Raw genomic sequence first — 72,089 nt, 5'->3', positions numbered from 1 at the left:
AATCAGGTAGTATATATGGCTCTCATAATGTAGATGGATACAACCAGGTAGTATATATGGTTCTCACAATGTAGGTAGATACAACCAAGTAGTATATATGGCTCTCACAATATAGGTGGATACAACCAGGTATTATGCGTGGCTCTCGCTATGTAGGTGGATACAACCAGGTAGTATGTTTGGCTCTCGCAATGTAAGTGGATACAACCACGTAGTATTTATGGGTTTCACAATGTAGGTGGATACAACCACGTAGTATTTATGGGTTTCACAATGTAGGTGGATACAACCACGTAGTATGTATGACTCTCACAAGTAGGTGGATACAACCACATAGTATATATGGTTCTCATAATGTAGGTGGATACAACCAGGTAATATGTATAGCTCTCACAGTTCAGGTGGATGCAAACAGATAGTAGTATGGCTCTCACAATGTAGGTAGATACAACCAGGTAGTCGGTATGGCTCTCACAATGTAGGTGGATACAACCAAGTATTATGTATGGCTCTCATAATGTACGTAGATACAACCAGGTAGTATGTATGGATCTCACAATATAGGTGGATACAACCAGGTAATGTATGGCTCTCAAAACTTTGGTGGATATAGCCAGGTAATATGTATGGTTCTTATAATGTAGGTAGATACAAGGATGTAGTATGTATGGCTCTCATAGTGTAGGGGGATACAGTTAAGTACCATGTATGGGTTTCACAATGTAGGTGGACACAAGCAGGTTGTATATATAGCTCTCAAAATGTAGGTGGATACAACCACAAAGTATGTATGGATCTCGCAATGTCGGTGTACACAACCAGAGTGTATGTATGGCTCTCACAATGTAGGTGGATACAACCACGTAGTATATATGGTTCTCAAAATGTAGGTGGATACAGCCAAGTAGTATGTGTAGCTCTCAAAATATAGGTGGATATAACCACGTAATGTTGATGGCTCTCACAATGTAGGTGGATAAAACCATGTAGTATGTATGGCTCTCCTAATGTAGCTGGATACAAGCAGGTAGTAAGTATGGCTCTCAAAATGTATGTGGATTAAACCAGGTAGTATGTATGGCTCTAACAATGTAGGTGGATACAACCAGGCAGTATGTATGGCTCTCACATATAGGTGGATACAACCGATTAATATATATAACTGTCACTGTGTAGGTTGATACAACCAGATTTTATGTATAGTTCTCACAATATATCTGGATACAACCACGTAGTATGTATGGCTCTAACAATATAGGTAGGTGAAACAAGGTTGCATATATGGCTCTCACAATGTAGGTGGATACAACCAAATAGTATGTATGGCTCTCACAATGTAGGTGGAGACAACCAGGTGGTATGTATGGCCCTAATAATGTAGGTGGATACAACCAGGTAGGATGTACGGCTATCATAATGTAGGTGGATACAATCAGGTAGTATATATGGCTCTCATAATGTGGATGGATACAACCAGGTAGTATGTATGGTTTTCACAATGTAGGTAGAAACAAGCAAGTAGTATATATGGCTCTCACAATGTCGGTGGATAAAACCAGGTAGTAGTTATGGCTCTCATAAAGTACGTGGATACAACCAGGAATTATGTGTGGCTCTCACAATGTAGGTGAAGACAACCAGGTAGTATGTGTGGCTATCACAATGTAAGTGGATACAACCACGTAGTATTTATGGGTTTCACAATGTAGGTGGATACAACCACGTAATATGTATGGTTCTCATAATGTAGGTGGATACAACCACTTAGTATGTATGGCTCTCACAACTTAGGTGGATACAACCACGTAGTGTATATGGCTTTCATAATGTAGGTGGATAGAACCAGGTACTATGTATATCTCTCACAATACAGGTGGATACAAACCCATAGTAGCATGGCTCTCACAATGTAGGTAGATAGAACCAGGTGGTATGTATGGATCTCACAATATAGGTGGATAGAACCAGGTAGAATGTATGGCTCTCAAAACTTCGGTGGATACAGCCAGGTAGTATGTATGGTTCTTATTGTAGGTAGATACAAGGATGTAGTATGTATGGCTCTCATAGGGTAGAGGGATACAGGTAAGTAGTATGTAAGTTTTTCACAATGTAGGTGGACACAAACAGGTTGTACGTATAGCTCTCAAAATGTAGGTGGATACAACCACGAAGTATGTATGGCATTCGCAATGTAGGTGGACACAACCATATAGTATGTATGGCTTTCACAATGTAAGTGGATACAAGCAGGCAGTATGTATGGCTCTCACAATATAGGTGGATACAACCACGTAGTATATATGGTTCTCAAACTGTAGGTGGATACAACCAAGTAGTATGTATGGCTCTCACAATGTAGGAGGATACAACGAGGTAGTATGTGAGGCTCTCACAATGTAGGTGGATACAACCAGGTAGTATGTATGGCACTCACAATGTAGGTGGTAGAACCAGGTAGTATATATAGGTCTCGCAATATAGGTGGATACAACCACGTTGTATGTATGGCTCTCAGAATGTAGGAGGATACAACGAGGTAGTATGTATGGCTCTCACAATATAGGTGGATACAACTATGTAGTATTTATGGATATCACGATGTAGGTAGATACAACCAGGTAGAATGTATGGCTTTCAAGACTTTGGTGAATACAGCCAGGTAGTATGCATGGTGCTTACAATGTAGGTAGATACAAGGAGGTAGTATGTATGGCTCTCATAATGTAGGGGGATAGAGTTAAGTAGTATGTATGGCTCTCACAATTTAAATGAAAACAACCATGTAGTATGTATGGCTCTCACAATGTAGATGGATACAACCATGTAGTATTTATGGCTCTCATAATGTAGGTAGATAGAAGCAGGTAGTATGTATGGCTCTCATGATGTAGGCGGATACAGCAAGGTTGTATGTATGGCTCTCACAATGTAGGTGGATACAAACAGGTAGCATAAAGGCTCTCACATTGTAGGTAGATATAACCAAGTAGTATATAAGGCTCTCATAATGTAGGTTGATAGAATCAGGCAGTATGTATGGCTCTTAAAATGTAGGTGGATACAACCACATCATGTGTATTGCTCTCGCAGTTTAAGTGGATACAACCATGTAATATGTATGGCTCTCATAATGTAGGTCGATACAACCAGGTAGTATGTATGACTCTCATAATGTAGGTGGATACAAACAGGTAGTATGCATGGCTCTCACATTGTAGGTGTATACAACCAAGTAGTATGTATGGCTCTCTTAATATATGTGGATATAGCCATGTAGTATATATGGATCTCAATATGTAGGTGGATACAACCAGGTTGTATGTATGGATCTTACAATGTGGGTAGATACAAAGAGGTAGCATGTATTGCTTTCATAATGTAGGTGAATATAGTTAATTAGCATTTATGGCTCTCATAATGTATATGGATACAACCACGTAGTATGTATGGCTGTCATAATGTAGGTAGATTTAAGCAGGTAGTATGTATGGCTCTCATGATGTAGGTGGATACAGCCAGGTAGTATGTATGGCTCTCACAATGAAGGTGGATACAAACTGGTGGTATACATTGGTCTCACATTGTTGGTGGATATGATAAGGGAGTATGTATGGCTCTCACAATGTAGGTGAATACAACCGGGTAGTATGTATGGCTCTGACATATAGGTGGATACAACCAATTAGTATATATAAATGTCACTATGTAGGTTGATACAACCAGGTAGTATGTATAGTTCTCACAATATATCTCGATATAACGACGTAGAATGTATGGCTCTAACATAATAGGTAGATAAAACAAGGTTGCATATATGGCTCTCACAATGTAGGTGGATACAACCAAGTAGTATGCATGGTTCTCAAAATGTAGGTGGGTACAACCAGGTAGTATGTATGGCTCTCACAATGTAGGTGGATACAACCAGGCAGTATGTATGGCTCTCACATATAGGTGGATACAGCCGATTAGTATATATAACTGTCATTATGTAGGTTGATACAACCAGGTAGTATGTAAAGTTCTCACAATATCTCTGGATACAACCACGTAGTATGTATGGCTCTAACAATATAGGTAGATAAAACAAGGTTGCATATATGGCTCTCACAATGTAGGTGGATGCAACCAAGTAGTATGTATGGCTCTCAAATTGTAGGTGGATGCAACCAGGTAGTATGTATGGCTCTCATAATGTAGGTGGATACAACCAGGTAGGATGTATGGCTCTCATAATGTAGGTGGATGCAATGAGGTAGTATATATGGCTCTCATAAAGTAGATGGATACACCCAGGATCCAACCAAGTAGTATATATGGCTCTCACAATGTAGGTGGATACTACCAGGTAGTAGTTATGGCTCTCATAAAGTAGGTGGATACAAGCAGGTAGTATGTGTGGCTCTCACAATGTAGGTGGATACAACCAGGCAGTATGTAGGGCTCTCACAATGTAAGTGGATGCAACCACGTAGTATTTATGGCTCTCACAATGTAGGTGGATACAACCACGTAGTATGTACGGCTATCACAATGTAGGTGGATACAACCACGTAGTATGTATGGCCCTCACAACGTAGGTGGATACAACCACATAGTATATATGGTTCTCATAATGTATGAGGATACAACGAGGTACTATGTATATCTCTCACAATACAGATAGTATTATGGCTCTCACAATGTAGGTAGATACAACCAGGTAGTAGGTGTGGCTCTCACACTGTAGGTGGATACAACCAGGTATTATACATGGCTTTCATAATGTAGTTAGATACAACCAGGTCGTATGTATAGATCTCACAATATAGATGGATACCACCAGTTAGAATGTATTTGCTCTCAAAACTTTGGTGGATACAGCCAGGCATTATGTATGGTTCTTATAATGTAGGTAGATACAAGGATGTAGAATGTATGGCTCTCATAGTGTAGGGAGATACAGTTAAGTAGTGTGTATGGTTTTCACAATGTAGGTGGACACAAGCAGGTTGTATGTATTGCTCTCAAAATGTAGGTGGATACAACCACGAAGTATGTATGGCTCTCGCAATGTACGTGGACACAACCAGATAGTATGTATGGCTCTCACAATGTACGTGGATACAAGCAGGCAGTATGTACGGCTCGCACAATCTAGGTGGATACAACCACGTAGTATTTATGGTTCTCAAAATGTAGGGGGATACAATCAAGTAGTATGTATATCTCTCACAATATCGGTGGACAAAACCAGATAGTAGCATGGCTCTCACAATATAGGTAGATAAAACCAGGTTGTATTTATGGATCTCACAATATAGGTATATACAACCAGGTAGAATGTATGGCTCTCAGAACTTTGGTGGATACAGCCAGGTATTATGTATGGTTCTTATAATGTAGGTAGATACAAGGATGTAGTATGTATGGCTCTCATAGTGTAGGGGGATACAGTTAAGTAATACGTATGGGTTTCACAATGTAGGTGGACACAAGCAGGTTGTATGTATAGCTCTCAAAATGTAAGTGGTTACAACCACGAAGTATGTATGGCTCTCGCAATGTAGGTGGACAGAACCAGATAGTGTGTACGGCTCTCACAATGTAGGTGGATACAAGCAGGCAGTATATATGGCTCTCACAATATAGGTGGATACAACCGCTTAGTATATATGGTTCTCAAAATGTAGGTGATGCAACCAAGTATTATGTATATGTTTCACAATATAGGTGGATAAAACCAGATAGTAGTATGGTTCTCACGACGTTGGTAGATACAACAAGGTAGTAGGCATGGCTCTCACAATGTAGGTTTATAGAACCAAGTAGTATGTATGGCTCTCAAAATGTAGGTAGATACAACCAGGTAGCGTGGCTCTCATAATGTAGGTAGATACAACCAGGTAGTGTGTATATCTCTCACATTTTAGGTGGATACAACTAGGTAGTATGTATGGCCCTCATAATGTAGGAGGAATGTGGGTGGATTTATCCAGGTGGTAGTGTGCTTCTCATAATATAGGTGGATATAACCAGGTTGTATGTATAGCTCTCAAAATGTAGGTGGATACAACCACGAAGTATGTATGGTTTTCGGAATGTATGTGGATACAATCAGATAGTATGTATGGCTCTTAAAATGTAGGCTAATACAACCAAGTAGTATGTATGGCTCTGAAAATATAGGTGGATACAACCAGGTAGCATGTATGGCTCTCACAATGTGGGTGGATACAACCAGGTAGTATGCATGGTCTCACAATATAGGTGGATACAGTCAGGTATTATGTATAGCTCTCAAAATGTATGTGGATACAACCACGTAGTATGTATGACTCTGAAAATATAGGTGGATACAACCAGGTAGCATGTATGGCTCTCACAATGTGGGTGGATACAACCAGGTAGTATGCATGGTCTCACAATATAGGTGGATACAGTCAGGTATTATGTATAGCTCTCAAAATGTATGTGGATACAACCACGTAGTATGTGTGGCTCCCACAATGTAGGTGGATACAACAAGGCATATATGTATGGCTCTCACATATAGGTGGATACAACCAATTAGTATATATAACGGTCACTATGTAGGTTGATACAACCAGGTAGTATGTATAGTTCTCACAATATATCTAGATACAACCACGTAGTATGTATGGTTCTCAAAATGTAGGTGGATACAACCAGGTAGTATGTATGGCTCTCACAATGTAGGTGGGTACAACCAGGCAGTATGTATGGCTCTCACATATAGGTGGATACAACCAATATATATATATAACTGTCACTGTTTAGGTTGATACAAACAGGTAGTATGTATAGTTCTCACAATATCTCTGGATACAACCAAGTAGTATGTATGGCTCTAACAATATAGGTAGATAAAACAAGGTTGCATATATGGCTCTCACAATGTAGGTGGATGCAACCAAGTAGTATGTATGGCTCTCACAATGTAGGTGGATGCAACCAAGTAATATGTAAGGCTCTCACAATGTAGGTGGATACAACCAAGTAGTATGCATGGTTCTCAAAATGTAGGTGGATACAACAAGGTGGTATATATGCCTCTCATAATGTTGGTGGATACAACCTGGTAGGATGTATGGCTTTCATAATGTAGGTGGATACAATCATGTAGTATATATGGCTCCCATAATGTAGATGGATACAACCAGGTAGAATGTATGGTTCTCAAAATGTAGGTGGATACAACTAAGTTGTATATATGGCTCTCACAATGTAGGTGGATACAACTAGGCAGTAGGTATGGCTCTCGTAAAGTAGGTGGATACATCCAGGTAGGATGTGTGGCTCTCACAATGTAGGTGGATACAACCAGGTAGTATGTATGGCTCTCACAAAGTAAGTGGATACAACCACGTAGTATTTATGGCTCTCACGATATAGTTGGATACAACCACGTAGTATGTATAGCTCTTATAATGTAGGTAGATACAACAAGGTAGTAGGTATGGCTCTCACAATGTAGGTGGCTACAACCAGGTATTATGTATGGCTCTCATAATATAGTTATATACAACCAGGTAGTATGTATGGACCTCACAATATAGGTGGATACAACCAGGTAGAATGTATGGTTCTTATAATGTAGGTAGATACAAGGATGTAGTATGTATGGCTCTCATAGTGTAGGGGGATACAGTTAAGTAGAATGTATGGGTTTCACAATGTAGGTGGACACAAGCAGGTTGTAAGTATAGCTCTCAAAATGTAGGTGGATACAACCACAGAGTATGTATGGCTCTCGCAATGTCGGTGTACACAACCAGAGTGTATCTATGGCTGTCAAAATGTAGGTGAATGCAACCAGGTAGGATGTATGGCTCTCACAATATTGGTGTATGCAACCACGTAGTATTTAAGGTTCTCACAATGTAGGTGGGTACAACCAGGTAGTATGTATAGCTCTCACAATGTAGGTGGATACAAACATGTATGTATGACTCACAATGTTGGTGGATACAAGAAGAAAGTGTGTATGGCTTTCAAAATGTAGGTGGATACAACCATGTACTATGTATGGCTCTTACAAAGGAGGGCGGGGGTACAATCAGGTAGTATGTATGGCTCTCATGATGTAGGTGGACAGAACCAGGTAGTATATATGGCTTTCACAATGTAAGTGGGTAGAACCAGGTAGTATGTATAGGTCCCACGATATAGGTGGATATGACTATGTAGTGCATATGGCTCTCACAATGTAGCTGGATACAACCAGGTAGTATTTATGGCTCTCACAATGTAGGGGGATACAACCATATAGTATATATGGAACTCAAAATGTAGGTGGATACAACTAGGTAGTATATATGACTCTCAAAATTTTGGTGGTTACAACGATTTTGTATGTATGGCTCTCACAGTGGAGGTGGATACAACCAGGTCGTATGTATGGCTCTTACAATGTAGGTGGATACAAGGAGGTAGTATGTATTGCTCTCATAATGTAGGTCGATACAACCAGGTAGTATGTATGGCTCTTACAATGTAGGTGGATGTAACCAGGTAGTACGTATAGCTCTCACAATATAGGTGAATACAACCAGGTAGTATGTATGGCTCTCACAATGTAGGTGGATAAAACCACGTAATACTTATAGCTCTCACACTGTAAGTGGATACGACCATGTAGTATGTGTGGCTTTCACAATGTAGGTGGGTACAATCAGGTAGTATGTAGGCTATCAGAATGTAGGTGCATACAACCTCATAGTGTGTATTGCTCTTACAATGTAGGTGGAAGCAACGAGGTAGTATGTATGGCTCTCATAACATATGTTGATACAGCCACGTAGTATTTATGTCTCTCACAATGTAGGTGTATACAACCAAGTAGTATGTATAGGTCTCACAATGTAAGTGGATACAACCAAATAGTATGTATGTCTCTCAGAGTGTAGGCGGATATAACCAGTCAGTATGTATGGCTCTGAAAATATAGGTGGATGCAACCTTGTAGTATGTATGGATCTCATAATATATGTGGATACAACCAGGCAGTATGTATGGCTCTTAAAGTTTTGGTGTATACAACCAGGTTGTATATATGGCTTTCACAATGTAGGTGGATACAACCAGGTTGTATGCATAGCTCTCACAATGTAGGTAGATACAACCAGGTAGTATGCAGGTTCTCATCTTGTAGGTGGATACATCAGGTAGTATGTGTGGATCTCAAAATGTAGGCGTATACGACCACGTATTATGTATGGATCTCTCAAGGTAGGTGGATACAACTACGTAGTACGTATGGCTCTCACAATGTAGGTGGATGCAACCACATAGTAAGTATGGCTCTCACAATGCAGATGGACACAACCATGATGTATGTATAGGTCTCACAATGTAGGTGAATACAACCACGTAGTATGTATGGCTCTCACAATGTAGGTGGATACAACCACGTAGTATGCATGGTTCTCGCAATATAGGTAGACACAACCATGTAGTATGAATGGCTCTCGGAATGTAGGTGGTTTCAACCAGATAGTATTAATGGGTCTCACAATGTAGGTGGATATAACCAGGTAGTACGTATGGCTCTCATAATGTAGGTAGATACAACCTGGTAGTATACATAGCCCTCAAATTGTAGGTGGATACATCCAGGTAGTATGTATGGCTCTCACAATGTAGGTGGATACAACCACGTAGTATGTGTAGGTCTCAAAATGTAGTTGGATACAACCACATAGCATGTATAGATCTTTAATGTAGGTGGATACAACCACGTACTACGTATATCTCTCACAATGAAGGTGGGCACAACCATGATGTACGTATAGCTCTCACAATGTAGGTGAATATAACCACGTAGTATGTATGGCTCTCACAATGTAGGTGGATACAACCATGTAGTATGCATGGTTCTCGCAATATAGGTGGGCACAACCAGGTAGTATGAATGGCACTCACAATGTAGGTGGATACAACCAGGTATTATGTATAGCTCTCATAATGCAGGTGCATAAAACCTGGTAGTATATATGACTCATGGTATAAATGGATACAACCAGGTAGTATGTATGGGTCTCATAATGTAGTTGGATACAACCTGGTATATGTCTGGTTCTCATAATGTGGGTGGATACAACCAAGTAGTATGTATGGCTCTGATAATTTAAGTGGATACAACCAGGTAGTGTGTATGGCTCTCACAGTGTAGGTGGATACAGACAGGTAGTATGTATGGCTCTCAAAATGTAGGTGGATTCAAAGAGGTAGTATGTATGGCTCTCATAATGTAGGTGGTTATAACCAGGTACTATGTATCGCTCTGAAAATATAGTTGGAAACATCAACGTAGTATGTAAGGCTCTCACAATGTAGGTTGATACAACCAAATAGTATGTATGGCTTTCTCATTGTAGGTGGACACAGGCAGGTTCTATATATACCTCTCACAATGTAGGGAGATACAACCACGAAGTATGAATGGCTCTAAAACTGTAGATGGATACTGCAACGTAGTATGTATTGCTCTCGCAATGTAGGTGGACACAACTCGGTGGTATATCTGGTTCCCAAAGTTTAGGTGGATACAAGCAGGTAGTATGTATGGCTCTCACAATATAGGTGGATACAACCACGTAGTATGTATGGCTCACACAATATAGGTGGATACAACCACGTAGTATGTATGGCTCTCACAATGCATGTGGATACAACCACGTAGTATGTATGGCTCTCACAATGTAGGTGGATACAGTTAAGTAGCATGTATGGCTCTCGCAATGTAGGTGAACATAACCACGCAGTAAGTATGGCTCTCAAAGTTTAGGTGGATACAGCAATGTAGTATTTATGGCTCTAACAATGTAGGTGGATATAACCAGGTAGTATGTATGGCTCTCAAAATGTAGGTGGATACAACCAGGTAGCATGTATGGCTCTCACAATGTAGGTGGATACAACCAAGAAGGATGTATGGCTCTCACAATGTAGGTGGTACAACGAGGTAGTATGGTTGGCTCTCATAATGCAGGTTGATACAACCAGGTAGTATGTATGGCTCTCACAATGCAGGTCGATACAACCACGTAGTATGTATAGCTCTCACAATGTATATGGATACAACCACGTAGTGTTTATGGCTCTCACAATGTAAGTGGATACAACCACGTAGTATCTATAGCTTTCAAAATGTAGGTGGATACAACCACGTAGGTTTATGGCTCTCACAATATAGGTGGATACAAACATGTAGCATGTATGGCTCTCACAATATAGGTGGATACAAATAAGTAGTATGTATGGCTCTCACAATGTAGACATATACAACCAGGTAGTATGTATGGCTCTGACAATGTAGGTCGATACAACCCGGTAGTATGTATGGCTCTCACAATGTATTTGGATACAACCACGTAGTATGTATAGGTCTTACAATGTAGGTGGATACAACCACATAGTATGTATGGCTCTCACAATGTAGGTGGATACAGCCAGGTAGTATGAATAGCTCTCAAAATATAGGTGGATACAACCACGTAATATTAATGGCTCTCACAATGTAGGTGAATACAACCACATAGTATGTATGGCTCTCACAATGTAGGTGAATACAACCACATAGTATGTATGGCTCTCACAATGTAGGTGGATACAACCAGGTAGTATGTATGGCTCTCACAATGTAGGTGGATACAAACAGGTAGTATGTATGGCTTTCACATATAAGTGGATACAACCAATTAGTATATATAACTGTCACAATGTAGATTGATACAACCAGGTAGTATGTATAGTTCTCACAATATATCTGGATAAAACAGTTATGATGCATACGTTACCTCTAATTATAAGTGCATTAGCTCTCGTATATGATTCATACATTACCTCTTGTTATGATGCATACATTACTTCTAGTTATGATGCATACATTACCTCTAGTTATGATGTATACATTACCCCTAGTTATGGTGCATACATTACCTCTAGTTATGATGCATACATTACCTCTAGTTATGATGCATACATTACCTCTAGTTATGATGCATACATTACCTATTGTTATGATGCATACATTACCTTTATTTTATTGTGTATACTATACCCCTAGTATATGATTCATACATTACCTCTTGTTATGATGCATACATTACTTCTAGTTATGATGCATACATTACCTCTAGTTATGATGTATACATTACCTTTATTTTATTGTGTATACTATACCCCTAGTATATGATTCATACATTACCTCTTGTTATGATGCATACATTACTTCTAGTTATGATGTATACATTACCTCTAGTTATGATGCATACATTACCTCTAGTTATGATGCATACATTACCTCTAGTTATGATGCATACATTACCTCTAGTTATGATACATACATTACCTGTAGTATATGATGCATACTTTACCTGCGGTATATGATACATACATTACCTGTAGTATATGATGCATACTTTACCTCTAGTTATGATGCATACATTACCTCTAGTTATGATGCATACATTACCTCTAGTTATGATGTATACATTACCTCTAGTTATGATGCATACATTACCTCTAGTTATGATGCATACATTACCTCTAGTTATGATGCATACATTAACTCTAGTTATGATGCATACATTACCTCTAGTTATGATGCATACATTACATTTAGTTATGATGCATACATTACCTCTAGTTATGATGCATACATTAACTCTAGTTATGATGCATACATTACCTCTAGTTATGATGCATACATTACCTCTAGTTATGATACATACATTACCTGTAGTATATGATGCATACTTTACCTGCGGTATATGATGCATACATTACCTGCGGTATATGATACATACATTACCTGTAGAGTATGATGCATACTTTACCTGCGGTATATGATATATACATTACCTCTAGTTATGATGCATACATTACCTCTAGTTATGATACATACATTACCTCTAGTTATGATACATACATTACCTCTAGTTATGATGCATACATTACCTCTAGTAAACATTTCGTTTGTCTTTCTGTCTTCCATCATTATTCAATATGTTCTTCCTTTAGTTTTTGTGGTACATTGTGGTTGTTACGAAAATGAAGAATTCATAATGACAGAATTCATGTATGACTTATTGATTCCAGCTGATCCTCGAGTCTGCAGTGGAAAGCCTAGTAGAATGGGTGACCCATGAGCTACGACCAGTTAATCTCTTGCCGTCAAACATGCGAGAAATGCAACCTTTCCTGGTGAGAATATGACATTTTGTAGATATGATAATATTCAGTGTTTGTGTAGCAATCAGCAGGATTTGGCCTAAAAAGGATTTTCAGAGTTAAATACAAAGAAATTCATTGAAATGATAAAGTAAAGTTGGACAATTTTGTTTAGGCTTTCCTTAATAGATGTCACTCCTCGTATGACTTGTTTTATCACACACAATATATTGTTATAATTCTAGTGAGATCACTCTTACTCCACTAGTGAGATCACTCTTACTCCACTAGTGAGATCACTCTTACTCCACTAGTGAGATCACTCTTACTCCACTAGTGAGATCACTCTTACTCCACTAGTGAGATCACTCTTACTCCACTAGTGAGATCACTCTTACTCCACTAGTGAGATCACTCTTACTCCACTAGTGAGATCACTCTTACTCCACTAGTGAGATCACTCTTACTCCACTAGTGAGATCACTCTTACTCCACTAGTGAGATCACTCTTACTCCACTAGTGAGATCACTCTTACTCCACTAGTGAGATCACTCTTACTCCACTAGTGAGATCACTCTTACTCCACTAGTGAGATCACTCTTACTCCACTAGTGAGATCACTCTTACTCCACTAGTGAGATCACTCTTACTCCACTAGTGAGATCACTCTTACTCCACTAGTGAGATCACTCTTACTCCACTAGTGAGATCACTCTTACTCCACTAGTGAGATCACTCTTACTCCACTAGTGAGATCACTCTTACTCCACTAGTGAGATCACTCTTACTCCACTAGTGAGATCACTCTTACTCCACTAGTGAGATCACTCTTACTCCACTAGTGAGATCACTCTTACTCCACTAGTGAGATCACTCTTACTCCACTAGTGAGATCACTCTTACTCCACTAGTGAGATCACTCTTACTCCACTAGTGAGATCACTCTTACTCCACTAGTGAGATCACTCTTACTCCACTAGTGAGATCACTCTTACTCCACTAGTGAGATCACTCTTACTCCACTAGTGAGATCACTCTTACTCCACTAGTGAGATCACTCTTACTCCACTAGTGAGATCACTCTTACTCCACTAGTGAGATCACTCTTACTCCACTAGTGAGATCACTCTTACTCCACTAGTGAGATCACTCTTACTCCACTAGTGAGATCACTCTTACTCCACTAGTGAGATCACTCTTACTCCACTAGTGAGATCACTCTTACTCCACTAGTGAGATCACTCTTACTCCACTAGTGAGATCACTCTTACTCCACTAGTGAGATCACTCTTACTCCACTAGTGAGATCACTCTTACTCCACTAGTGAGATCACTCTTACTCCACTAGTGAGATCACTCTTACTCCACTAGTGAGATCACTCTTACTCCACTAGTGAGATCACTCTTACTCCACTAGTGAGATCACTCTTACTCCACTAGTGAGATCACTCTTACTCCACTAGTGAGATCACTCTTACTCCACTAGTGAGATCACTCTTACTCCACTAGTGAGATCACTCTTACTCCACTAGTGAGATCACTCTTACTCCACTAGTGAGATCACTCTTACTCCACTAGTGAGATCTCTCTTACTCCACTAGTGAGATCACTCTTACTCCACTAGTGAGATCACTCTTACTCCACTAGTGAGATCACTCTTACTCCACTAGTGAGATCACTCTTACTCCACTAGTGAGATCACTCTTACTCCACTAGTGAGATCACTCTTACTCCACTAGTGAGATCACTCTTACTCCACTAGTGAGATCACTCTTACTCCACTAGTGAGATCACTCTTACTCCACTAGTGAGATCACTCTTACTCCACTAGTGAGATCACTCTTACTCCACTAGTGAGATCACTCTTACTCCACTAGTGAGATCACTCTACTCCACTAGTGAGATCTCTCTTACTCCACTAGTGAGATCACTCTTACTCCACTAGTGAGATCACTCTTACTCCACTAGTGAGATCACTCTTACTCCACTAGTGAGATCACTCTTACTCCACTAGTGAGATCTCTCTTACTCCACTAGTGAGATCACTCTTACTCCACTAGTGAGATCACTCTTACTCCACTAGTGAGATCACTCTTACTCCACTAGTGAGATCACTCTTACTCCACTAGTGAGATCACTCTTACTCCACTAGTGAGATCACTCTTACTCCACTAGTGAGATCACTCTTACTCCACTAGTGAGATCACTCTTACTCCACTAGTGAGATCACTCTTACTCCACTAGTGAGATCACTCTTACTCCACTAGTGAGATCACTCTTACTCCACTAGTGAGATCACTCTTACTCCACTAGTGAGATCACTCTTACTCCACTAGTGAGATCACTCTTACTCCACTAGTGAGATCACTCTTACTCCACTAGTGAGATCACTCTTACTCCACTAGTGAGATCACTCTTACTCCACTAGTGAGATCACTCTTACTCCACTAGTGAGATCACTCTTACTCCACTAGTGAGATCACTCTTACTCCACTAGTGAGATCACTCTTACTCCACTAGTGAGATCACTCTTACTCCACTAGTGAGATCACTCTTACTCCACTAGTGAGATCACTCTTACTCCACTAGTGAGATCACTCTTACTCCACTAGTGAGATCACTCTTACTCCACTAGTGAGATCACTCTTACTCCACTAGTGAGATCACTCTTACTCCACTAGTGAGATCACTCTTACTCCACTAGTGAGATCACTCTTACTCCACTAGTGAGATCACTCTTACTCCACTAGTGAGATCACTCTTACTCCACTAGTGAGATCACTCTTACTCCACTAGTGAGATCACTCTTACTCCACTAGTGAGATCACTCTTACTCCACTAGTGAGATCACTCTTACTCCACTAGTGAGATCACTCTTACTCCACTAGTGAGATCACTCTTACTCCACTAGTGAGATCACTCTTACTCCACTAGTGAGATCACTCTTACTCCACTAGTGAGATCACTCTTACTCCACTAGTGAGATCACTCTTACTCCACTAGTGAGATCACTCTTACTCCACTAGTGAGATCACTCTTACTCCACTAGTGAGATCACTCTTACTCCACTAGTGAGATCACTCTTACTCCACTAGTGAGATCACTCTTACTCCACTAGTGAGATCACTCTTACTCCACTAGTGAGATCACTCTTACTCCACTAGTGAGATCACTCTTACTCCACTAGTGAGATCACTCTTACTCCACTAGTGAGATCACTCTTACTCCACTAGTGAGATCACTCTTACTCCACTAGTGAGATCACTCTTACTCCACTAGTGAGATCACTCTTACTCCACTAGTGAGATCACTCTTACTCCACTAGTGAGATCACTCTTACTCCACTAGTGAGATCACTCTTACTCCACTAGTGAGATCACTCTTACTCCACTAGTGAGATCACTCTTACTCCACTAGTGAGATCTCTCTTACTCCACTAGTGAGATCACTCTTACTCCACTAGTGAGATCACTCTTACTCCACTAGTGAGATCACTCTTACTCCACTAGTGAGATCACTCTTACTCCACTAGTGAGATCACTCTTACTCCACTTTATAAGTCTGAGTTTCTTTCATGATATCATGATCTTTCATTGTGTGTACAAAGCTGTATTGCTTGTATAAGTGAATCTAGTCTTATTATTGTGTCTTGTTGGTTTATGGAATTAGCTGTATGTATCACATGCACTTCCAGGTATCTGCATCATATTGCAGCTACCTGGAGGTAACTACATGTCCATTCATGTGTCAGTCCGTTGGTCCATACTGCTCTGTACCTTTCTTCTGCCATACGTCAACCTCGGCAGTCTCTTGACTCTTTAATACCTTACCTATCTTCCTGCTCCAAGATTCCTTCTCATCCTTATGAAGTTCCTACAGCACTAAGAAAGCCGGCCACTTCCACCAGACGGGAACCACAGGTCGTGAAGTACTGTGATGCGTGTGCTTCTATGTCCAGAAAGTGCAGGGCAGTTGAATGGTAACTTCTTGATGTCTTTGATATGATAGTTGCATGCAATACTGGATTATATCTAAGACGTAAGTGTGACTCGTGTTTGTCTAGGGAGTGTGATTTCTGACGGTGGTATATCTGATGACTTAGAGTTTAAAATTGACTTGGAGTTTGGTTGTTGAGTGCGTGTCGAGTTATGACAATGTGTATGTGTTTTGTCGGCGCTATATTTGTTGAGGGTTGGGGGATCTGTGAGTACAGGTTACCAAAGTGTGAGGCAAGTGTCAACTTTCTATTTCTACTTTGTGGTTGGTGGATAGTTATAGACTGGTTTGTGTGGTAGAGGTCTAGCAGTGTCAGGCGTGTTGAGTCGGGACTGTATCAGGAGGATCTTCATTTCATTGCAAAATAGTAAAGTGGATATGTAAGATCTCTGAAAGGTATAGGTATTTCTTTGTGGGATTTTACTCAATTTTTTGGTAAGAATTAAACTTACATTTTATCATGCTCACTTGCTGGATTGGTTGACTATAGTTCTCCATCAAGATGCGCGTAACCTCTGGTAATCTCTTGGTCTATTTGTTATTCAGTTATGTTCCCCAGATTATTTCTGTCACAGATTTAACTTGATTATCAGTTGACCTTTTATAATAGAATTTGATAATCATGTCCCCTTTGAAGTATAAATGTTCTTCTTGAAAGTATCTTCAAACCTCATTGCAATGGTTTAGAAATGAAAATGATTCATTTCCATCAGGACTTCAGTGACGTCCTAATTCTTTTTTCAATTGTTTTTCTTTGAGATATCTCCATTTTGTCTCCATTTTGTTAACATAAAAACTTTTTGTGATTAATAAGACTCAGCAAAAATGCTGAAACATATAACAAAGAAACTACATTGATCCTTAACTTCAGCTTCGTACATGTCATAATGCTGTCACATAACCAGTAATCAATTTTTGTGGTACATTTCTAGTCATTGTCTGGCTTAGATTGTCTCTAAAAGAACGATAGTTTCAGAAAGTATGTAGTATAACAGCAGCATTTTGTTCAAAAGTGAGCTAGTTATTTTTCACCTTGCAGGAAGCCTATATGGTGATGATACAGCTGTCATTCTAATACCGATATTTTGCCTTATAACCTCGAACCTTCTGTAACTATTCTATGAGCATATATGTGAATAAATGGGAACATCAGTGAAGGGGGCGAAATGGGAAGTGGTAACAGGTAGTGATGACGTCAGGGGGAGATGGAGTGAGTACTTTGAAGGTCTGTTGAAAGCGTTTGATGACAGAGTGGCAGATATAGGGTGTTTTGGTCGGGAAGGTATGCGAAGTGAGAGAGTCATGGAAAGTGTTTTTGTGGAGAGAAGAGGCAGTGAAAGCCTTGCGTAAGATGCAGTGTGGCAAGGCAGGTATTACAGTTGAATTAAAAAGTTAACTGTCTTGTTGATTGGGTAGTTAGCATTTTCATTGTATGTATGTATGGATCATGGTGAAGTGTTTGAGGGCTCGTAAAATGCATGTATAGTGCCATGTATACGGCAAAGGTGACAAAGGTGGGTGTTAAGATCACAGAGGCATAAGTTCGTTGAGTGTACTTGTTTGGGACAGAAGTGATTTGAAGGTGAAGATATGTACAGAGCATCGGACTGGAGAAGAGCCGTATGGTTTCATTAGCTTTGAAGAATGTGTGTGAAAAATGTCTAAAGAAACAGAAGTCAGTCACAAAGATTTCAACAATAAAACACACCAACTATAGAGTTCTCCAGTGAGCAGTTTTTTTTTTCTCCATTTATATTTTTACACATGCAAATAATTTCATGATAACATTACTACACCGCAGTAGCAACACCGAAAATGCAGCTCTACCTCACACAAATCAAACAGTGGAAGTACCGTAACCAGTGAGGTTAGGATGAGCTGCTGGTGTGAATTGGCTCAAAACTTGGGAAAATGGTCAAGTTTTAGAACCTCAAGCAGATGCCCTAATTTTGCCTTCTCGAAGTGACCTCGTTAATACGCCCCTTAGGAGTGGAAGTAAAGGGGAGACATTGCCCAACTTCATTAAGGCAATTATTTTAGATACAGACAAACACCTGAGGTGTGTTGTAACTTTTTAGTCTTTTAGGTAATTTTTGAGCTTCGCTGCCTCAGACAACACTGCGCTGGAGTTGACCTCTGCTGGTGGCGGTCTGTTAATGGTGAGGCAGTGTAGGTTAACAAGTGGCGCTGGAGTTGACTGGTTAGGTCGAGGAGGAAAAGAGACGAATGCTTGAGCATGATGCTGAATGTGATGATGACTGGGAATAATATAAGGGTCGAGAAGATATGTACATGTTGTAGTGTGGATGTGCTGGGCAAACCTATATCCTTGGGCAGGATGAGTATGTGGAGTGAAAATTGAAATGATGAATGCAAGTTATGGGAAGACATAGAAGGAAGTGTGGTGTGAACGGGAATGAATGAAACTTATCGGGGAAGAAGGAAGGAAGGATGCACAAAAGTACCATCACCAAACGTATGGAAGGGTACTATAGTGGATCAAATGTAGTGTAAGTGAAAAGAAAGATTACGATTGTGAAGTATGCTTAGGTATGTGGAAATGTGCTGATGGGTATGAACACGGTACGAGGTAAAGATGAATTGAAGTGTTTCTGGGGAAATTTGTATAATTGCATAAGCAGCTTTGAGAATGAGAGAAATATGAAAGTGAATGTATTTGGTGCTATAAATATGAAGGTAGGATGTGATGAAATAGATAGTAACTGGGGAGTGCCTGGAGTAAATGAGAATGGAATTCATCTTGTGTATGTTTGTGCTGAGAGGGATTTGTTCCTTACAAACGCTATTTTTCCGCATAAGATGATGAACAGATATACATGGCTGAGGAATGATGGAAGAGAAGAGCAGAAAGCTTTGATTGACTCTGCGGCAGTGGACGATAGATTGAGAAAGTCTGTGTTGGATGCTAGAGTCGTGTGAGGATTCTTTGGAGACTCTGGCTATTTCCTGGTTTTTGTCATTTTGTTTAAAAAAATTCCATATAAAGATTACTTAGTACAGGTGGAAAAGGGTTACCCATTGCCATACCAAATTTTTGAGCATAATAATCTCCATTAAATTGAAATACACAGTCTTTTATACATAATTTTATAAGTTCAATGAAAACAGACTTTGAAACAAGTAAATGAATATCATCCAAGACATCAAATAAATATTCTAAAAGGTCATCAATTGGAACTTTAGTGAAAAGTAAGAAAACATCAACGCTAACTAGTTTTAAATCAAAATTAACATTGATATTAATAGTGATATTAACACCTTAAAAAAAGACAAGGATATACATAATACTAAAGCAGATAAAGCTAACACTGTTGTGATTTTAGACAAAAGTAACTATTCATCTAAAATGAATGATCTTCTAAATGATGACACAGCATATTCTAAATTAGTAAAAATCCCTTAGAAGCAGTTAATTCTCACTTCAATAAAGAAATGAAGGTGTTGTTGAAAGGTAATAGTTCTCTTATCAAAAGTTTGTCATCTTTGTCCCCTTCATTGACATATATGTATGGACTTATCAAAACACATTAACAGAGTTTTCCAGCAAGACCTATAGTGAGTTCAGTAGGCTCCATCACATATAAATTGTCAAAATGGTTAGTTTCTTTATTAAGCCCTTTAGTGGGTAAGGTATCAAATTCTAATATCATGAACAATGTAGATTTAGTCAACAAGCTAAACAATATTAATGTTAATTTTGATTTCAAACTAGTTAGCTTTAATGTTTCCTCACTTTTCACAAAAGTTCCAGCTCATGACCTTTTAGAATATTTATTTGATGTCTTGGATGATATGCATTTACCTGTTTTAAAGTCTGTTTTTACTGAACTGATAAAATTGTGTATAATTGTATGCCTTGGAGATTATTATGCTAAAAAATTTGTTATGGCAACTGGTAACCCTCCTTCACCTGTACAAAGTAATCTTTATATGGAATTTTTTGAAACAAAATTATTAAAGGATATCTTACCTTCTAATGCAATTTGGTTTAGGTATGTAGATGATGTTCTTTGTGTTTGGCCAACAAATGAAAATTTACAAATATTTCTCCCCTTACTTAACAATTTAGTACTTTCCATCAAATTTACTGTAAAAAGTGAAAATAGTGGTATGTTACCATTTTTAGATTCCATGATCCTTAGACAAGGAAACAAGTTTAAGTTTTGCATATACAGAAAACCTACCAATGTATGCTCATATATCCATTATTACTCATCTCAACTTGACAGTTAGATTATCATCATATTAAGCTATGTTCCTTAAGGCATTACGTATTTGTAGTCCAGAATTTATTGATGATGAGTTTGAGAAGATGTATTCTATAGGAACTAAGTTAAAGTACCCCAGATCTTTCATTGATAAATCCCTTAGATTAGCAAAGAAATCATTTTATAGAGTTGAGCCCAATCCTCTCATTGACACCAAGAATCTTTTAGTTCTCCCGTTTAATAATAATTTCACTTTGCTTCCCATGTTGCTTAAATCCTTTAATGTAAATGTTGCCTTTAACAACAATAATACTATAAAGAATATCTTGAACAGGAATTCACCAGAAAATTCTCCTGGATGCATCTATAAAGTGCCTTGTGGAAATTGTGATAAATTTTTGTTGGTCAGACTGGTAAGGATCTTTCTGTTAGACATAAGCAACACAAATATAGTATAAGAACGGGACAAGAATCAAATGCCTTGTTTAATCATGTTAAAAACTATGATCATTGTATTGACTGGAGTAACGCCATCTCAATTATTACCTCTAATTCTTTTACCAAGAGAAATATCATTGAATCTTCTATCATTAAATACACAAAGAATTATAATCTTAATATTAGTGATGGTCTATACAAATTAGATAACATTATTGTTGATAAGATTTGTAAAATGATAAGTTTATGAACGCTCGTTGTCTGTCTTAGACAATCGCATGTTTACCAAATGGCGTCCTAGCTTCGTCTCTTCGATGTATATCAACTGACTGTTATATTTCTCTCTTGTGTCTTCCCTGATGATGTGACTATTACACGAAAGTGCACTTGGGAACTTATCGTGTTTCATTTTCCCCGTGGACTCATGGGAATATATATACATATATATTCATTTATTTATTTAGCTTTGTCGCTGTCTCCCGCGTTAGCGAGGCAGCGCAAGGAAACAGACGAAAGAATGGCCCAACCCACCCACATACACATGCATATACATACACGACCATAAACGCACATATACATACCTATACATCTCAATGTACACATATATATGCACACAGAGATATATACATATATGCACATGTACATAATTCATACTGTCTGCCTTTACTTATTCCCATCGCCATCCCGCCACACATGGAATAACAATCCTCCCCCCCCCCCTCATGTGTGCGAGGTAGTTCTACGAAAAGACAACAAAGGCCCCATTCGTTCACACTCAGTCTCTAGCTGTCATGTAATAAAGCACCGAAACCATAGCTCCCTTTCCACATCCAGGCCCCACACAACTTTCCATGGTTTACCCCAGACGCTTCACATGCCCTGGTTCAATCCATTGACAGCACGTCGACCCCGGTATACCACATCGTTCCAATTCACTCTATTCCTTTTACGCCTTTTACCCTCCTGCATGTTCATACCCCGATCACTCAAAATCTTTTTCACTCGATCTTTCCACCTCCAATTTGGTCTCCCACTTCTCCTAGTTCCCTCCACCTCTGACACATTTATCCTCTTGGTCAATCTTTCCTCACTCATTCTCTCCATGTGACCAAACCATTTCAAAACACCGTCTTCTGCTCTCTCAACCACACTCTTTTTGTTTCCACACATCTCTCTTACCCTTACATTATTTACTCGATCAAACCACCTCACACAACATATTGTCCTTAAACATCTCATTTCCAGCACATTCACCCTCCGACGCACTACTCTATCCATAGCCCACGCCTCGCAACCATACAACATTGTTGGAACCACTATTCCTTCAAACATACCCATTTTTCCTTTCCGAGATAATGTTCTCGACTTCCACACACTCTTCAAGGCTCCCAGAAGTTTCGCCCCCTCCTCCACCCTATGATTCACTTCCGCTTCAATGGTTCCATCCGCTGCCAAATCCACTCCCTGATATCTAAAACACTTTACTTCCTCCAGTTTTTCTCCATTCAAACTTACCTCCCAATTGACTTGACCCTCAACCCTACTGTATCTAATAACCTTGCTCTTATTCACATTTACTCTTAACTTTCTTCTTTCACACACTTTACCAAACTCAGTCATCAGCTTCTGCAGTTTCTCACATGAATCAGCCACCAGCGCTGTATCATCAGCGAACAACAACTGACTCACTTCCCAAGCTCTCTCATCCACAACAGATTGCATACTTCCCCCTCTTTCCAAAACTCTTGCATTCACATCACTAACAAACCCATCCATAAACAAATTAAACAACCATGGAGACATCACACACCCTTGCCGCAAACCTACATTCACTGAGAACCAATCACTTTCCTCTCTTCCTACACGTACACATGCCTTACATCCTCGATAAAAACTTTTCAATGCTTCTAACAACTTTCCTCCCACACCATATATTCTTTATACCTTCCACAGAGCATCTCTATCAACTCTATCATATGCCTTCTCCAGATCCATAAATGCTTCAGACAAATCCATTTGCTTTTCTAAGTATTTCTCACATACATTCTTCAAAGCAAACACCTGATCCACACATCCTCTACCACTTCTGAAACCACACTGCTCTTCCCCAATCTGATGCTCTGTACATGCCTGCACCCTCTCAATCAATACCCTCCCATATAATTTACCAGGAATACTCAACAAACTTATACCTCTGTAATTTGAGCACTCACTCTTATCCCCTTTGCCTTTGTACAATGGCACTATGCACGCATTCCGCCAATCCTCAGGCACCTCACCATGAGTCATACATACATTAAATAACCTTACCAACCAGTCAACAATACAGTCACCCCCTTTTTTAATAAATTCCACTGCAATACCATCCAAACCTGCTGCCTTGCCGACTTTCATTTTCCGCAAAGCTTTCAATACCTCTTCTCTGTTTACCAAATCATTTTCCCTAACCCTCTCACTTTGCACACCACCTCGACCAAAACACCCTATTTCTGCCACTCTATCATCAAACACATTCAACAAACCTTCAAAATACTCACTCCATCTCCTTCTCACATCACCACTACTTGCTTTCACCTCCCCATTTGCGCCCTTCACTGAATTTCCCATTTGCTCCATTGTCTTACGCACTTTATTTACCTCCTTCCAGAACATCTTTTTATTCTCCCTAAAATTTAATGATACTCTCTCACCCCAACTCTCATTTGCCCTTTTTTTTTTTACCTCTTACACCTTTCTCTTGACCTCCTGTCTCTTTCTTTTATACATCTCCCACTCAATTGCATTTTTTCCCTGCAAAAATCATCCAAATGCCTCTCTCTTCGCTTTCACTAATAATCTTACTTCTTCATCCCACCACTCACTACCCTTTCTAATCAACCCACCTCCCACTCTTCTCATGCCACAAGCATCTTTTGTGCAATCCATCACTGATTCCCTAAATACATCCCATTCCTCCCCCACTCCCCTTACTTCCATATATATATATATATATATATATATATATATATATATATATATATATATATATATATATATATATATATATATATATATATATATATATATATATATATATATATATATATATATATATGGTGACTGAGTTTGGTAAAGTGTGTGAAAGAAGAAAGTTAAGAGTAAATGTGAATAAGAGCAAGGTTATTAAGTACAGTAGGGTTGAGGATCAAGTCAATTGGGAGGTGAGTTTGAATGGAGAAAAACTGGAGGAAGTGAAGTGTTTTAGATATCTGGGAGTGGATCTGGCAGCGGATGGAACCATGGAAGCGGAAGTGGATCATAGGGTGGGGGAGGGGGCGAAAATTCTGGGAGCCTTGAAGAATGTGTGGAAGTCGAGAACATTATCTCGGAAAGCAAAAATGGGTATGTTTGAAGGAATAGTGGTTCCAACAATGTTGTATGGTTGCGAGGCGTGGACTGTGGATAGAGTTGTGCGCAGGAGGATGGATGTGCTGGAAATGAGATGTTTGAGGACAATGTGTGGTGTGAGGTGGTTTGATCGAGTAAGTAACGTAAGGGTAAGAGAGATGTGTGGAAATAAAAAGAGCGTGGTTGAGAGAGCAGAAGAGGGTGTTTTGATATGGTTTGGTCACATGGAGAGAATGAGTGAGGAAAGATTGACCAAGAGGATATATGTGTCGGAGGTGGAGGGAACGAGGAGAAGAGGGAGACCAAATTGGAGGTGGAAAGATGGAGTGAAAAAGATTTTGTGTGATCGGGGCCTGAACATGCAGGAGGGTGAAAGGAGGGCAAAGAATAGAGTGAATTGGAGCGATGTGGTATACCGGGGTTGACGTGCTGTCAGTGGATTGAATCAAGGCATGTGTATGGGGGTGGGTTGGGCCATTTCTTTCGTCTGTTTCCTTGCGCTACCTCGCAAACGCGGGAGACACCGACAGAGCAAAAAAAAAAAAAAAAAAAAAATATATATATATATATATATATATATATATATATATATATATATATATATATATATATATATATATATGTACATATATATATATATATATATATATATATATATATATATATATATATATATATATATATATATATATATATATATATATGCATGGGGTGTTCAGTGTTGTAAATGGAAATGGTGAAGAGCTTGTAGATTTATGTGCTGAAAAAGGACTGATGATTGGGAATACCTGGTTTAAAAAGCGAGATATACATAAGTATACTTATGTAAGTAGGAGAGATGGCCAGAGAGCGTTATTGGATTACGTGTTAATTGACAGGCGTGCGAAAGAGAGACTTTTGGATGTTAATGTGCTGAGAGGTGCAACTGGAGGGATGTCTGATCATTATCTTGTGGAGGCTAAGGTGAAGATTAGTATGGGTTTTCAGAAAAGAGGAGTGAATGTTGGGGTGAAGAAGGTGGTGAGAGTAAGTGAGCTTGGGAAGGAGACCTGTGTGGGGAAGTACCAGGAGAGACTGTGTACAGAATGGAAAAAGGTGAGAACAATGGAAGTAAGGGGAGTGGGGGAGGAATGGGATGTATTTAGGGAATCAGTGATGGATTGCGCAAAAGATGCTTGTGGCATGAGAAGAGTGGGAGGTGGGCTGTTTAGAAAGGGTAGTGAGTGGTGGGATGAAGAAGTAAGAGTATTAGTGAAAGAGAAGAGAGAGGCATTTGGACGATTTTTGCAGGGAAAAAATGCAATTGAGTGGGAGAAGTATAAAAGAAAGAGACAGGAGGTCAAGAGAAAGGTGCAAGAGGTGAAAAAAAGGGCAAATGAGAGTTGGGGTGAGAGACTATCAGTAAATTTTAGGGAGAATAAAAAGATGTTCTGGAAGGAGGTAAATAGGGTGAGTAAGGCAAGGGAGCAAATGGGAACTTCAGTGAAGGGCGTAAATGGGGAGGTGATAACAAGTAGCGGTGATGTGAGAAGGAGATGGAATGAGTATTTTGAAGGTTTGTTGAATGTGTCTGATGACAGAGTGGCAGATATAGGGTGTTTTGGTCGAGGTGGTGTGCAAAGTGAGAGGGTTAGGGAAAATGATTTGGTAAACAGAGAAGAGGTAGTAAAAGCTTTGCGGAAGATGAAAGCCGGCAAGGCAGCAGGTTTGGATGGTATTGCAGTGGAATTTATTAAGAAAGGGGGTGACTGTATTGTTGACTGGTTGGTAAGGTTATTTAATGTATGTATGACTCATGGTGAGGTGCCTGAGGATTGGCGGAATGCGTGCGTAGTGCCATTGTACAAAGGCAAAGGGGATAAGAGTGAGTGCTCAAATTACAGAGGTATAAGTTTGTTGAGTATTCCTGGTAAATTATATGGGAGGGTATTGATTGAGAGGGTGAAGGCATGTACAGAGCATCAGATTGGGGAAGAGCAGTGCGGTTTCAGAAGTGGTAGAGGATGTGTGGACCAGGTGTTTGCTTTGAAGAATGTATGTGAGAAATACTTAGAAAAGCAAATGGATTTGTATGTAGCATTTATGGATCTGGAGAAGGCATATGATAGAGTTGATAGAGATGCTCTGTGGAAGGTATTAAGAATATATGGTGTGGGAGGCAAGTTGTTAGAAGCAGTGAAAAGTTTTTATCGAGGATGTAAGGCATGTGTACGTGTAGGAAGAGAGGAAAGTGATTGGTTCTCAGTGAATGTAGGTTTGCGGCAGGGGTGTGTGATGTCTCCATGGTTGTTTAATTTGTTTATGGATGGGGTTGTAAGGGAGGTAAATGCAAGAGTCCTGGAAAGAGGGGCAAGTATGAAGTCTGTTGGGGATGAGAGAGCTTGGGAAGTGAGTCAATTGTTGTTCGCTGATGATACAGCGCTGGTGGCTGATTCATGTGAGAAACTGCAGAAGCTGGTGACTGAGTTTGGTAAAGTGTGTGGAAGAAGAAAGTTGAGAGTAAATGTGAATAAGAGCAAGGTTATTAGGTACAGTAGGGGTGAGGGTCAAGTCAATTGGGAGGTGAGTTTGAATGGAGAAAAACTGGAGGAAGTGAAGTGTTTTAGATATCTGGGAGTGGATCTGTCAGCGGATGGAACCATGGAAGCGGAAGTGGATCATAGGGTGGGGGAGGGGGCGAAAATTTTGGGAGCCTTGAAAAATGTGTGGAAGTCGAGAACATTATCTCGGAAAGCAAAAATGGGTATGTTTGAGGGAATAGTGGTTCCAACAATGTTGTATGGTTGCGAGGCGTGGGCTATGGATAGAGATGTGCGCAGGAGGATGGATGTGCTGGAAATGAGATGTTTGAGGACAATGTGTGGTGTGAGGTGGTTTGATCGAGTAAGTAACGTAAGGGTAAGAGAGATGTGTGGAAATAAAAAGAGCGTGGTTGAGAGAGCAGAAGAGGGTGTTTTGAAATGGTTTGGGCACATGGAGAGAATGAGTGAGGTGAGATTGACCAAGAGGATATATGTGTCGGAGGTGGAGGGAACGAGGAGAAGAGGGAGACCAAATTGGAGGTGGAAAGATGGAGTGAAAAGGATTTTGTGTGATCGGGGCCTGAACATGCAGGAGGGTGAAAGGAGGGCAAGAAATAGAGTGAATTGGAGTCATGTGGTATACAGGGGTTGACGTGCTGTCAGTGGATTGAAGCAAGGCATGTGAAGCGTCTGGGGTAAACCATGGAAGGCTGTGTAGGTATGTATATTTGCGTGTGTGGACGTGTGTATGTACATGTGTATGGGGGGGGGGGGGTTGGGCCATTTCTTTCGTCTGTTTCCTTGCGCTACCTCGCAAACGCGGGAGACAGCGACAAAGTATAAAAAAAAAAAAAAAAAAAAAAATATATATATATATATATATATATATATATATATATATATATATATATATATATATATATATATATATATATATATATATATATATATATGTACATATATATATATATATATATATATATATATATATATATATATATATATATATATATATATATATATATATATATACATATATATATATATATATATATATATATAGATAGATAGATATATATATGGATCTGGAGAAGGAATATGATAGAGTTGATAGAGATGCTCTGTGGAAGGTATTAAGATTATATGGTGTGGGAGGCAAGTTGTTAGAAGCAGTGAAAAGTTTTTATCGAGGATGTAAGGCATGTGTACGTGTAGGAAGAGAGGAAAGTGATTGGTTCTCTGTGAATGTAGGTTTGCGGCAGGGGTGTGTGATGTCTCCATGGTTGTTTAATTTGTTTATGGATGGGGTTGTTAGGGAGGTGAATGGAAGAGTTTTGGAAAGAGGGGCAATTATGAAGTCTGTTGGGGATGAGAGAGCTTGGGAAGTGAGTCAGTTGTTGTTCGCTGATGATACAGCGCTGGTGGCTGATTCATGTGAGAAACTGCAGAAGCCGGTGACTGAGTTTGGTAAAGTGTGTGAAAGAAGAAAGTTAAGAGTAAATGTGAATAAGAGCAAGGTTATTAGGTACAGTAGGGTTGAGGGTCAATTCAAATGGGAGGTGAGTTTGAATGGAGAAAAACTGGAGGAAGTGAAGTGTTTTAGATATCAGGGAGTGGATCTGTCAGCGGATGGAACCATGGAAGCGGAAGTGGATCATAGGGTGGGGGAGGGGGCGAAAATTCTGGGAGCCTTGAAGAATGTGTGGAAGTCGAGAACATTATCCCGGAAAGCAAAAATGGGTATGTTTGAAGGAATAGTGGTTCCAACAATATTGTATGTTTGCGAGGTGTGGACTATGGATAGAGTTGTGCGCAGGAGGATGGATGTGATGGAAATGAGATGTTTGAGGACAATGTGTGGTGTGAGGTGGTTTGATCGAGTAAGTAACGTAAGGGTAAGAGAGATGTGTGGAAATAAAAAGAGCGTGGTTGAGAGAGCAGAAGAGGGTGTTTTGAAATGGTTTGGTCACATGGAGAGAATGAGTGAGGAAAGATTGACCAAGAGGATATATGTGTCGGAGGTGGAGGGAACGAGGAGAAGAGGGAGACCAAATTGGAGGTGGAAAGATGGAGTGAAAAAGATTTTCTGTGATCGGGGCCTGAACATGCAGGAGGGTGAAAGGAGGGCAAAGAATAGAGTGAATTGGAGCGATGTGGTATACCGGGGTTGACGTGCTGTCAGTGGATTGAATCAAGGCATGTGTATGGGGGTGGGTTGGGCCATTTCTTTCGTCTGTTTCCTTGCGCTACCTCGCAAACGCAGGAGACAGCGACAAAGCAAAAAAAAAAAAAAATATATATATATATATATATATATATATATATATATATATATATATATATATATATATATATATATATATATATATATTGACTGGTTGGTAAGGCTATTTAATGCATGTATGACTCATGGTGAGGTGCCTGAGGATTGGCGGAATGCTTGCATAGTGCCATTGTACAATGGGAAAGGGGATAAGAGTGAGTGCTCAAATTACAGAGGTAGAAGTTGTTGACTATTCCTGGTAAATTATATGGGAGGGTATTGATTGAGAGGGTGAAGGCATGTACAGAGCATCAGATTGGGGAAGAGCAGTGTGGTTTCAGAAGTGGTAGAGGATGTGTGGATCAGGTGTTTGCTTTGAAGAATGTATGTGAGAAATACTTAGAAAAGCAAATGGATTTGTATGTAGCATTTATGGATCTGGAGAAGGCATATGATAGAGTTGATAGAGATGCTCTGTGGAAGGTATTAAGAATATATGGTGTGGGAGGCAAGTTGTTAGAAGCAGTGAAAAGTTTTTATCGAGGATGTAAGGCATGTGTACGTGTAGGAAGAGATGAAAGTGATTGGTTCTCAGTGAATGTAGGTTTGCGGCAGGGGTGTGTGATGTCTCCATGGTTGTTTAATTTGTTTATGGATGGGGTTGTTAGGGAGGTGAATGCAAGAGTTTTGGAAAGAGGGGCAAGTATGAAGTCTGTTGGGGATGAGAGAGCTTGGGAAGTGAGTCAGTTGTTGTTCGCTGATGATACAGCGCTGGTGGCTGATTCATGTGAGAAACTGCAGAAGCTGGTGACTGAGTTTGGTAAAGTGTGTGAAAGAAGAAAGTTAAGAGTAAATGTGAATACGAGCAAGGTAATTAGGTACAGTAGGGTTGAGGGTCAAGTCAATTGGTAGGTAAGTTTAAATGGAGAAAAACTGGAGGAAGTGAAGTGTTTTAGATATCTGGGAGTGGATCTGGCAGCGGGTGGAACCATGGAAGCGGAAGTGGATCATAGGGTGGGGGAGGGGGTGAAAATCCTGGGAGCCTTGAAGCATGTGTGGAAGTCGAGAAGATTATCTCGGAAAGCAAAAATGGGTATGTTTGAAGGAATAGTGGTTCCAACAATGTTGTATGGTTGCGAGGCGTGGGCTATGGATAGAGTTGTGCGCAGGAGGATGGATGTGCTGGAAATGAGATGTTTGAGGATAATGTGTGGTGTGAGGTGGTTTGATCGAGTAAGTAACGTAAGGGTAAGAGAGATGTGTGGAAATAAAAAGAGCGTGGTTGAGATAGCAGAAGAGGGTGTTTTGAAATGGTTTGGGCACATGGAGAGAATGATTGAGGAAAGATTGACCAAGAGGATATATGTGTCGGAAGTGGAGGGAACGAGGAGAAGTGGTAGACCAAATTGGAGGTTGAAAGATGGAGTGAAAAAGATTTTGTGTGATCGGGGCCTGAACATGCAGGAGGGTGAAAGGAAGGCAAGGAATAGAGTGATTTGGAGCGATGTGGTATACCACATTTGCTTTTCGCTGTCTCCCGCGTTTGCGAGGTAGCGCAAGGAAACAGACGAAAGAAATGGCCCAACCCATCCCCATACACATGTATATACATACGTCCACACACGCAAATATACATACCTACACAGCTTTCCATGGTTTACCCTAGACGCTTCACATGCCCTGATTCAATCCACTGACAGCACGTCAACCCCGGTATACCACATCGATCCAATTCACTCTATTCCTTGCCCTCCTTTCACCCTCCTGCATGTTCAGGCCCCGATCACACAAAATCTTTTTCACTCCATCTTTCCACCTCCAATTTGGTCTCCTTCTTCTCCTCGTTCCCTCCACCTCCGACACATATATCCTCTTGGTCAATCTTTCCTCACTCATTCTCTCCATGTGCCCAAACCACTTTAAAACACCCTCTTCTGCTCTCTCAACCACGCTCTTTTTATTTCCACACATCTCTCTTACCCTTACGTTACTCACTCGATCAAACCACCTCACACCACACATTGTCCTCAAACATCTCATTTCCAGCACATCCATCCTCCTGCGCACAACTCTATCCATAGCCCACGCCTCGCAACCATACAACATTTTTCAGAAAAGAAGAGTGAATGTTGTGGTGAAGAGGGTGGTGAGAGTAAGTGAGCTTGGGAAGGAGACCTGTGTGAGGAAGTACCAGGAGAGACTGAGTACAGAATGGAAAAAGGTGAGAACAATTGAAGTAAGGGGAGTGGGGGAGGAATGGGATGTATTTAGGGAATCAGTGATGGATTGCGCCAAAGATATATATATATATATATATATATATATATATATATATATATATATATATATATATATATATATATATATATATATATATATATATATATATTCATTTTATTTTGTTTTGTCGATTTCTCCTGCGTTAGCAAGGCAGCACAAGGAAACAGACGAAAGAATGGCCCAACCCACCCACATACACATGTATATACATACACTTCCACACACGCCAATATACATACCTATACATCTCAACGTACACATATACACACACAGACATATACATATATACACATGTATATAATTCATACTGTCTGCCCCTATTTCTTCCCATCACCACCTCGCCACACATGGAATAACATCCCCCCTCCCCCTCGTGTGTGCGAGGTAGAGCTAGGAAAAGACAACAAAGGCCACATTCGTTCACACTCAGTCTCAAGCTGTCATGTAATAATGCAGCGAAACCACAGCTCCCTTTCCACATCCAGGCCCCACAGAACTTTCCATGGTTTACCCCAGACGCTTCACATGCCTTGGTTCAATCCATTGACAGCACGTCCAGCCCGGTATACCACATCGTTCCAATTCACTCTATTCCTTGCACGCATTTCACCCTCCTGCATTTTTAGGCCCCGATCACTCAAAATCTTTTTCACTCCATCTTTCCACCTCCAATTTGGTCTCCCACTTCTCCTAGTTCCCTCCATCTCTGACACATATATCCTCTTGGTCAATCTTTCCCCACTCATTCTCTCCATGTGACCAAACCATTTCAAAACACCCTCTTCTGCTCTCTCAACCACACTCTTTTTATGTCCTCAAACATCACATTTCAAGCACATCCACCCTCCTTCGCACAACTCTATCCATAGCCCACGCCTCGCAACCATACAATATTGTTGGAACCACAATTCCTTCAAACATAACCATTTTCGCTTTCCGAGATAATGTTCTCGACTTCCAAACATTCTTCAAGGCTCTCAGAATTTCCCCCCCCTCCCCCATCCTATGATTCACTTCCGCTTCCATGGTTCCATCCGCTGCCAAATCCACTCCCAGATATCTAAAACACTTCACTTCCTCCAGTTTTTCTCCATTCAAACTTACCTCCCAATTGACTTGACCCGCAACCCTATTGTACCTAATAACCTTGCTCTTATTCACATTTACTCTTAACTTTCTTCTTTCACAGACTTTACCAAACTCAGTCACCAGCAACTGCACTTTCTAACATGAATCAGCCACCAGCGCTGTATCATCAGTGAACAACAACTGACCCACTTCCTAAGCTCTCTCATCCACAACAGACTGCAAACTTGCACTTCTCTAAATAACTCTTGCATTCACCTCCCTAACAACCCCATCCATAAACAAATTAAACAACCATGGAGACATCACACGCCCCTGCCGTAAACCTACATTCACTGAGAACCAATCACTTTCCTCTCTTCCTACACGTACACATGCCTTACATCCTCGATAAAAACTTTTCACTGCTTCTAACAACTTGCCTCCCACACCATATATTCTTAATACCTTCCACAGAGCATCTCTATCAACTCTATCATATGCCTTCTCCAGATCCATAAATGCTACATACAAATCCATTTGCTTTTCTAAGTATTTCTCACATACATTCTTCAAAGCAAACACCTGATCCACACATCCTCTACCACTTCTGAAACCACACTGCTCTTCCCCAATCTGATGCTCTGTACATGCCTTCACCCTCTCAATCAATATCCTCCCATATAATTTACCAGGAATACTCAACAAACTTATACCTCTGTAATTTGAGCACTCACTCTTATCCCCTTTGCCTTTGTACAATGGCACTATGCACGCATTCCGCCAATCCTCAGGCACCTCACCATGAGTCATACATACATTAAATAACCTTACCCACCAGTCAACAATACAGTCACCCCCTTTTTTAATAAATTCCACTGCAATACCATCCAAACCTGCTGCCTTGCCGGCTTTCATCTTCCGCAAAGCTTTTACTACCTCTTCTCTGTTTACCAAATCATTTTCCCTAACCCTCTCACTTTGCACACCACCTCGACCAAAACACCCTATATCTGCCATTCTATCATCAAACACATTCAACAAACCTTCAAAATACTTCAATATATATATATATATATATATATATATATATATATATATATATATATATATATATATATATATATATATATATATATATATATATATATATATATATATATATATATATATATCTTTTTTTTTCTTTCTTTCAAACTATTCGCCATTTCCCGCATCTGCGAGGTAGCGTTAAGAACAGAGGACTGGGCCTTTACCTGACCCAATTCTCTGTTCCTTGTTTTGGAAAATTAAAAAAAAAAACGAGAGGGGAGGATTTCCAGCCCCCCGCTCCCTCCCCTTTTAGTCGCCTTCTACGACACGCAGGGAATACGTGGGAAGTATTCTTTCTCCCCTATCCCCAGGGAATATATAGGGGATTAAGAATACTTCCCACGTATTCCCTGCGTGTCGTAGAAGGCGACTAAAAGGGGAGGGAGCGGGGGGCTGGAAATCCTCCCCTCTCTTTTTTTTTTTAATTTTCCAAAAGAAGGAACAGAGGGGGCCAGGTGAGGATATTCCGAAAAAGGCCCAGTCCTTTGTTCTTAGCGCTACCTCGCTAACGCGGGAAATGGTGAATAGTTTGAAAAAAAAAATATATATATATATATATATATATATATATATATATATATATATATATATATATATATATATACATATATATATATATATATATATATATATATATATATATATATATTCCTATGAGTCCACGGGGAAAATGAAACACGAAAAGTTCCCAAGTGCACTTGCGTGTAATAATCACATCATTAGGGGAGACACAAGTGGACAATCACATGTTTACCAAATGTCGTGCTAGTTTCAGCTCTTCGATGTATATCAACTGACTGTTATATTTCAATAATCCCTTTTCTCAAGAAATTCAACTGGGATACCATGCATTCCAGTCACCTTAACATTTTTCTTCTCTTGCAAGTGTTTCTGTAACTCTTCTCTTGTTTACAAACGAAGGTAGATGACGATTCGTATAACTCCTGAACCCTTCCATACTGCATCTAGTTTCAAACGTCAAATATATTCAAGAGTTCTTTACTGTACTCACTCCATCACAACTCATCACTTTCTCTTATCACTTCTCCATTTACTCCCTTCAATTATTTTCCAATTTGGACTCTTGTTTTTGTCGCACTACAAACCATCTTCCATTACATTCTTATTTTCCTTTACTTTTCAGATCATGCCAACTCTCATTTGCCCTCATTTTCAGTGTCTGCACCTCACTTCTGATCTTCTCTGTTTTTTCCTGTACATCTCCCTGCCATTTATGTTACGACCTAAGTACTGTCTATGCTCCCGTTGTTTCTGTTTGATTAGCCACTTTACTTTGTCATCCCACCACCCTCAGACCTTTCTCATCTTCCCACCTCCCATCTTGTACATACCAACACTCCTCTCACACATACCGGCTTTAATTTGTTGACTACATCCCACTCTTCACCTACTGCCCGAACTTCGTTTTCTCTCACTGTTTACACTCTACACTCAATCTCTTCTGTTTTTTCTTCACACATGTCTCTCTGTCAAGCTTGCATACCATCCTTCTATCACTCGTATCTTTTTCTTTTGTTTGAATACTTGCACATCTTTACCCTTACCACCTGCTCATGAATACATTCTTCCGTAGGATTTTTTTCATGAAATGTATTTCATTGGATATTTATGAATCTGAATGTCTCATCATTTCCCCAGTGTTTCTACTTTGTCATGTTTTTATTAAGATTTGTACAACTCTCTTATCTCCACTGATTCTTTAAATAGGATTCCCAAACAAAAGTTAGAGAGTCTCTGCAGGTGGTGGCTGAGTGGGAAACTGCCGTTGCACAATGTGCGAAATGTGTGTTTCGATCAGGTTTGTTGATATTATTTTTCGTAAAGAAGTTTTTTAGAGTAAGAAATAATAATCTGGTGTGACTACCTAATGGAATCTATTTCCTGTTTTTTATTCAAAATCTCTACACTGAACGCTTTCTACAATGAGAAAGATTGCTCTAAGATGCTTCCTTGCATAAAAACTCTTTATTTTGATATAATTCATATCTTATTTGCTTAAGTTTTTATATTGCACATTACAAATCCAGTATCACTTGCTCTCAGAATTTTGTAAGTAAAAGCTTGATAGATTGGTTTACAGAGATTGCATGTGATGTCATCTATTTATATCACCACTGGCTCGCTATTCACATTCCACATAAAAGGAAGCGACACCAAGTAACAGCTTATGGCACTGGTGTTGAGGAGTAAAGTTACACAAAAAGAGGAAGACACAAGTATGAGGAACCATCCAAATTCATAAAATTAACTAGTTATATGCCAGAAAGCTTGGTCTTTGGATGATTTTTTTCTATCATACCGTTTGATGATTCTCACGATGGCAAGGTAGCGCCGCAATAGATAAAAGCTTCATTTCCTCACATCCATTTTAAAGCTGTCTTGTGTAATGCACCAAAACCACAAACTTCCGTGTACGACTAGGCCTTACAGGCCTTTCAATGGTTTCTTCCAGCTGCTTCGTATGTTCTGGTTCAGTCCATCGACAGCATGTCGCCTCTAGCATATCAAATCACTCTAAATATACTTTATTCCATGCACGCCTTTCACTCTCCTGCATGTTCAATCCCTAAGCACTCAAAATCTTTTTCACTCCATCTTTCCATTTCCAATGTGGTCTCGTTATTGTTCTCGTTCCCTCCACCTCTGACACATATATCTTTCTAAATCCCTACCCACTCTTTCTCTTCATATGTCCAAACCATTTATGCAAACCTTCTCAGTTTTCTTAGCTCCATTCTTCTTATTACCACACCCTCTCTTATCCCGTTATTGCTTAATCAAACGACTTCAAATTGCATGTAATCTTCAAACATTTCATTTTCAACAAATCCACCCCTCCTTCACACATCCTTATCTATAGCCCATGCTTCGTTGTGACTACTATACCATCAAACATACCCATTTTCACCTTCCCAGATAACAACTTCTCTTTCCACACAGTTCTCAATGCTCCCAGAACCTTTGCCCCTCCCCCTACCTGTAACACTTCCGCTTCCATTATTCCATTTGCTGCCGTGTCTAATTCGAGGTACCCAAAACACTTCACTTCTCCCATAATTTCTCCATTCAGACTCAAATCCCAGGTAACTTGTATCTCTGTTATATAACCTCATAACCTTGATTTTGTTCACATATATTCTCGACTTCCTACCTTCACACACTTTTCTCAAACTCAGTCACCAAGTCTGCAGTTTCTCTCGAATCTGCCACCAGCGCTGTGACATCAGCAAACGACAACTGACTCCTTTCCCACGCCATCTCACCCTATACAGACTGCATACTTGCCTCTCTCTAAGACCCTTGCATTTACCTCTCTCACAACCCCATTCACGAGCAAATTAAACTGCCATGTTGACCTTACACACCCTTCCACAGATCAACTTTCACCTGAAACCACCTACTCTTTCTTCTCTTTACCTACTGAGACACATGCATTACACCCTTGATAAAAGTTTCTCACTACTTCTAGTAGATTTTCCTCTACACCAAATACTCAGAATTCTTCCACAAGTCATCTTTATCAACCATATCATATACTTTCTTCAGATCCATGGATGCCAAATACAAATCCTTCCGTTTCTCTGAATACTTTTCGCACATTCTTTACAGCAAACATCATATCCACAAATTTGCTACCATTCTTCTACTACCATTCTTTTTATAATGTACATGAATTACCTAGCATTGGACCAAACAACAAAAATGCACATTTGTTGAGTACAGGTAACTCTAGATAATGGTAATTCATACACTAGAATGTTGCAATAACATAGTGTGAACTTACCAGAAGGATGAAATAAGATAGACTGGAAATTTGAATATTTAAAAACCTCCTCATTTCATGTCTCATTGCTAGGTTCATGTTCTTGTATGATTAATGATTGTTTTGTTGCGCTGATGTCGGACCCATTTAGCTGTAGGATAGTAGTAATGGAATAGTTAAAGAAACAAAGAAGAAATTAATTTGAAGAGGCGTGTAAGTAGGAGGGAAGGAGAAATGGTGGCAGAAGGATGAAGATAATGAGGGTGGCACTGACTGGTACCCGAGTGACAACATGGAGGTCTTGGTAGACTAAGTTGACAACATGGAGGTCTTGGTATATTTAGTTGACAATATGGAGGTCTTGATAGACTAAGATGACAACATAGAGGTCTTGGTAGACTATGTTGACAACATGGAGGTCTTGGTAAACTAAGTTGACAAATTGGAGGTCTTGGTAGACTATGTTGGCAACATGGAGGTCTTGGTAGACTAACGTGACAAAATGGAGGTCTTGGTAAACTAAGCTGACAAATTGGAGGTCTTGGTAGATTATGTTGGCGACATGGAGGTCTTGGTAGACTAACGTGACAACATGGAGGTCTTGGTAGACTAATTGGACAACATAGAGGTCTTGGTAGACTAAGTTGACAACATGGAAGTCTTAGTAGACTGCGTTAACAAATTGCAGGTGTTCGTAGACTATGTTGACAACATGGAGGTCTTGGTAGACTAAGTTGACAACATAGAGGTCTTGGTATATTAAGTTGACAATAGGAAGGTCTTGTTAGACTAAGCTACCAACATGAGGGTCTTGGTAGACTAAGTTGACAACATGTAGGTTTTGGTAGACTAAGTTGAAAATATGGAGGTCTTGGTAGACTAAGTTGACAACATGGAGGTCTTGGTAGACTAAATTGACAACATGGAGGTCTTGGCAAACTAAGTTAACAACATAGAGGTGTTGGTAGACTAAGTTCACAACATGGAGGTCTTGGTAGACTAAATTGACAATATGGAGGTCTTGGTAGACTAAATTGACAACATAGAGGTCTTAGTAGACTAAGTTGACAAATTGGAGGTCTTGGTAGATTATGTTGCCAACATGGAGGTCTTGGTAGACTAAGCTGACAATATGGAGGTCTTGGTTGACTAAGTTGACAACATGGAGGTTTTGTTACACCATGTTGAAGACATGGAGGTCTTAGTAGACTAAGTTGACAACATGTAGGTCTTAGTAGACAAATTTGACAAATTGAAGGTATTGGTAGACTACGTTAACAAAATAGAGGTCTTGGTAGACTAGGTTGACAACATGGAGGTATTAGTAGACTAAGTTGACAAATTGGAGGTCCTCGTAGACTATGTTGACAATATGGAGGTCCTGGTAGACTAAGTTGACAACATGGAGGTCTTGGTATATTAGGTTGACAATATGGAGGTCTTGGTAGACTAAGTTGACAACATGGAGGTTTTGGTAGATTAAGTTGAAAACATGTAGGTCTTGGCAAACTAAGTTGACAACATAGAGGTCTTGTTAGGCTAAGGCGACAACATGTAGGTCTTGGTAGACTATGTTGACAAATTGGAGGTCTTGGTAGACTAACTTGGCAACAGTAGATCTTGGTAAACTAATTTGAAAAAATTGAGTTCTTAGTAGATTAAATTGACAACATGGAGGTCTTGGTGGACTAAGTTGACAATTTGCAGTTTTTCATAGACTAAGTTGACATGGAGGTCTTGGTAGAGTAAGTTGAAAACATGGAGGGCTTGGTAGAAAAAGTTGACAATATGGAAGTCTTGGTAGCCTAAGCTGAGAATTTGGAGTTCTTGGTAGACTAAGTTGGCAACATGGAGGTCTTGGTAGACTAAGTTGGCAACATGGAGGTCTTGGTAGACTAAATTGACAACATGGAGGTCTTGGTAGACTACGTTGATAGCATGGAAGTGTTGGTAGACTAAGTTGACAAATTAGAGGTCTTAGTAGACTAAGTTGACAACATGTAGGTCTTGGTAGACTAAGGTGACAATATGGAGGTCTTGGAAGACTAACTTGACAACAGGAGGTCTTGGTAAACTAATTTGAAAAAATTGAGTTCTTGGTAGATTAATTTGACAACATGGAAGTCTTGGTAGACTTCGTTGACAGTTTGGAGATTTTCGTAGACTAAGTTGACATGGAGGTCTTCGTAGAGTAAGTTGAAAACATGGAGGGCCTGGTAGAATAAGTTGACAATATGGAGGTCTAGGTAGCCCAAGTTGAGAACTTGGAGTTCTTGGTAGACTAAGCTGGCAACATGGAGGTCTTGGCATACTAAGCTGGCAACATGGAGGTCTTGGTGGACTAAGTTGACAATATGAAGGTCTTGGTAGACTACGTTGACAACATGGAAGTGTTGGTAGACTGAGATGACAAATTGGAGGTCTTGGTAGACTAAGTTGACAACATGGAGGTCTTGGTAGACTAAGTTGAAAACATGGAGGTCTTGGTATATTAAACTGACAATAAGGAGGTCTTGGTAGACAAAGTTGAAAGCATGTAGGTCTTGGTAGACTAAGTTGAAAACATGGAGGTCTTGGTAGACTAAGTTGACAACATGGAGGTCTTGGTAGACTAAGTTGAAAACACGGAGGTCTTGGCAAACTAAGTTGACAACATAGAGGTCTTGTTAGGCTAAGGTGACAACATGTCGGTCTTGGTGGACTATGATGACATCATGGAGGTCTTGGTAAACTAGGTTGACTACATGGAGGTCTTGGTAGACTAGGTTGACAACATAGAGGTCTTGGTAGATTAAGTTGACAATTTGGAGGACTTGGTAGACTAAGTTGACAACATGGAGGTCTTGGTAGATTAAATTGACAACATGGAGGTCTTGGTAGACTACGTTGACAACATAGAGGTCTTAGTAGACTAAGTTGAAAATATGGAGGTCTTGGTAATATAGTTGGCAACATGGATATCTTGATAGAGTAAGTTGACAACATGGAGGTCTTGGTAGATAAAATTGACAACATGGAGGTCTTGGTAGACTAAGTTGACAATATAGAGGTCTTAGTAGACTAAGTTGAAAATATGGAGGTCTTGGTAATATAGTTGGCAACATGGATATCTTGGTAGACTAAGTTGACAACATGGAGGTCTTGGTAGATTATGTTGACAAAATGGAGGTCTTGGTCGACTAAGTTAACAACAAGGAGGTCTTGATAGACTAAGCAGACAACATGGAGGTCTAGGTAGACTATGTTGACAACATGGAGGTTTTATTAGAGTATCTTGAATACATGGAGGTCTTTGTAGACTAAGTTGAACGCATGTAGGTCTTGATAGACTAAGCTGACAAATTTAAGGTCTTGGTCAACTAAGTTGAAAGCATGGAGGTCTTTGTAGACTAAGTTGACATCATAGAGGGCTTGGTAGACTATGTTGACAACATTGAGGTCTGGTAGCCTAAGTTGACAACATGGAATTTTTCGTAGACTAAGTTGACATGGAGGTCTTGGTAGGCTAAGTTGAAAACATGGAGGGCTTGGTAGAATAAGTTACAACATGAAGGTCTTGATAGCCTTAGTTGACAACATGGAGGTCTTGATAGACTAAGTTGACAGTATGGAGGTCTTGTTAGACTACGTTGACAACATGGAAGTGTTGGTAGACTAAGTTGACAAATTAGAGGTCTTGGTAGACTAAGTTGACAACATGGAGGTCTTGATAGACTAAGTTGAAAATATGGAGGGCTTGGTAGACTACGTTGACAACATGGAAGGGTTGGTAGATTAGGTTGAAAACATGGAGGTCTTGGAAGACTAAGTTGACAACAAGGTCTTGGTAAACTATGTTGAATACGTGGAGATCTTGGTAGGGTAAGTTAACAACATGTAGGTCTTGGTAGAGTAAGTTAAATAATTGGAGGTCTTGGTACACTAAGTTGACTATATGGAGGTCTTCGTAAACTAAGTTGACTAATTGGAGGTTTCGGTAGACTAAGTTGATAACATGGAGGTCTTTGTAGACTAAGTTGACAGTATGGAGGTCTTCATAGAATAAGTTGACAAATTGTAGGTCTTAGTAGATTATGTTGACAATATGAAAGTCTTGGTAGACTATGCTGACAACATGGAGGTCTTGGTAGTCTAAGTTGACAAAATGGAGATCTTGGTAAATTACGTTGACAAAATAGAGGTCTTGGTAGACTAAGTTGACAGCATGGAAGTCTTCGTAGACTACGTTGGCGACATGGAGGTCTTGTAGACTAAGTTGACAACATAGGGGCTTGGTAAACAAAATTGAAAAACTAGAGGTCATGGTAGGCTTAGTTGACAAATTGGATGCTTGGGTAGACTAAGTTGATAATATTTAGGTCTTGGTATATTAAATTGAAAATATGGAGTTCTTGGTAGACTAAGGTGACAACATAGAGGCCTTGGTAGACTAAGCTGACAACATGGAGGTCTTAGTAGACTAAGTTGACAAATTGGAGGTGTTTGTAGACTATGTTGACAACATGGAAGCCTTAGTAAGTTAACACCTTGGAGGTCTTGGTATATTAAGTTGACATTATGAAGGTCTTCGTAGACTAAGTTGACAACATGGAGGTCTTGGCAGACTAAAGTGACAATATGGAGTCTAAATTGACAATATGGAGGTCTTGGTAGACTAACTTGACAACAGGAGGTCTTGGTAAACTAATTTGAAAACGTTAAGTTCTTCGTAGACTAAATTAACAACGTGGAGGTCTTGGTAGACTACGTTGATAATTTGGAGGTATTGGTAGACTAAGTTGACAACATGGAGGTCTTGGTAGCCTAAGCTGACAACATGGAGTTTTTCGTAGACTAAGTTGACATGGAGTTCTTGGTAGACTAAGTTGACAATATGGAGGTCTTGGTAGACTACGTTGACAACATGGAAGTGTTGGTAAACTAAGTTGACAAATTGGAGGTCTTGGTAGACTAAGTTGACAACATGGAGGTCTTGGTAGACTAGGTTGAAAACATAGAGGTCTTGGTATATTAAACTGACAATAAGGAGGTCTTGGTAGACTAAGCTGACAATGTGGAGGTCTTGGTAGACTAATTTGAAAACATGTAGGTCTTAGTAGACTAAGTTGAGAACATGGGCGTCTTGGTAGTCTAAGTTGACAACATGGAGGTCTTGGTAGACTAAGTTGAAAACATGGAGGTCTTGGCAAACTAAGTTGACAACATAAAGGTTTTAGTAGGCTAAGGTAACAACATGTAGGTCTTGGTAAACTAAGTTGACAAATTGGAGATCTTGGTAGACTAGGTTGACTACATGGAGGTCTTGGTAGACTGGGTTCACAACATAGAGGTCTTTGTAGACTAAGATGACAATATGGAGGTCTTGGTAGACTAAGCTGACAACATGGAGGTCTTGGTAGATTAAATTGACAACTTGGAGATTTTGGTAGACTAAGTTGAGAACACAGAGATCTTAGTAGACTAAGCTGACAATATGGAGGTCTTGGTAACATAGTTGGCAACATGGATATCTTGGTAGACTAAGTTGAGAACATGGAGGTCTTGGTAGATTATGTTGACAAAATGGAGGTCTTGGTAGACTAAGTTAACAACAAGAGGTCTTGGTAGACTAAGTAGACAACATGGAGGTCTTGGTAGACTATGTTAACAAGTTGAAAGTTTTGTTAGAGTATGCAAAAAACATGGAGGTCTTTGCAGACTAAGTTGAAGGCATGTAGGTTTTGATAGACCAAGTTGATAAATTGGAGGGCTTGGTCGACTAAGTTGAAAGCATGGAGGTCATGGTAGACTAAGTTGACATCATAGAGGGCTTGGTAGACTAAGTTGAAAACATTGAGTTCTTGGTAGCCTAAGTTGACAACATGGAATTTTTTGTTGACTAAGTTGACATGGAGGTCTTGGTAGGCTAAGCTGAAAACATGGATGGCTTGGTAGAATAAGTTGACAACATGGAGGTCTTGATAGCCTTAGTTGACAACATGGAGGTCTTGATAGACTAAGTTGACAATATGGAGGTCTTGTTAGACTACGTTGACAACATGGAAGTGTTGGTAGACTAAGTTGACAACATGGAGGTCATGGCAGACTAAGTTGACAACATGGAGGTCTTTGTGAACTAAGTTGACAACATGAGGATTTGGTAGATTAAGCTGAAAACATGGAAGGGCTTGGTAGAAAAAGTTCATAACATGGAGGTCTTGGTAGACTAAGTTGACAACATGGAGGTCTCGATAGACTAAGTTGAAAATATGGAGGGCTTGGTAGCCTACGTTGACAACATGGAAGTGTTGGCAGACTAAGTTGAAAACAAGGAGGTCTTGGTAGACTGACAACAAGGAGGTCTTCTTAAACTGTGTTGAATACGTGGAGGTTTTGGTAGGGTTAGTTGACAACATGTAGGTCTTGGTAGAGTAAGTTGAATAACTGGAGATCTTGGTAGACTAAGTTGACACCTTGGAGGTCTTGGTAGACTAAGTTTACAAACTGGAGGCTTCGGTAGACTAAGTTGATAATATGGCGGTCTTTGTAGACTAAGTTGACAATATGGAGGTCTTCATAGAATAAATTGACAAATTGGAGGTCTTAGTAGACGATATGGTCTTGGTAGAGTATGTTGACAACATGGAGGTTTTGGTAGTCTAAGTTGACAACATGGAGATCTTGGTAGATTACGTTGACAACATAGAGGTCTTGGTAGACAAAGTTGACAGCATGGAAGTCTTCGTAGACTACGTTGGCAACATGGAGGTCTTGGTAGACTAAGTTGACAACATAAGGTCTTGGCAGACAGTTGGAAACTGAAGGTCATGGTAGGCTTAGTTGACAAATTGGATGCATGGTTAGACTAAGTTGATAATATGTAGGTCTTGGTATATCAAATTGAAAATATGGAGTTCTTGGTAGACTAAGGTGACAACATAGAGGCCTTGGTAGACTAAGCTGACAACATGGAGGTCTTAGTAGACTAAGTTGACAAATTGGAGGTGTTCGTAGTATATGTTGACAACATGGAAGTCTTGGTAGACTAAGGTGACACCTTGGAGGTCTTGGTATATTAAGATGACAATATGGAGGTCTTCGTAGACTACGTTGACAACATGGAAGTGTTGGTAGACTAAGTTGACAAATTGGAGGTCTTGTTGACTAGGTTGACTAAATGAAGGTCTTGGTAAACTAAGTTGACAACATAGAGGTCTTGGTAGACTAAGTTGACAATATGGAGGTCTTGGCAGACTAAGTTGACAACATGTTGGTCTTGGAAGATTAAATTGACAACATGGAGGTCTTGGTAGACTACCTTGACAACATAGAGGTCTTAGTAGACTAAGTTGACAATATGGAGGTCTTGGTGATATAGTTGGCAACATGGCTATCTTGGTAGACTAAGTTGACAACATGGAGGTCTTGGTAGACTATGTTAACAAAATGGAGGTCTTGGTAGACTAAGTTAACAATAAGGAGGTCTTGGTAGACTAAGTAGACGACATGGAGGTCTTGGTAGACTATGGTGACAACTTGGAGGTTTCGTTAGAGTATCCTGAATACATGGAGGTCTTTGTAGACTAAGTTGAACGCATGTAGGTCTTGATAGACTAAGTGACAAATTGGAGGTCTTGGTCGACTAAGTTGAAAGCATAGAGGTCTTGGTAGACTATGTTGACAACATGGAGGTTTTGTTAGAGTATCTTGAATACATGGAGGTCTTTGTAGACTAAGTTGAACGCATGTAGGTCTTGATAGACTAAGTGACAAATTGGAGGTCTTGGTCGACTAAGTTGAAAGCATGGAGGTCTTGGTAGACTAAGGTGACATCATAGAGGGCTTGGTAGACTAAGTTGACAACATTGAGGTCTTGTTAGCCTAAGTTGTCAACATGGAATTTTTCGTAGTCTAAGTTGACATGGAGGTCTTGGTAGACTAAGTTGAAAACATAGAGGGCTTGGTTGAATAAGTTGACAATATGGAGGTCCTGGTAGCCTTAGTTGACAACATGGAAGTCTTGATAGACTAAGTTGACAATATGGAGGTCTTGGTAGACTACGTTGACAACATGGAAGTGTTGGTAGACTAAGTTGACAACATGGAGGTTTTGGTAGACTAAGCTGACAAATTGGAGGTCTTGGTAGACTACGTTGACACCTTGGAGGTCTTGGTAAGCTAAGTTGACAACATAAAGACTTGGTAGACTAAGTTGAAAACATGGAGGGCTTGGCAGAATAAGTTCATAACATGGAGGTCTTGGTAGACTAAGTTGACAACATGGAGGCTTTGATAGTATAAGTTGAAAGTATGGAGGGCTTGGTAGACTATGTTGACAACATCGAAGGGTTGGTAGACTAAGTTGAAAACAAGGAGGTCTTGGTAGACAAAGTTGACAACTTGGAGGTCTTGGTAAACTATGTTGAAAACGTGGAGGTCTTGGTAGGGTAGATTGACAACATGTAGGTCTTGGTAGAGTAAGTTGAATAACTGGAGGTCTTGGTAGACTAGGTTGACTACATGGAGGTCTTGGTAAACTAAGTTGACTAATTGGAGGTTTCGGTAGACTAAGTTGTTGACATGAAGGTCTTCATAGACTAAGTTGACGATATGGAGGTCTTCATAGAATAAGTTGTCAAATTGGAGGTCTTGGTGGATTAAGTTGACAATATGAAGGTCTTGGTAGACTATGTTGTCAATATGGAGGTCTTGGTAGACTATGTTGACAATATGGATGTCTTGGTAGTCAAAGTTGACAACATGAAGATCTTGGTTAGATTACGTTGACAACATAGAGGTCTTGGTAGAATAAGTTGAGAACATGGAAGTCTTCGTAGAGTACGTTGGCAACATGGAGGTCTTGGTAGACTAAGTTGACAACATAAGGTCTTGCTAGACAAATTTGTAAAATTGGAGGTCATGGTAGGCTAAGTTGACAAATTGGATGTTTGGGTAGACTAATTTGAGAATATGTAGGTCTTGGTATATCAAATTGAAAATATGGAGTTCTTGGTAGACTAAGGTGACAACATAGAGGACTTGGTGGACTAAGGTGACAACAATGAGGTCTTAGTAGACTAAGTTGACAAATTGGAGGTGTTCGTAGACTATGTTGACAACATGGAGGTCTTGGTAGACTAAGTTGACAACATGGAGATCTTGGTATATTAAGCTGACAATATGGAGGCCTTGGTAGACTAAGGTGACAACATTAAGGTCTTAGTAGACTAAGTTGACAACAAGGAGGTCTTGGTAAACTATGCTGAATACATGAGGTCTTGGTATAGTAAGTTGATAACATGTAGGTTTTCGTAGACTAAGTTGACAAATTGGCGGTCTTGGTAGACTAAGTTGACAACATGGAGATCTTGGTATATTAAGTTGACAAATTGGCGGTCTTGGTAGACTAAGTTGACAACATGGAGATATTGGTATATTAAGTTGACAAATTGGCGGTCTTGGTAGACTAAGTTGACAACATGGAGGTCTTGGTAGAGTAAGTTGACAACAGGGAGGTCTTGGTAAACTATGTTGAATACAAGAGGTCTTGGTAGACTAAGTTGACAATATGTAGGTTTCCGTAGACTAAGTTGACATATTGGAGGTCTTGGTAGACTAATTTGAAAACATGGAGGTCTTGGTAGACTACGTTGACAACATATAGGTCTTGGTAGACTATGTTGACAATATGGAGGTCTTGGTAGACTAAGTTGACAACATGGAGGTGTTTGTAGACTAGGTTGGAAACATGGAGGTCTTGGTAGACTAGGTTAACAACATAGAGTTCTTGGTAGACTAAGTTGACAATATGGAGGTCTTGATAATATAATTGACAACATGGATATTTTGGTAGACGAATTTGACAACATGGAGGTCTTGGTAGACTAAGTTGACAACATGGAGGTCCTAATATACTTAGTTGACAACATGGAGGTGTTCGTAGACTAGGTTGGAAACATGGAGGTTTTGGTAGACTAAGTTGACAACATGGAGGTCTTGATATACTAAGTTCACAATATGGAGGTCTTGGGAGACTATGCTGACAACATGGAGGTCTTAGTAGACTTCTTTGACAACATAGAGGTCTTGGTAGACTAAGTTGACAATAAGGAGGTCTTAGTAGACTAGGTTAACAACATGGAGGTCTCGGTAGATTACGTTGACAGCAGGGAGGTCTTGGTAGACTACGCTGACAAATAAAGGTCTTTTTAGAGTAAGATGACAACATGGGGGTCTTGGTAAAATAGGTTGACAACATGGAGGTCTTGGTAGACTATGTTGACAACATGGAGGTCTTGGTAGACTAAGTTGGCAACTTAGAAGTCTTGATAGACTATGTTGACAACATGGAGGTCTTGGTAGACTAAGTTGACAATATGGAGGTCTTGGTAGATTCAGTTGACAACTTGGAGGTCTTGGTAGACAAAGTTGACAGCATGGTGGTCTTGGTAGTCTACGTTGACAACATGGAGGAGCTGGTAGACTAAGTTGACAACATGGAGGTCTTGGTAGAGTAAGTTGACAACATGAGGTCTCGGTAGTTTCAATTGACAACACAGATGTCTTGTTAGACTAAGTTGACAATATGGAGATCTTGGTAAACTAAGTTAACTACATGGAGGTCTTGGTTGACTAAGTTGACAACATGGAGGTCTTCGTAGACTAAGTTGAGAACATAGAGGCTATGGTAGACTAAGTTGACAATATGGAGGTCTTGGTATATCAAATTGACAATATGGAGGTCTTGGTAGACAAAATTGGCAACATAGAGGTCTTGGTAGTCTACGTTGACAAAATGGAGGTATTGGCAGACTACGTTGCCAACATGGAGGCCTTGGTAGACTAGGCTGGCAACATGGAGGTCTTGGTAGACTAAGTCGACAACATGGAGGTCTTGATAGACCAAGTTGAGAACGTGGAGGTCTTGGTAGATTAAGCTGAGAACATGGAGGTCTTGGTAGTCTAAGTTGATGGCATGGAGGTGTTGGTAGACTAAGTTGACAACATGGAGGTCTTGGTAGACTAAGTTGTCAACATGAGGTGTTGGGAGATTAAGTTGACAACATGGAGGTCTTGGTAGACTAAGTTGACAACATGGAGATCTTGGTAGACTAAATTGACAACATGGAGGTCTTGGTATACAAAGTTGACAATATGGAGGTATTTGTAGACTAAGTTGACAAGATTGATGTCTTAGTAAACTAAGTTGACACCATGGCGGTCTTGGTAGATTACGTTGACAACATGGAAGTCTTGGTAGACTAAGCTGAAAACATTGAGGTCTTGGTAAACTAAGATGACAGAGTAGAGGTCTTGTTATTCTAAGGTGACAAAATGGAGGTTTTGTTAGACTAAGTTGACAATATGGAGGTCTTGGTAGACAAAGTTTACAATATGGATGTCTTGATAGCCTAAGTTGACTACATGGATTTCTTGGGAGACTAATATGAAAACATGGAGGTCTTGGTACACTAAGTTGTAAACATGGAGGGCTTAGTAGACTAAGTTGACAACATGGAGGTCTTGGTAGCATAAGGTGACAACATCGAGTTCTTGGTAGACTAAATTGACAGTATGGTGGTCTTGTTAGACCAAGCTGACAACATGGAGGTCTTTGTAGATTAAGGTGATAAATTGGAGGTCTTGGTAGATTATGCTAACAACATAGAGGTCTTGGTAGACTAAGTTGATAACAAGGAGATCTCGGTAGACTAAGTTGACAGCATGGAGGTCTTGGTAGACTAAGTTGACAACATGTTGGTCTTGGTAGACTAAGTTGACAACATGTTGGTCTTGGTAGACTAAGTTGACAAATTGGATATCTTCGAAGACTAAGTTGACAAAATAAAGGTCTTCGTACGTTAAGTTGAAAACATAGTGGTCATAGTAGAATAAGTTCACAAACTGGACGTCTTCGTATTCTATGTTGACAACAAGGAGGTCTTCGTAGACTAAGTTGACAAGAGGGAGGTTGTGGTATATTAGGTTGACAATATGGAGGTCTTGGTAGACTAGGTTGACAACATGGTAGTCTTGGTAGCCTAAGTTGACAACATGGAAGTCTTGGTAGACTAAGTTGACAATATGGTGGTCTTGGTAGACTATGTTGACAACATGGAGGTCTTCGTAGACTAAATTGACAACATGGAGGTCTTGATAAACTAAGTTGATAAGAAGTAAGTCTTGGTACCCTAAGTTGACAAATTGGAGGTCTTGGTAGACTACGCTTAGAACATAAAGGTCTTACTAGACTAAGTTGACAACATGGAAGTCTTAGTAGACAAAGTCTACAAATTGGAGGTCTTCGTAGACTATGTTGACAACCTGGAGGTCTTGGGAGACTAAGTTGACAACATGGAGGTCTTGGTAAACTAAGTTGACAATATGGACGTTTTGGTAGATTGGATGTCTTGGTAGATTAGGTTGACAAAATGGAGGTGTTATTAGACTAAGTTGGCAACATGGAAGTCTCGATTGACTATATTGACAATATCGAGGTCTTGGTAGACTATGGTGACAAATTGGAGGTCTTTGTAGACTAAGTTGACAACATGCAAGGTTTGGTAGATTAAGTTGCCGACTTGGAGATCTTAGGAGACTAGGTTCACAACCTGCGCGTAATGGTAGACTAAGTTGAGAACATGGAGGTCTTAGTAGAATAAGATGACAACATGGAGGTCTTGGTAGACTACGTTAACAACAAGGAAGTCTTGGTATACTAAGTTGACAACATGGAAGTCTAGGTAGATTATATGGACAACATGGAGGTCTTGGTAGACTAAGTTGACAAATTGGATGTCTTGGTAGACTAAGTTGTCAACTTGGTGGTCTTGGTAGACTAATTTGTCAAATTGGATGTCTTGCTAAACTAAGTTGACAACATATAGGTCTCTGTAGACTAAGTTGACAACATGAAGGTCTTGGTAGACTAGGTTGACAAAATGGAGGTGTTCTTAGACTATTTTGGCAACATGGAAGTCTCGGTAGACTATATTGACAACATGGAGGTTTTGGTAGACTTAGTTGACAATTGGAGGTCTTGGTAGAATAAGTTGACAACATGCCAGTCTTGGTAGAATAAGTTGCCTACTTGGAGGTCTTGGGAGACTAGGTTGACAACCTGCAGGTCTTGGTTGACTAAATTGACAAATTGGAGGTCTTTCTTGGTAGACCAAGTTGATAACATGGAAGGTCTTGGCAGACTAAGTTGACAACATGGAGGTCTTTGTAGACTGCATTAAGAGCATGGAGGTGTTGGTAGACTAAGTTAACAATATAGAAGTTTTGGTAGACTAATTTGACAACATGGAGATCTTGGTAGAGTAAGTTGACAACATGGAGGTCTTGGTAGGCAAAGTTGTCAACATGGAGGTCTTGGCAGACTAAGATGACAATATGGAGGTCTTGGTATACTAAGTTGACAACATGATGGTCATGGTAGACTACGTTGACAATATGGAGGTATTGGTAGACTAAGTTGACAACATGGGGTCTTGGTAGACTAAGCTGACAACATGGTGGTGTTGGTAGACTGCATTGACAACATAGAGGTCTTGGTAGATTAAGTTGACCATATGGAGGTCCTGGTAGACTATGTTGACAACTTGGACGTCTTGGTGGATTACGTTGACAACATAGAGGTCTTGATAGAGTAAGTTGACAATATGGAGGTCTTGGTAGACTAAATTGATAACATGGAGGTCTTGGAGACTAAGTTGGCAACATGGAAGTCTTGGTAGACTAAGATGACAACATGGAGGTAATGCTAGACTAAGCTGGCAAATTGGAGGTCTTGGTAGATTAAGTTGACAAGATGGAGGTCTTGGTAGACTAAGTTGACAACATGGAGGTCTTGGTACACTGTTTGACAACATGGAGGTCTTGGTAGACTAAGTTAACTTACCTCCCACACCATATTTCCTTAATACCTTCCACAAGGCATCCCTATCAACGCTATCATATGCCTTCTCCAGACCCATAAATGCTGCATATAAATTCATCTGTTTTTCTAAGTATTTCTCACATACATTCTTCAAAGCAAACACCTGATCCACACATCCTCTACCACCTTTGAAGTCACACTGTTCTTCCCGAATCTGATTCTCTGTACATACCTTTACCCTCTCGATCAATACCCTCCCATAAAATTCCCAGGAATACTCAACTCACCTTTATCCCCTTTGCCTTTGTTCAATGACAGTATTGATGCATTCCACCGATCCTCAGGCATTTCACCGTGAACCATACATACAGTGAATATCCTTACCAACAAGTCACCTACACAGACACCCCCTTTTTTAATAGATTCTACAGCAATACCATCCAAACCCGCTGCCTTGCTGGGTTTCATCTTCCGCAATGCTTTCACTACCACTTTTTTCACCAAACCATTCTCCCTGACCCTCTCACTTGGTACACCACCTCGACCAAAACACCTTATATCTCCCACTCTGTCATCAAACACATTGAACAAACCTTCAAAATACTCACTTTATCTCCTTCTCACTTCAACACAACTTGTTATTACCTCCTCATTAGCCCCCTTCACCGACGTTCCCATTTGTTCTCTTATCTTACGCACGTTACCTCTTTCCAAAACATCTTTCTATTCTCCCTAAAATTTATGATACACTCTCACCTCAACTCTCATTTGCCCTCTTTTTCACCTCTTGCACCTTTCTCTTGACCTCCTACCTCTCGCTTTTATACATCTCCCAGTCATTTGCACTACTTCCATGCAAAAGTCGTTCAAACGCTTCTCTTTTCTCTTTTACTAATATTCTTACTTTTTCATCCCACCACTCACTACCCTTTTTAATATGCCCATCTCCCACGATTCTCATGCCACAAGCAACTTTTGCGCAAGTCATCACTGCTTCCCTAAATACATCCCATTCCTCCCCCGCTCCCTTTACGTCTTTTGCTCTCGCCTTTTTCCATTATGTACTCAGTCTGTCCTGGTACTTCCTCACATAAGTCTCCTTTCCAAGCTCACTTACTCTCACCACTCTCTTCAACCCAACATTCTCTCTTCTTTTCAGAAAACCTCTACAAATCTTCACCTTCGCCTCCACAAGATAATGATCAGACATCCCTCCAGTTTCCCCTCTCAGCACATTAACATCCAAAAGTCTTTCTTTCACACGCCTATCAATTAACACGTAATGCAGTAACGCTCTCTAGCCATCGCTCCTACTTACATACGTATACTTATGCATATATCTCTTTTTAAACCAGGTATTCCCAATCAACAGTCCTTTTTCAGCACACAAATCTACAAGCTCTTCACCATTTCCATTTACAATGCTGAGCACCCCATGTACACCAATTATACCCTCAACCGCCACCTTACTCAGCTTTACATTCAAATCACCCATCATCACATATTTATATGTTACCTGCATCATCATGTATTCATTGCTACCTACATCATCATGTATTAATATGCTGGCTACATCATCATGTACTGATATGCTGGCTACATCATCATGTACTGATATGCTGGCTACATCATCATGTACTGATATGCTGGCTACATCATCATGCATTCATATGCTACCTACATCATCATGCATTCATATGCTACCTACATCATCATGTATTGATATGCTTCCTACATCATCATGCATTCATATGCTACCTACATCATGTACTGATATGCTGGCTGCATCATCATGTACTGATATGCTGGCTACATCATCATGTATTGATATGCTACCTACATCATCATGTACTGATATGCTTCCTACATCATGTACTGATATGCTGGCTACATCATCATGTATTGATATGCTGGCTACATCATCATGTATTGATATATTGGCTACATCATCATGCATTCATATGCTACCTACACCATCATGTATTGATATGCTGGCTACATCATCATGTACTGATATGCTAGCTACATCATCATGTATTGATATGTTACCTACATCATCATGTATTGATATGCTGGCTACATCATCATGTATTGATATGCTGGCTACATCATCATGTACTGATATGCTGGCTACATCATCATGTATTGACATGCTGGCTACATCATCATGTACTGATATGCTGGCTACATCATCATGCATTCATATGCTACCTACATCATCATGCATTCATATGCTACCTACATCATCATGAATTGATATGCTTCCTACATCATCATGCATTCATATGCTACCTACATCATGCACTGATATGCTGGCTGCATCATCATGTACTGATATGCTGGCTACATCATCATGTATTGATATGCTACCTACATCATCATGTACTGATATGCTGGCTACATCATCATGTATTGATATGCTTCCTGCATCATGTACTGATATGCTGGCTACATCATCATGTATTGATATGCTGGCTGCATCATCATGCATTGATATGCTTCCTGTATCATGTACTGATATGCTGGCTACATCATCATGTATTGATATGCTACTTACATCATCATGCATTCATATGCTACCTACATCATGTACTGATATGTTGGCTACATCATCATGTATTGATATGCTTCCTACATCATGTACTGATATGCAGGCTACATCATCATGTATTGATATGCTTCCTACATCATGTACTGATATGCTGGCTACATCATCATGTATTGATATGCTGGCTACATCATCATGTATTGATATGCTGGCTACATCATCATGTATTGATATGCTGGCTACATCATCATGTATTGATATGCTTCCTACATCATCATGTATTGATATGCTGGCTACATCATCATGTATTGATATGCTTCATACATCATCATGTATTGATATGCTGGCTACATCATCATGTACTAATATGCTGGCTACATCATGTACTGATATGCTGGCTACATCATCATGTACTGATATGCTGGCTACATCATCATGTATTGATATGCTTCCTACATCATCTTGCATTGATATGCTACCTACATCATCATGTACTGACATGCTGGCTACATCATCATGTATTGATATGCTTCCTATATCATCATGTATTGATATGCTACCTACATCATGTACTGATATGCTGGCTACATCATCATGTACTGATATGCTGGCTACATCATCATGTACTGATATGCTGGCTACATCATGTATTGATATGCTTCCTACATCACCATGTATTGATATGTTACCTATATCATCATGTATTGATATGCTGGCTACATCATCATGTATTGATATGCTGGATACATCATCATGTATTGATATGCTGGCTACATCATCATGTATTGATATGCTGGCTACATCATCATGTATTGATATACTGGCTACATCATCATGCATTCATATGCTACCTACATCATCATGTACTGATATGCTGGCTACATCATCATGTATTGATATGCTACCTACATCATGTACTGATATGCTGGCTACATCATCATGTACTGATATGCTGGCTACATCATCATGCATTCATATGCTACCTACATCATCATGTACTGATATGCTGGCTACATCATCATGTATTGATATGCTTCCTACATCATCATGTATTGATATGCTACCTACATCATATACTGATATGCTGGCTACATCATCATGTACTGATATGCTGGCTACATCATCATGTATTGATATGTTTCCTACATCATCATGTACTGATATGCTGGCTACATCATCATGTACTGATATGCTGGCTACATCATCATGTATTGATATGCTGGCTACATCATGTACTGATATGCTGGCTACATCATCATGTACTGATATGCTGGCTACATCATCATGTATTGATATGCTGGCTACATCATCATGCATTGATATGCTACCTACATCATGTACAGATATGCTGGCTACATCATATGTACTATGATATGCTGGCTACATCATCATGTATTGATATGCTGGCTAACATCATTAGATGTACATCTGATATTGCTACTACATCTCATTGTATTGATATGCTACTCATCATGTATTGATTGCTGGTACATCATATGTATTGATATGCTGCTAATATCATGTATTGATATGTTACTCATATGTTTGATATGTGGCTACATCATCATGTATGATATGCTGGCTACATCATCATGTATGATATGCTACCTACATCATGTATGATATGCTGGCTACATCATCATGTATTGATATGCTGGCTACCATCATGTATTGATATGCTCCTACTATCATATGGTTTGATATGTGGCTACATCATCATGTATTGATATGCTCCTACATCATCATGTATTGATATGCTGGCTACATCATCATGTATGATATGCTGGCTACATCATATGTATGATATGCTACTACTCATCATGTATTATATGCTACCTACATCATCATGTATTGATATGCTACCTACATCATCATGTATTGATATGCTGGCTACATCATCATGTATTGATATGCTGGCTACATCATCATGTATTGATATGCTGGCTACATCATCATGTATTGATATGCTGGCTACATCATCATCTATTGATATGCTGGCTGCATCATCATGCATTCATATGCTACCTACATCATCATGTACTGATATGCTGGCTACATCATCATCTATTGATATGCTGGCTGCATCATCATGCATTCATATGCTACCTACATCATCGTGCATTCATATGCTACCTACATCATCATGTACTGATATGCTGGCTACATCATCATGTACTGATATGCTGGCTACATCATCATGTACTGATATGCTGGCTACATCATCACGTATTGATATGCTGGCTACATCATCATGTATTGATATGCTACCTACATCATCATGTATTGATATGTTACCTACATCATCATGTATTGATATGCTGGCTACATCATCATGTATTGATATGCTGGCTACATCATCATGTATTGATATGCTGGCTACATCATCATGTAGTGATATGCTGGCTGCATCATCATGCATTCATATGCTACCTACATCATCATGTACTGATATGCTGGCTACATCATCATGTACTGATATGCTTCCTACATCATCATGTACTGATATGCTTCCTACATCATCATGTACTGATATGCTTCCTACATCATGTACTGATATGCTTCGTACATCTTGTACTGATATGCTGGCTACATCATCATGTATTGATATGCTACCTACATCATCATGTATTGATATGTTACCTACATCATCATGTACTGATATGCTGGCTACATCATCATGTATTGATATGCTGGCTGCATCATGTACTGATATGCTGGCTACATCATCATGTATTGATATGCTACCTACATCATCATGTATTGATATGCTGGCTACATCATCATGTACTGATATGCTGGCTACATCATCATGTATTGATACACTGGCTACATCATCATGTACTGATATGCTGGCTACATCATCATGTATTGATATGCTGGCTACATCATCATGTATTGATATGCTACCTACATCATCATGTATTGCTATGCTACCTACATCATGTACTGATATGCTGGCTACATCGTCATGTATTGATATACTGGCCACATCATCATGTATTGATATGTTGGCTACATCATCAGGTATTGATATGCTGGCTACATCATCATGTATTGATATGCTGGCTACATCATCATGTATTGATATGCTGGCTACATCCTCATGTACTGATATGCTGGCTACATCATCATGTATTGATGTGCTACCTACATCATCATGTATTGATATGCTGGCTACATCATCATGTACTGATATGCTGGCTACATCATCATGTATTTATATGCTGACTACGTCATCATGTACTGATATGATGGCTACATCATCATGTATTGATATGCTGGCTACATCATCATGTATTGATATGCTACTTACATCATCATGTATTGATATGCTACCTACATCATGTACTGATATGCTTCCTACATCATCATGTATTGATATGCTACCTACATCATGTACTGATATGCTGGCTACATCATCATGTACTGATATGCTGGCTACATCATCATTCATTCATATGCTACCTACATCATCATGTACTGATATGCTGGCTACATCATCATGTACTGATATGCTTCCTACATCATCATGCACTGATATGCTTCCTACATCATGTACTGATATGCTGGCTACATCATCATGTATTGATATGCTTCCTACATCATGTACTGATATGCTGGCTACATCATCATGTATTGATATGTTACCTACATCATCATGTACTGATATGCTGGCTACATCATCATGTTTTGATATGCTGGCTACATCATCATGTATTGATATGTTACCTACATCATCATGTATTGATATGTTACCTACATCATCATGTATTGATATGCTTGCTACATCATCATGTATTGATATGCTGGCTACATCATCATGTATTGATATGCTGGCTGCATCATCATGCATTCATATGCTACCTACATCATCATGTACTGATATCCTGGCTACAGCATCATGTATTGATATGCTGGCTACATCATCATGTATTGATATGCTGGCTGCATCATCATGCATTCATATGCTACCTACATCATCATGCATTCATATGCTACCTACATCATCATGTACTGATATCCTGGCTACAGCATCATGTATTGATATGCTGTCTATATCATCATGTACTGATATGCTGGCTACATCATCATGTACTGATATGCTGGCTACATCATCATGTATTGATATGCTGGCTACATCATCATGTATTGATATGCTACCTACATCATCATGTATTCATATGTTACCTACATCATCATGTATTGATATGCTGGCTACATCATCATGTCTTGATATGCTGGCTACATCATCATGTATTGATATGCTGGCTACATCATCATGTATTGATATGCTGGCTGCATCATGCATTCATATGCTACCTACATCATCATGTACTGATATGCTGGCTACATCATCATGTACTGATATGCTTCCTACATCATCATGTACTGATATGCTTCCTACATCATGTACTGATATGCTGGCTACATCATCATGTAATGATATGCTTCCTACATCATGTACTGATATGCTGTCTACATCATCATATATTGATATGCTACCTACATCATGATGTATTGATATGTTATCTACATCATCATGTACTGATATGCTGGCTACATCATCATGTACTGATATGCTGGCTACATCATCATGTATTGAAATGCTGGCTACATCATCATGTATTGATATGCTGACTACATCGTCATGTACTGATATGCTGGCTACATCATCATGTATTGGTATGCTACCTACATCATCATGTATTGATATGGTGGCTACATCATAATGTACTGATATGCTGGCTACATCATCATGTATTGATACGCTGGCTACATCATCATGTACTGATATGCTGGCTACATCATCATGTATTGATATGCTGGCTACATCATCATATATTGATATGCTAACTACATCATCATGTATTGTTATGCTACCTATATCATGTACTGATATGCTGGCTACATCGTCATATATTGATATGCTGGCTACATCATCATGTATTGATATGCTGGCTACATCATCATGTATTGATATGCTGGCTACATCCTCATGTACTGATATGATGGCTACATCATCATATATTGATATGCTACCTACATCATCATGTATTGATATGCTGGCTACATCATCATGTACTGATATGCTGGCTACATCATCATGTATTGATATGCTGGCTACGTCATCATGTACTGATATGCTGGCTACATCATCATGTATTGATATGCTGGCTACATCATCATGTACTGATATGCTGGCTACATCATCATGTATTGATACGCTGGCTACATCATCATGTACAGATATGCTGGCTACATCATCATGTATTGATGTGCTGGCTACATCATCATGTATTGATATGCTGGCTACATCATCATGTATTGATATGCTGCCTACATCATCATGTATTGATATGCTACATACATCATGTACTGATATGCTTCCTACATCATCATGTATTGATATGCTGGCTACATCATCATGCATTCATATGCTACCTACATCATCATGTACTGATATGCTGGCTACATCATCATGTACTGATATGCTTCCTACATCATCATGTACTGATATGCTTCCTACATCATGTACTGATATGCTGGCTACATCATCATGTATTGATATGCTTCCTACATCATGTACTGATATGCTGGCTACATCATCATGTATTGATATACTGGCTACATCATCATGTACTGATATGCTGGCTACATCATCACGTATTGATATGCTGGCTACATCATCATTCATTCATATGCTACCTACATCATCATGTATTGATATGCTGGCTACATCATCATGTATTGATATGCTGGCTACATCATCATGTATTGATATGCTACCTACATCATCATATACTGATATGATGGCTACATCATCATGTACTGATATGCTGGCTACATCATCATGTACTGATATGCTTCCTACATCATGTACTGATATCCTGGCTACATCATCATGTATTGATATGCTTCCTACATCATGTACTGATATGCTGGCTACATCATCATGTATTGATATGCTAGCCACATCATCATGTACTGATATGATACCTACATCATCATGTATTGATATGATGGCTACATAATCATGTACTGATATGCTGGCTACATCATCATGTACTGATATGCTTGCTACATCTTCATGTATTGTTATGCTGGCTACATCATCATGTATTGATATGCTGGCTACATCATCATGTACTGACATGCTGGCTACATCATCATGTATTGATATGCTGGCTACATCATCATGTACTCATATGCTACCTACATCATCATGTATTGATATGCTGGCTACATCATCATGTATTGATATGCTGGCTACATCATCATGTATTGATATGCTGGCTACATCATCATGTACTGATATTCTGGCTACATCATCATGTATTGATATGCTGGCTACATCATCATGTACTGATATGCTACCTACATCATCATGTATTGATATGCTGGCTACATCATGTATTGATATGTTACCTACATCATGTACTGATATGCTGGATACATCATCATGTACTGATATGCTACCTACATCATCCTGTATTGATATGCTACCTACATCATGTACTGATGTGCTGGTTACATCATCATGTACTGATATGCTACCTACATCATGTACTGATATGCTACCTAGATCATCATGTATTGATATGCTGGCTACATCATCATGTACTGATATGCTGGTTACATCATCATGTACTGATATGCTACCTACATCATGTACTGATATGCTGGCTACATCGCCATGTATTGATATGCTGGCTACATCATCATGTATTGATATGCTACCTACATCATCATGTATTGATATGCTGGCTACATCATCATGTACTGATATGCTACCTACATCATCATGTATTGATATGCTGGCTACATCATCATGTATTGATATGCTGGCTACATCATCATGTACTGATATGCTACCTACATCATCATGTACTGATATGCTACCTACATCATCATGTACTGATATGCTACCTACATCATCATGTATTGATATGCTGGCCACATCATCATGTACTGATACGCTACCTACATCATCATGTACTGATATGCTACCTACAACATCATGTGTTGATATGCTGGCTGCATCATCATGTACTGATATGATGGCTACATCATCATGTACTGATATGCTACCTACATCATCATGTACTGATATGCTACCTACATCATCATGTATTGATATGCTGGCTACATCATCATGTACTGATATGCTACCTTCATCATCATGTACTGATATGCTACCTACATCATCATGTATTGATATGATGGCTACATAATCATGTACTGATATGCTGGCTACATCATTATGTACTGATATGCTACCTATATCATCATGTACTGATATGATACCTACATCATCATGTATTGATATGCTGGCTACACCATCATGTACTGATATGCTGGCTACATCATCATGTATTGATATGCTAACGGTATCATTATGTATTCATATGCTACGTATCATCATCATATATTCATATGATACCGATATCATCATGCATTCATATGGTATCTACATCATCATGTATTCATATGCTACGTACATCATGTATTCATATGGTACATACATCATGTATTGATATGCTACGTACATCATGTATTGATATACTACGTACATCATGTATTCATATGCTACGTACATCATGTATTCATATGGTACGTACATCATGTATTGATACGCTACGTACATCATGTATTCATATGCTACGTACATCATGTATTCATATGCTACGTACATCATGTATTGATATACTACGTACATCATGTATTCATATGCTACGTACATCATGTATTGATATACTACGTACATCATATATTCATATGGTACGTACATCATGTATTCATATGCTACGTACATCATGTATTCATATGCTACGTACATCATGTATTGATATACTACGTACATCATGCATTCATATGCTACGTACATTATGTGTTCATATGGTACGTACATCATGTATTCATATGCTACGTACATCATGTATTCATATGGTACGTACATCATGTATTGATATACTACGCACATCATGTATTCATATGCTACGTACATCATGTATTCATATGGTACGTACATCATGTATTCATATGCTACGTACATCATGTATTCATATGCTACGTACATCATGTATTCATATGGTACGTACATCATGTATTCATATGCTACGTGCTTCATGTATTCATATGGTACGTACATCATGTATTCATATGCTACGTACATCATGTATTCATATGCTACGTACATCATGTATTGATATACTACGTACATCATGTATTCATATGGTACGTACATCATGTATTGATATACTACGTACATCATGTATTCATATGGTACGTACATCATGTATTCATATGCTACGTACATCATGTATTGATATACTACGTACATCATGTATTCATATGCTACGTACATCATGTATTCATATGCTACGTACATCATGTATTCATATGCTACGTACATCATGTATTGATATACTACGTACATCATGTATTCATATGCTACGTACATCAAGTATTCATATGCTACGTACATCTTGTATTCATATGCTACGTACATCATGTATTCATATGCTACCTACATCATGTATTCATATGCTACGTACATCATGTATTGATATACTACGTACATCATGTATTCATATGCTACGTACATCATGTATTCATATGCTACGTACATCATGTATTGATATACTACGTACATCATGTATTCATATGCTACGTACATCATGTATTCATATGCTACGTACATCATGTATTCATATGCTACGTACATCATGTATTCATATTCTACCTACATCATGTATTGATATACTACGTACATCATGTATTCATATGCTACGTTCATCATGTATTGATATACTACGTACATCATGTATTCATATGCTACGTACATCATGCATTCATATGCTACGTACATCGTGTATTCATATGCTACGTGCATCATGTATTCATATACTAGGTACATCATGTATTCATATGCTACGTACATCATGTATTGATATACTACGTACATCATGTATTCATATGCTACGTACATCATGTATTCATATGCTACGTACATCATGTATTGATATACTACGTACATCATGTATTCATATGCTACCTACATCATATATTGATACACTACGTACATCATGTATTCATATGCTACGTACATCATGTATTCATATGCTACGTACATCATGTATTCATATGTTGCGTACATAATGTATTCATATACTACGTACATTATGTATTCATATGCTACGTACATCATGTTTTCATATACTACGTACATCATGTATTCATATGCTACGTATATCATGTATTCATATGCTACGTACATCATGTATTGATATACTACGTACATCATGTATTCATATGCTACGTACATCATGTATTCATATACTACGTACATCATGTATTCATATGCTTCGTATATCATGTATTCATATACTACGTACATCATGTATTCATATGCTACGTACATCATGTATTCATATGCTTCGTACATCATGTATTGATATACTACGTACATCATGTATTGATATACTATGTACATCATGTATTGATATACTACGTACATCATGTATTGATATACTACGTACATCATGTATTGATATGCTACGTATATCATGTATTCATATACTACATACATCATGTATTCATATGCTACGTACATCATGTATTGATATACTACGTACATCATATATTCATATGGTACGTACATCATGTATTCATATACTACGTACATCATGTATTCATATGCTACGTACATCATATATTCATATGCTACGTACATCATGTATTGATATACTACGTACATCATGTATTCATATGCTACTTACATCATGTATTGATATACTACGTACATCATGTATTGATATACTACGTACATCATGTATTGATATACTACGTACATCATGTATTCATATACTACGTACATCATGTATTCATATGCTACGTACATCATGTATTGATATACTACGTACATCATGTATTCATATGGTACGTACATCATGTATTCATATGCTACGTACATTATGTATTCATATGCTACGTACATCATGTATTGATATACTACGTACATTATGTATTCATATGCTATGTACATCATGTATTCATATGCTACGTACATCATGTATTCATATGCTACGTACATCATGTATTGATATACTACGCACATCATGTATTGATATACTACGTACATCATGTATTGATATACTACGTACATCATGTATTCATATACTACGTACATCATGTATTCATATGCTACGTACATCATGTATTAATATACTACGTATATCATGTATTCATATGGTACGTACATCATGTATTGATATACTACGTACATCATGTATTCATATGCTACGTACATCATGTATTCATATGCTACGTACATCATGTATTCATATGCTACGTACATCATGTATTGATATACTACGTACATCATGTATTCATATTCTACGTTCATCATGTATTCATATGCTACGTACATCATGTATTCATATGGTACGTACATCATGTATTCATATTGTACGTACATCATGTATTCATATGCTACGTACATCATGTATTCATATGGTACGTACATCATGTATTCATATGGTACGTACATCATGTATTCATATGCTACGTACATCATGTATTCATATTGTACGTACATCATGTATTGATATGCTACGTACATCATGTATTCATATGGTACGTACATCATGTATTCATATGGTACGTACATCATGTATTCATATCTACGTACATCATGTATTCATATGCTACGTACATCATGTATTCATATGGTACGTACATCATGTATCCATATGCTACGTACATCATGTATTCATATGGTATGTACATCATGTATTCATATGGTACGTACATCATGTATTCATATGGTACGTACATCATGTATTCATATGGTACGTACATCATGTATTCATATGTTACGTACATCATGTATTTATATTGTACGTACATCATGTATTCATATGCTACGTATATCATGTATTCATATGCTACGTACATCATGTATTCATATGGTACGTACATCATGTATCCATATGCTACGTACATCATGTATTCATATGGTACGTACATCATGTATTCATATGCTACCTACATTGTCTTGTTATGTCCGTAGCTAAGCGTCAGCAGGACGGACGTCAGGATTTTGAGCCAGAGAAGATCGTTACTACCATCACAAGTCTACGATCAGTCTGTACTGACCTACACGATATTATGAAGGTATGTGATCTGACCTACACGATATTATGAAGGTATGTGATCTGACCTACACGATATTATGTAGGTATGTGATCTGACCTACACGATATTATGAAGGTATGTGATCTGACCTACACGATATTATGAAGGTATATGTTGTGAGCTGACCGATATTATGAAGGTACGTGTTGTGAGGTGACCGATATTATGAAGGTACGTGTTGTGAGGTGACCGATATTATGAAGGTACGTGTTGTGAGCTGACCGATATTATGAAGGTACGTGTTGTGAGGTGACCGATATAATGAAGGTACGTGTTGTGAGGTGACCGATATTATGAAGGTACGTGTTGTGAGCTGACCTATATTATGAAGGTACGTGTTGTGAGGTGACCGATATTATGAAGGTACGTGTTGTGAGGTGACCGATATTATGAAGGTATGTGTTGTGAGGTGACTGATATTATGAAGGTATGTGTTGTGAGGTGACCGATATTATGAAGGTATGTGTTGTGAGCTGACCGATATTATGAAGGTATGTGATCTGACCTACACGATATTATGAAGGTACGTGTTGTGAGCTGACCGATATTATGAAGGTACGTGTTGTGAGCTGACCGATATTATGAAGTTACGTGTTGTGAGCTGACCGATATTATGAAGGTACGTGTTGTGAGCTGACCGATATTATGAACGTACGTGTTGTGAGGTGACCGATATTATGAAGGTACGTGTTGTGAAGTGACCGATATTATGAAGGTACGTGTTGTGAGGTGACAGATATTATGAAGGTACGTGTTGTGAGGTGACCGATATCATGAAGGTACGTGTTGTGAGCTGACCGATATTATGAAGGTACGTGATGTGAGCTGACCGATATTATGAAGGTACGTGTTGTGAGCTGACCGATATTATGAAGGTATGTGTTGTGAGGTGACCGATATTATGAAGGTACGTGTTGTGAGGTGACCGATATTATGAAGGTACGTGTTGTGAGGTGACCGATATTATGAAGGTATGTGTTGTCAGGTGACCGATATTATGAAGGTACGTGTTGTGAGGTGACCGATATTATGAAGGTACGTGTTGTGAGGTGACCGATATTATGAAGGTACGTGTTGTCAGGTGACCGATATTATGAAGGTACGTGTTGTGAGGTGACCGATATTATGAAGGTACGTGTTGTGAGGTGACCGATGTTATGAAGGTACGTGTTGTGAGCTGACCGATATTATGAAGGTACGTATTGTGAGCTGACCGATATTATGAAGTTACGTGTTGTGAGGTGACCGATATTATGAAGGTACGTGTTGTGAGGTGACCGATATTATGAAGGTATGTGTTGTGAGGTGACCGATATTATGAAGGTATGTGCTGTGAGCTGACCGATATTATGAAAGCATGTGATCTGACCTACACGATATTATGAAGGTACGTGTTGTGAGCTGACCGATATTATGAAGGTACGTGTTGTGAGCTGACCGATATTATGAATGTACGTGTTGTGAGCTGACCGATATTATGAAGGTACGTGTTGTGAGGTGACCGATATTATGAAGGTACGTGTTGTGAGGTGACCGATATTATGAAGGTACGTGTTGTGAGGTGACAGATATTATGAAGGTACGTGTTGTGAGGTGACCGATATTATGAAGGTACGTGTTGTGAGCTGACCGATATTATGAAGGTACGTGATGTGAGCTGACCGATATTATGAAGGTACGTGTTGTGAGCTGGCCGATATTATGAAGGTATGTTTTGTGAGGTGACCGATATTATGAAGGTACGTGTTGCGAGGTGACCGATATTATGAAGGTATGTGTTGTGAGGTGACCGATATTATGAAGGTATGTGTTGTCAGGTGACCGATATTATGAAGGTACGTGTTGTGAGGTGACCGATATTATGAAGGTACGTGTTGTGAGGTGACCGATATTATGAAGGTACGTGTTGTGAGCTGACCGATATTATGAAGGTACGTGTTGTGAGGTGACCGATATTATGAAGTTACGTGTTGTGAGGTGACCGATATTATGAAGGTACGTGTTGTAAGGTGACCGATATTATGAAGGTACGTGTTGTGAGATGACCGATATTATGAAGGTACGTGTTGTGAGGTGACCGATATTATGAAAGTATGTGATCTGACCTACACGATATTATGAAGGTACGTGTTGTGAGCTGACCGATATTATGAATTTACGTGTTGTGAGCTGACCGATATTATGAAGTTACGTGCTGTGAGGTGACCGATATTATGAAGGTACGTGTTGTGAGGTGACCGATATTATGAAGGTACGTGTTGTGAGGTGACCGATATTATGAATGTACGTGTTGTGAGCTGACCGATATTATGAAGGTACGTGTTGTGAGATGACCGATATTATGAAGGTACGTGTTGTGAGGTGACCGATATTATGAATGTACGTGTTGTGAGCTGACCGATATCATGAAGGTACGTGTTGTGAGCTGACCGATATTATGAAGGTACGTGTTGTGAGGTGACCGATATTATGAAGGTACGTGTTGTGAGGTGACAGATATTATGAAGGTACGTGTTGTGAGGTGACCGATATTATGAAGGTACGTGTTGTGAGCTGACCGATATTATGAAGGTACGTGATGTGAGCTGACCGATATTATGAAGGTACGTGTTGTGAGGTGACCGATATTATGAAGGTATGTGTTGTGAGGTGACCGATATTATGAAGGTACGTGTTGTGAGGTGACCGATATTATGAAGGTACGTGTTGTGAGCTGACCGATATCATGAAGGTACGTGTTGTGAGCTGACCGATATTATGAAGGTACGTGTTGTGAGCTGACCGATATTATGCAGGTACGTGTTGTGAGGTGACCGATATTATGAGGTATGTGTTGTCAGGTGACCGATATTATGAAGGTACGTGTTGTGAGGTGACCGATATTATGAAGGTATGTGATCTGATCTACACGATATTATGAAGGTACGTGTTGTGAGGTGACCGATATTATGAAGGTACGTGTTGTGAGCTGACCGATATTATGAAGGTACGTGTTGTGAGGTGACCGATATTATGAAGGTACGTGTTGTGAGCTGACCGATATTATGAAGGTACGTGTTGTGAGGTGACCGATATTGTGAAGGTACGTGTTGTGAGGTGACCGATATTATGAAGGTACGTGTTGTGAGGTGACCGATATTATGAAGGTACGTGTTGTGAGCTGACCTATATTATGAAGGTACGTGTTGTGAGGTGACCGATATTATGAAGGTACGTGTTGTGAGGTGACCGATATTATGAAGGTATGTGTTGTGAGGTGACTGATATTATGAAGGTATGTGTTGTGAGGTGACCGATATTATGAAGGTATGTGTTGTGAGCTGACCGATATTATGAAGGTATGTGATCTGACCTACACGATATTATGAAGGTACGTGTTGTGAGCTGACCGATATTATGAAGGTACGTGTTGTGAGCTGACTGATATTATGAAGTTACGTGTTGTGAGCTGACCGATATTATGAAGGTACGTGTTGTGAGCTGACCGATATTATGAACGTACGTGTTGTGAGGTGACCGATATTATGAAGGTACGTGTTGTGAAGTGACCGATGTTATGAAGGTACGTGTTGTGAGGTGACAGATATTATGAAGGTACGTGTTGTGAGGTGACCGATATCATGAAGGTACGTGTTGTGAGCTGACCGATATTATGAAGGTACGTGATGTGAGCTGACCGATATTATGAAGGTACGTGTTGTGAGCTGACCGATATTATGAAGGTATGTGTTGTGAGGTGACCGATATTATGAAGGTACGTGTTGTGAGGTGACCGATATTATGAAGGTACGCGTTGTGAGGTGACCGATATTATGAAGGTATGTGTTGTCAGGTGACCGATATTATGAAGGTACGTGTTGTGAGGTGACCGATATTATGAAGGTACGTGTTGTGAGGTGACCGATATTATGAAGGTACGTGTTGTCAGGTGACCGATATTATGAAGGTACGTGTTGTGAGGTGACCGATATTATGAAGGTACGTGTTGTGAGGTGACCGATGTTATGAAGGTACGTGTTGTGAGCTGACCGATATTATGAAGGTACGTATTGTGAGCTGACCGATATTATGAAGTTACGTGTTGTGAGGTGACCGATATTATGAAGGTACGTGTTGTGAGGTGACCGATATTATGAAGGTATGTGTTGTGAGGTGACCGATATTATGAAGGTATGTGTTGTGAGCTGACCGATATTATGAAAGCATGTGATCTGACCTACACGATATTATGAAGGTACGTGTTGTGAGCTGACCGATATTATGAAGGTACGTGTTGTGAGCTGACCGATATTATGAATGTACGTGTTGTGAGCTGACCGATATTATGAAGGTACGTGTTGTGAGGTGACCGATATTATGAAGGTACGTGTTGTGAGGTGACCGATATTATGAAGGTACGTGTTGTGAGGTGACAGATATTATGAAGGTACGTGTTGTGAGGTGACCGATATTATGAAGGTATGTGTTGTGAGCTGACCGATATTATGAAAGCATGTGATCTGACCTACACGATATTATGAAGGTACGTGTTGTGAGCTGACCGATATTATGAAGGTACGTGTTGTGAGCTGACCGATATTATGAATGTACGTGTTGTGAGCTGACCGATATTATGAAGGTACGTGTTGTGAGGTGACCGATATTATGAAGGTACGTGTTGTGAGGTGACCGATATCATGAAGGTACGTGTTGTGAGGTGACAGATATTATGAAGGTACGTGTTGTGAGGTGACCGATATTATGAAGGTACGTGTTGTGAGCTGACCGATATTATGAAGTTACGTGCTGTGAGGTGACCGATATTATGAAGGTACGTGTTGTGAGGTGACCGATATTATGAAGGTACGTGTTGTGAGGTGACCGATATTATGAATGTACGTGTTGTGAGCTGACCGATATTATGAAGGTACGTGTTGTGAGATGACCGATATTATGAAGGTACGTGTTGTGAGGTGACCGATATTATGAATGTACGTGTTGTGAGGTGACCGATATTATGAAGGTACGTGTTGTGAGGTGACCGATATCATGAAGGTACGTGTTGTGAGGTGACCGATATTATGAAGGTACGTGTTGTGAGGTGACAGATATTATGAAGGTACGTGTTGTGAGGTGACCGATATTATGAAGGTACGTGTTGTGAGCTGACCGATATTATGAAGGTACGTGATGTGAGCTGACCGATATTATGAAGGTACGTGTTGTGAGGTGACCGATATTATGAAGGTATGTGTTGTGAGGTGACCGATATTATGAAGGTACGTGTTGTGAGGTGACCGATATTATGAAGGTACGTGTTGTGAGCTGACCGATATTATGAAGGTACGTGTTGTGAGCTGACCGATATTATGAAGGTACGTGTTGTGAGCTGACCGATATTATGCAGGTACGTGTTGTGAGGTGACCGATATTATGAGGGTATGTGTTGTCAGGTGACCGATATTATGAAGGTACGTGTTGTGAGGTGACCGATATTATGAAGGTATGTGATCTGATCTACACGATATTATGAAGGTACGTGTTGTGAGCTGACGGATATTATGAAGGTACGTGTTGTGAGCTGACCGATATCATGAAGGTATGTGTTGTGAAGTGACCGATATTATGAAGGTATGTGTTGTGAGGTGACCGATATTATGAACGTACGTGTTGTGTGGTGACCGATATTATGAAGGTACGTTTTGTGAGGTGACCGATATCATGAAGGTATGTGTTGTGAGCTGACCGATATTATGAAGTTACGTGTTGTGAGGTGACCGATATTATGAAGGTACGTGTTGTGAGGTGACCGATATTATGAAGTTACGTGTTGTGAGGTGACCGATATTATGAAGGTACGTGTTGTGAGGTGACCGATATTATGAAGGTACGTGTTGTGAGGTGACCGTTATTATGAACGTACGTGTTGTGAGCTGACCGATATTATGAAGGTACGTGTTGTGAGGTGACCGATATTATGAAGGTACGTGTTGTGAGGTGACCGATATTATGAAGGTACGTGTTGTGAGGTGACCGATATTATGAAGGTACATGTTGTGAGCTGACCGATATTATGAAGGTACGTGTTGTGAGGTGACCGATATTATGAAGGTACGTGTTGTGAGCTGACCGATATTATGAAGGTACGTGTTGTGAGGTGACCGATATTATGAAGGTACGTGTTGTGAGGTGACCGATATTATGAAGGTACGTGTTGTGAGCTGACCGATATTATGAAGGTACGTGATGTGAGCTGAGCGATATTATTA

The 72,089-nt window shown here is 39.4% G+C and overlaps 1 long non-coding RNA gene across 1 annotated transcript; it reads left to right on the top strand.

Moving 5' to 3' along the window:
* Positions 1-13,099: 13,099 nt before the first annotated feature.
* Positions 13,100-65,822, top strand: LOC139760199 (uncharacterized). Its single transcript, XR_011715273.1, has 3 exons — positions 13,100-13,212; positions 36,181-36,271; positions 65,717-65,822. It is a non-coding gene; the product is annotated as an uncharacterized lncRNA (long non-coding RNA).
* The last annotated feature ends 6,267 nt before the right edge of the window (positions 65,823-72,089 follow it).

This window comes from Panulirus ornatus, chromosome 35 (genome assembly GCF_036320965.1).
Source record: "Panulirus ornatus isolate Po-2019 chromosome 35, ASM3632096v1, whole genome shotgun sequence".
Classification (NCBI taxonomy): Eukaryota; Metazoa; Arthropoda; class Malacostraca; order Decapoda; family Palinuridae; genus Panulirus; species Panulirus ornatus.
The sequence above is the reverse complement of the archived record's forward strand: the minus strand, read 5'-3'. Positions and strand labels throughout refer to the sequence as shown.